Source organism: Phacochoerus africanus, chromosome 1, assembly GCF_016906955.1.
Source record: "Phacochoerus africanus isolate WHEZ1 chromosome 1, ROS_Pafr_v1, whole genome shotgun sequence".
Classification (NCBI taxonomy): domain Eukaryota; kingdom Metazoa; phylum Chordata; class Mammalia; order Artiodactyla; family Suidae; genus Phacochoerus; species Phacochoerus africanus.
The window spans coordinates 287558797-287621608 of record NC_062544.1 but is presented as its reverse complement, the minus strand read 5'-3'; the positions used below and the strand labels follow the sequence as shown (position 1 = coordinate 287621608).

At 61.1% G+C, this 62812-nt stretch overlaps 2 protein-coding genes across 5 annotated transcripts in view; one reads left to right on the top strand and one right to left on the bottom strand.

Moving 5' to 3' along the window:
• LOC125137363 (uncharacterized) overlaps nt 1–16519 on the top strand; it is an 18284-nt gene extending 1765 nt beyond the window's left edge. Inside the window, exons 2-5 of one of the 3 annotated variants that reach the window (XR_007137418.1) lie at nt 5040–5145; nt 5722–5973; nt 6508–6961; nt 13373–16519. Coding sequence is in view for 1 of the 3 variants with exons in the window: in XM_047798080.1 (XP_047654036.1) it covers nt 6388–6961; nt 13373–13608 (810 nt within the window). In the remaining 2 variants the exon portion in view is untranslated. Of the gene's footprint in view, nt 1–4978; nt 5146–5721; nt 5974–6312; nt 6962–13372 lie in introns of those variants that run through there. The other 2 variants (XR_007137417.1, XM_047798080.1) reach the window with 2 other exon arrangements.
• Nucleotides 16520–29884: 13365 nt separating this feature from the next.
• SLX9 (SLX9 ribosome biogenesis factor) lies at nt 29885–57565 on the bottom strand. 2 transcript variants are annotated; one of them, XM_047798068.1, is made up of 6 exons: nt 57298–57565; nt 45245–45353; nt 39923–39991; nt 33289–33439; nt 31158–31223; nt 29885–30761 (listed from the first exon to the last, which is right to left on the bottom strand). In XM_047798068.1, the coding sequence occupies exons 1-6, from the start codon at nt 57433–57435 to the stop codon at nt 30641–30643; spliced, it is 654 nt and encodes a 217-aa protein (XP_047654024.1). In that variant the 5' UTR covers nt 57436–57565; the 3' UTR covers nt 29885–30640. The 2 variants fall into 2 exon arrangements, with proteins under 2 accessions (XP_047654024.1, XP_047654017.1); XM_047798061.1 differs by having other exon boundaries at nt 31158–31226; nt 57298–57563.
• Between the last annotated feature and the right edge of the window lie 5247 nt (nt 57566–62812).

Here is a 62812-nt window from a genome sequence, read left to right as displayed (position 1 = left end):
GCGACTGGAAGGGGCGGCCTGGGGACAGCGTGGGAGCCTGGGTGTGCTGCCCACAAAAACAGAGCCGTGACCAAGGGTGCCTCGGGAGCCCCGGCAGCGACAGAGCGGGGCGTGTGGGAGCCGGAGCCCGGCCGCTTCCCAGCACCGCCGCCAGGATGCCAGGAGCCCAGGGGCCTGAAGAATGTCTGGGAATGTTGGAGGGCGGCCGGGGGGAGAGTGTGCAGCCAGCGGGGCGCGCGAGCCGCAAGGAAAACAGAGCCACAGATAAGGCCGCGCTCCTTCCGCCCCGATGCTGACTTTGGCACCGGCGCTGGGGGACAGGAGGGGACGGCTGGGGGGCTTGAACCCTCCACGCCCAGGCTGGGCTTCCAGGGAGGACGTGGGCCCGGAAGGGCTTCAGGTCCCCCTGCTCCCTGGCGGCCTGTCTCTGACGCGTATCTGGTGACAAAGGCTTTGCTGAGCGTCGGGCTGAGCTGTGGTGGGAGGACAGGACCCGGACGTCGCTCTGGATGCGGGCGCTGGGCGGGTTGGGGCCGCGCACAGGTGGCCGTCTTGGCTTTCCCTTGTCTTGTCCGCGCTTCACCTACGCCGGGTGCGATGTCTGAGCAGCCACGGCTCTTCTGGGTCATTGACGCGGCCCCATGGCTCTCCGTCCTGCCTGTCCCCCTGCAGCGCTCAGCCTGACTCGGGGCCGTGGGAAGCGCCCTCGGCCCAGCGCCCTGGCTGGCTTCCTTCTTCTCCGTCTCCGCTGACCCTGCGAGGAGCAGCCCGTTAGCTGCTTCACTGCTGTCTCTGTCCCCTCCCCCGAGGCCCCTTCCCCTGTCGCCTCGTCCCACACCTCCCTCCCCCCGCCCCGTACACCTCCCCCTTCATCCCCCCTCCCCTCCCCCTCCCCTCCTCCCTCCCCTCCCAAGCTGGAGGCTCGGGGCTGGAGCTCAACAGCCATCACGTTCCTTCCGGCCACTCTCCCTCTGCCTCCGCCTAGGGCCCCTCTGCCCTCTCCCAGCTGGATCCCTGTCCCTCATTCCGGGCTTTCTCCTGGCTCTCGCGTGGGCCACGGGGGCACGTCCTGCGAGATCCCAGCCGGGTCGCAGGTGCATTGATGGCAGAAGGTGGTCTGGCCGCACCACGCCACTCCCAGGAAGGCCAAACACCCCCACCACGTGGAGGCGGCCAGGTCACCGCGGCCCCTGGTGACCTGTGACCTGCAGGTGGTCAGGATGGAGCAGCTCAGGCCCATGTGAAGTCCTCTGGGCCACAGAAACCACAGACCAGGCCTCGTCCAGGAAGCGGTGGGGACAAGGCCCTGGGCTCCAGCTGGGACAGCCCAGTGGGACGGTCGAGGGGGGCATGTCCAGTCCACTGGGCACCCCAGCATTTCTGGCTCACTGCCCCGTGGCCCCAGGCGGAGTGCGCAGAGGGATGGCATTTAGCCGGGCGCATCCCATGGAGGACAGGGAGGCCCCAGGCCACCAGGGCTGGGGGACTGTGACTTGCTGGAGGAACCGAGGGTCTCTGTGGGTTGGTCGCTGTCACTCGACTGTGGGGCTGCGATGGGGGAGAAGCGGGGACTCGACCTCTGACCCAGACCCTGGCCCGGGGTGTCCGGCTCTCAGCAGCAGCCCTGAAGCCCTGCCCAGGCCAGAGGCACAGAGATGAGGGGGCACAGGCTGGGCGGAGGGACCCCACGTCTCAGTCCCCAGGCTGCCACCAGAGGCCAGGTGCGACAGCAAAGCCAGACGCGGGAGGCAGGGGTGGCAGCAGCGAGGCCGAGGGCTCCAGTTTTGCACCCCCACCCCCCACCCCAGCCTCAGTTGGGGAAGAGCAGCTTTTCCACCTTGAGGGGCACACAGCCCCCCTCTTCCGCCAGGACCCCTGCCACCGGAAGGGCCTTCTTCTGCACGGCGGTATTTTCTTCCCTTTCTGCGAACACGTGGGCTGAGCTGGGCCACCCACACCCGGGGGCAGTCAGCCCTGGGCCGAGTCCAGACCCTGCGAGGGCACAGACGCAAACTCTGCCACTGCAGCCCTGCTCCCTCGCCACCCCTGCACCCGTCCAGGCTCCCCTCTGGTGCTGCCACAAGCCGCAGCTGGGCCAGGGACCATTTTTGCTCCCGTCCAGATGCTCCAGCTGCCAACCCAGGTCTGCTCTCAGGTGTGTCCCACTCGGACAAGCAAAGAGCACTACTGGCCGGAGCAGCGGACGTACGCAAGGCGTCCAGGATGTGGGCCCAGCTCAGCCAGGAGTCCAGAGGGGTGGCCAGGCCAGGGTCCCTCTCGCACTGAGGCTCTCTCTTCCCGCAGTGGCTCTCCCTCCAGAGGGGCCCAGAGGGGACCCCAGTAAGCTCAGGAGCAGAGAGGGCCCCTTTCCCTGGAAGGCTCTGATGGCTCAGCTCAGGCCACACAACCATTCCTGCCCCCGCCTCTGACCGGGATGATGGGTCAAGCCTGCCTCAGACACCCACGTCTGGAGCCACAAGACCATGTGGTGAGGATGGGGGTCCCCAGTTAGGGCCAGGTGGATAAAAGGCAGAGGCCACAACTGCAGGTGTTCATTGCCGCGTTACTCAGAGTGAAAGCCTGGAAATAACCGAGCATCTGTCCAAGGGCCGGGGGTCAATGGACTCGAGTGTCCACACCCGGCAGCGCGTGGGGCAGCCAGGAAGCAGCGAGGCTCCTGGGGACACTCACTGTGGTGTGAAGACGGGGGCGTCAGATGCCATCCATGCCACGGCTCCACGCGTATCTGACATGCCACCGTAGACGCCGGCTCGGCGCTCACCTGGGCGGCAGGAACACCAGTGAGTTTTATTGCTCTCCTCCGGCCGGTGAGCACTCTCTCAAGCTTCTAAAAGGAAGACATTAATTTTGTAACGAAAGGAAAAGCGAAGCCATGAACAGCCTGGCAGAGGGTACCGCGGCCCTCGCCAGGCTTTCGCAGGGGCCCTGGGAACAGGACGCCCTCCTGGGAGAAGCCCTAGGTCTGTCCTCCGTCACAACTGTGGGCCGCGGGGGACGGCTTGGCCCTGCTCACCCACCAACCCGCCGCCCTCCCGCCCAGCCCCTGGGTCCTCACGTAGCCCCGTCTCCCGAGCCGCGGCCGAGGCCTCATGCCCGGCCCTCCGTCCCACCTGAGCCGGAGGCAGGTTCCCGGGACGGCCCCATCCCCCACCAGCTGTTGAGATGGGCCAGAAGGACCCGCCTCCCCACCCAGTGCCCCCCGCCCCCGCCTGCCCGGACAGCTGCCCATCATCAGAGACGCACGTGGCGGCCCCCGGGGGCCCACAGCGCGAGGGCGCCGTCACCCCACACGCTTGCCAGCCGCGGACTCTGGCTCAGATCCCAGATCACCCACCAACCTCCTTGCCGCACCCCCATCCTTTTAGGAAATGAAAACCAGCGTCTGAGTATCGCCCTCCTGGGATGCTCTTTCCTCATGAATAATTCACCTCCCAGCAGAGCCGCGGCTTCCTTTAGCTCTGAGCTCCTCTGGTCAAACATCCATCAAGCAAACGGACAGAATCACTTAACTGGACAGAGAACACGGGCTGGTTCCGCTTGGGCACCTCCTGGGCAGAGCGACCCTTGAGGGCAGGGCCCTCCCCACGGGCCGGGGCTCGAGGGGGCACATCGGGTGAAGGAGCCCACTTCCGCGGCAGGCGAGACCCGAACCCTTGTCCCTTCGGCCTCGCAGAGGCCTGCTTTTCGGACTCCTAGGAGACAGGCCACCTCTGTGCGACTGAGAGCAAAGGGGCCAGAGTGGGGGGCGGGGGGTGCCTTTGCTGCGCTGGGGGAGCAGCCCTTTCAGGGAGTGGCGATCTGCTTCTGTGGCCCCTACAGGTGGGCCCCCCCCCCGCCTCCCTCCTCCCTCCCACGTGATGGAAACAAGAGGAATTAACACGCGTTCACGACGGCGCTAGATGGGATGGCCCCTCCTGGCTGGAACCTTCCAGAGTCCACCCCAAACCTCCCCCAGCGCCCTCACGCAGCCCCTGCCCGCTGTCCGGCCACATCCTGAACCTGCTGCTTCTCCCACGGAGTATCCTCTTCCAGCCCCGGGGGCTCCTCGCAGCCCTGCTGCCGTCCTTCCGCCCACGGCTGTTTGCAGCTGCCGTGCCCTGCAGGCCCCCGTCTAGGCTGCCTGTCAATCACCAACCCCCCCCCCCCTCCCCCGCAGAACAGGAGTCCAGAGGCCCCATCAGAGGCCCAGGCCCAGGGCTCCGCCGGCTCTGCAGCCCATGTATAAGCTCTCCTGCCTGCGGCTGGCAGCCCCGAGGCTCCGGGCTGCTTGCTCAGCCCAACCCACAGTGTCGTCTGCTGAGCCAGAGAACAGAGGCGTACAGGGCACCCAGGGAGATGAGGCCGAGGCAGGGGGAGCTGAGGTTCCCCCCGACCCCCGCAGAGGGCGCCCCCCCGACCTGGACCCCAGCTGCCCACTGCAAGGTGGCTCGGGGCTGCAGGTGGCGCAGACCAGGCTCTCCTCGGCCCCAGCCCAGCCTCAGAGGACAGAGCGTCGGGTGGGCTCTGCCTCCCCTTGGCCTTTCCCTGCTTATTGCACCTGCAAACGGAAAAATAAAAACGCAAGACAAAGCAAAATTTAAGCATAACGCTTCTTCTCTGCCCTCTGGTCTCCAGTGTGCACTGTGTCTGCGTTGACCAGACCTCCCCAGGGACAGACATACCCGCTCAGCCATAAAGGTCGATTTTTCTCCTTCTGACACCAGCCACCCAATTCCTTAGACGAGAGCGTTCCTTGCTCCGTCCTGGAAGGGGTCGCGGTGGCCAACACGCGCCTCGTGCATGCGGATGTCCGTGGGAGCTTGGCCTCCAGTGACCCTGTATCACTGCCTTGAAGACAAGGTCGGGTGCCGAGCAGAGGGGCCCGAGGCTGGGCTACGGGAGGGTCTCGGGGGGACCCTGACTCACGGCCTCATTCGTGTCGCTTGCTATACGACTTGTGTTCTGTCTACTTTACGAGAACCCCGTTTCTGCACAACCAAATGTGTGACTGGGCCTCCCGTACGGCTAACGATGACCAGGTGACCTGTGGCCGCTGCCCAAAGACGTGGCTCTGTGAGATCCGTGACGGCGACGGCGGAACTCCAGAAGTGGGAAGAAGCCACAGGAGGGACCGTTTCGTGGACGGTAAGGGACGGACAGGACAGGAGCCTGAGGCTTCGGTTTCTGTGACCGGCGTCCAGGAACAGCAGGTGGGGCCATCCAGGCGGCTGTGCCTGGCCAGGGAACGAGCGCTCCTGGCGCCCCGGGGTCACTAAACGTTGGCTGAAAATAAGACCACCTTGTGGGAGGGGGTCGCCAAGACACACAGCTGCCCCCCAGTTCCACTCGAATCGAGCCTCCGACCACGGGGAATTCAGGACGGGGCTCAGGCTCAGGACGAGGCTCTGCTCTGGGAAGACGGCAAAAGCAGCCCCAGACGGCGTCTCCCGGGGAAAAGGGGCCGTCTGGGGTTGTCACATCCTCCTGCCCTTAGAAAAACTCTAGAACCGTCACCCACGGGTCTCCTCCTCCCGACCAGCGGCACCTTCCCCTGAGACGGGTGCCTGGCCACACGTCCCCCTGCCCCAGTCACACGTGCGCCAAGCCCCGCCCGGAACAGGTCCAGGGCCACCGCCTCGCGGAGGCAGTGCTCGGCTTGGCTCGAGGGCAAGTCCCCGTTTCCTTCTCAGACTGACTCTTGGTTCCTCTTTTCCTCGACAGCATGAAGCCGCTGGGAGCTCACCCTCCAGGAAGGTGGCGTCCGGACAAAGTGACCTCCGCAGCTTGGCATCCGCGGGGGCCCCAGGGAGGTGCAAAGCGGACACACAAGACGCACCTCCTCATGCTGTCGCTCCGAGGACGTTTCCCCTCACGGGCAGGGAGGCCAGACCGAGGGCGACCCGTCACAACCGCCACGGCGCCGGGACCGCCCACCTGGGCCACGTGCCCCACTTGCTTCGCGCCGACTGTCACGTGAGCTGTATTCGCAGAGATAGGAGCAGAAGCCACGGGAGCCGCAGCTGCACAGACTCGGGTCCCAGGCCAGGCCTCCCGTGTCCTTACCCTCCAGGGGAGCCGCTGCCCCCGCTGACTTCACCCCGCCTGGCCCACACCTGTGCCCGGGGCGGTGACAGGGGCCCCTGGGCTCCAGGGGAGGGTGTGGGTGCTGTCAGCGCATCTGGGCTGGGCCAGGACACAGCATCCTTCCTGGGACAGCCCACGACAAGCCGGCCCTTGAGGGCCCCAGATCAGACTCTCCCCACATCCTTGCCACCCCTCACCCCATCCTGCCCCACAGCTGGGGACACAGGGAGGGGAGGGGCAGGAGGGGCCCAGGGCCCCGGGGGAGGAGGGAGAGTTCCGAGTTGAATCCTGTCTGGGAGGTGGATGCTGAGGCCTGGGGAAGCGGGGTGCCCGCCAGCCGAGGGACAAGACCACAGCCGGGCTGTCTTCGGGCCTGACAAGGCCTCAGATGGCCATGAGCCTGAGCGTCTCTGTCCTTTCCAGGAGTCTCTGGGCGAAGGCCACCACCGTCCTGGAGGGACGTTGGCGGACAGCAGAGCTGGCAGTGCCACCCACGTTGACCCAGAAATTCCACTCTTAGAGTCCGCCCTGAGGAAATGCCACACAAGGGCAGGGGCCCCACGCCCACCACCTGACACGCCAGACACTGCTCCCCGGATTCTGCGGACCCAGTGGGGGCACCATCCTAGCCCTCACAGGGGGCCCCACACCACGGGGGACGCGGCCCAGATTCTGGTCGAGGTCTCTGACGGGGGCTGCGGACGCCTGGGGGCAGCGGGCTGCGGCGTGTGCCTCGGCCCTGCAGCCCCGGGCACACGCCGGCTTCTCGGAGTCCAGTGCAGGCCTGGCGGGGCCAGGAGGCTGGGGTGGGCCCAGCAGCCTAGGAAACAGCTCACCGTCAGGAACGTCCGTCGTGTTACGGCCGACGAGCTTCCCCGTGAGTCTTACGCCTCCGCCTTTGCTAGATTCTCCTACAGTAAACACGTGCTCTTTTCTTCTCCTTTTTTCTTTTTCTTTCTTTTTAGGGCCACACCGTATGGAAGGTCCCAGGCCGGGGGGAGCTGGAGCGGCAGCCGCCAGCCTGCAGCACAGCCAGAGCCACACCAGACCTGAGCCACATCTGCGACCTCACCACAGCTCACGGCAACGCCGGATCCTGAACCCACAGAGTGAGGCCAGGGATCAAACCTGCGTCCTCATAGACACTATGTTGGGGTTGTGACCCACTGAGCCACAGCGGGAACTCCCAACACACACACACACACACACACACACACACACACACACACACACACACTGCTGTCTACTAAAAGGGAAAAGATGATGAAATTCCGCCTCCAGCCAAGACGGAGGGACAGGGGTTGGTTCCTTCCCACCTGAAACAACCAGAACCCAGACAAAACGCAGGCCACCAGGGCTCGCCTGGTGCTGGACATCAGGCCAGGAAGAGCCGCGGAGCCAGCGAGGGGGAGCAGGGAGCGCCACGGGCGCCCGGCCGGCCGCCCAAGCTCAGGACGCCCCGCGCCCGGGGGGGCCGAGGCTGCGGCGACGCTTGTGGCCGAGTTCCGGAGAGGGGAGGGCTGGGCCCAGGGGCCCGGGGACACGGGGAGCCCCCGGCTCTCGCAAAGCACCCATGAGGACATCACGCTGAGCTGAGAAGTCTTCCCGCAGAGACGTCTGGACCCAGGCGGCGGCACAGGGAACTCCACCCGGCAGTTAAGGCAGAACTCACAGCAATGCTCCATAAATTCACAAAATTCGAAGGAAAGCCATTCTGTGAGACCCACACTGCCCTGACCTACAAATCAGAGAGGAAGTTGCAGCGGACACAAAAGCAGAAACACTCCCTCAGGAGCACAGGCGACCATTTCTCAGCAAGTTTACTGAGGCGAATTCGATGGTACATAAACTCAGGGACTGGGGCTTCGGGAGCCAGACGACGTACCTTCCCACACGCGCAAGCGAAAAGAAGAACAACGTGATTCTCGCCGCAGACGCGGAAAAAGCACTTGACAAAACCCGACACGCTTTCTGATAAAACCCTCGGCAGACTCCAAACAGCGGGGCCCTTCCTGCGCTGGACAAAGAGCGTTTACAAAGCGCTCCGCTGACATCATGCCTGCGGGCGCGCCGGCCGCCTGAGATCAGGACAGAGAGGGGGCCGGCTCCCAGCCCGCCCCGCCGGGACGGCTGAGGTCACGACTGGAAAGGAAGAGAAGGAAGTTCGTCTGCAGATGGCGAGCGCGTGGGCAGAAAACCCGATGGAATCTGCAGAAGAGCTGCCAGAGCCCAGCGAGCCCGCCGGTGGCAGACCAGGGCGAACGCAAAGTTCCATACCCAGCAATGAGCAACCAAAGACGGAGACGAGAAGTGCGACCCCAGACTTCCCGTCGTGGTGCAGGGGAAGCGAATCGGACTAGCATCCATGAGGATGTGGGTTCGAGTCCTGGCCTTGCTCAGTAGGCGAAGGAGCCGGCCTTGCCGAGAGCTGTGGCGTAGGACGCAGACGCGGCTCGGACCCCGCGGTGCTGTGGCTGTGGGGTCGGCCGGCAGCTGTAGCTCCAACTGGAGCCCTAGCCTGGGAACCTCCATATGTGGGTGTGGCCCTAAAAAGACCAATTAAAAAAATAAAAGAACGACCCCATTTATGGTCCCATGAGTATAAAACAGTGAAGGATAAATCTGACAAAAGGTGTAAAAGACGTGAATACATAAAACAAGAAAACGTTGCTGAGAAAGGCACAGAGGCCTAAAGAGACAGCAGCCAGAGGTTCTGCTGTGGCTCAGCGGAAACAAACCCATCCAGCGTCCATGAGGAGGCAGGTGGGATCCCTGGCACCACTCAGTGGGCTAAGGATCCAGCGTTGCCCTGAACAGGCATGGCTCAGACCTGGCGTTGCTGTGGCTGAGGTGCAGGCCGGCTGCGGCAGCTCTGATGTGACTCCTGGCCTGGGAACCTCCATGTGCCGTGGGTGTGGCCCTAAAAAGAGAGAGAAAGAAGCGAAGTTGAGAAACACACTCCAAAGTCCATAAGGACGTGCACAGGACCTCTGGTGGCCAGAATACTTTTGAAAGAGAAGAACAAAGTTGGAAAACTTGCTCTCTGATTCCAAGACTTTATAAAGATGGTAGCCAGGAGAGGGTGTTATATAAAGTCCAGAAATAGGTCCACACATAGGAACAGGTGGTTTTTGACAAAAATGCAAAGGCAATTCGGCGGAGAAAGGAGAGTCTTTTTCACAAGCGGCGTAGGAACAACTGGCTGGTCATGGGGGATGGACGTGCACCGAGACCCTGCACCACAGGCAGCACTTAGCTCACCTCCCTCACAGACTGAAATGTAAAAACAATGACACTTCAGAAGAACTCACCAGAGGCCATCTCTGCGACCCTGGATTAGGCAAAGATTCAACACCAAAAGCATGACCCATAAAAGAACAAATTGATAAACTAGAGTCCATTAAAATTGAGAATTTCTGCTCTTCAAAAGACACTATTTTGTACAACTACACCTGTAATAAATTCATTGAGTAATAAAAATTTTAAAAAAGACACCATTAAGTGAATGAAAAGAGTTCCTGTTGGGAGTCAGCAGTAAAGAACCCGACTAGGATCCATGGAGACGCAGGTTCAATTCCTGGCCTCGCTCAGTGGGCTAAAGGATCCAGTGTTGCTGTGAGCTGTGGTGTGAGCCACAGACGCGGCTCAGAGCCCACGTTGCTGTGGCTGCGGTGTAGTCTGATGGCTATAACTCCAATTACACCCTAGCCTGGGAACTTCCATATGCCGTGGGTGCAGCCCTAAAAAGACCAAAACAAACAACCAACCAAAAAAAAAAAAAAAAAAGAGCCAAGTTTTGGAGTTCCCATTGTAGCTCAGTGGAAAGGAATCTGACTAGCGACCATGAGGATGCAGGTTCGATCCCTGGCCTCGCTCAGTGGGTTAAGGATCCGACATTGCTGTGAGCTGTGGTGCAGGTCAAAGACACAGGTCAGATCTGATGATGCTGTGGCTGGGGTGCAGGCCAGCGGCTATAGCTCTCATTCAGCCCTAAGCCTGGGAACCTCCATATGCCTCGAGTGTGGCCCTAAAAAGCAAAAAGAGAGAGAGAGAGAGAATGAAAAGACCAACTACACAATGGGAGAAAATATTTGCAAATGATATGTCTGATAAGAATCTAGACTATATAAAGAACTCTCAAAACTCCATAATAAGAAACTAATAGCCTTCTTAAACATGGGCAAAGCATTTGAACAGACAATTCTCCAAAGATAGAGGACAGGACACAACACAAAGCGATGCTCGGTCCCATCAGCCCTCCGGGAAATTAAAACTGCAATGAGAGGCCACTTCCCACCTGTTAGAACGGCTGAGAATAAAAGGCCCAAGACCGGCAAGCACTAAGAAGGATGTGGGCCCATTCACGCTCCACTGGTGGGAATGAGAAATGGCACCAATGCTTTTACAGGCGGTGGGCAGTTTCCTTCAAAGGCAAACATAAACCTCCCTACGGTCCAGCCATTTCACTTCCCAAGAGAAATGAAGGCATGTGCGCACCCAAAGGCTTGTACATAAATGTCCACAGCAGTTGGTCACCCCGGGAAGCAACCTACACGTCCAACAGCAGGGGAGGGAACATACAAACTGCAGCGTTTCCCAACAGTGGACTTCTGGTCAGCATTAATGAGCCAGAATGAAACTGGTTCACACAGCAACACAGATGAGTCTCCCAATATTGATGCTGAGTGACAGAGGGTTCCGCTTACATAAGACTGTAGAAAACAGGCTAATCTACAGAGACAGGAAGCAGAGCAGTGGTTGCCTGGCGACAAAGGTGCAGAGGGCACTGGGGCGGGACCCCGGGGGGGGGGGGAGCTGGAGAGCTCGTTGCCTCGATTGTACCACGTTCTGCAGGCGCACATATACGTCAAAACTTGCCAAGTCGTGCTTTAAACGTGTGCGTTGAGTACGTGTCAACTCTGCCTCCGTAAGGCTGTTTTTAAAATTCCAAGTAATGACATCAGTAAAATGGCAGAATGAGGACATCCAAAAAGCCTCTTATCCGTAAAAGCAACAAGAACATTGGCAAAAATGATCGGAATCAACTTTTTTAGACCTCTGGAAATTAACCAAAGACTTGCAATGAGGAATGTTTATTCAAGAAAAACAGCTGAAGCTTGGTAAGAACAGTGAGCTCTGTGGCATTTTTATTTTTACTTTTTTATTTATTTTGTCATTTTAGGGCTGCACCTGCAGCACATAAGGTTCCTAGGCTAGGGGTCAAACAGGAACTGCAGCTGCCAGGCTACGCCACAGCCACGGCAACCCAGGATCCGAGCTGCATCTGCAACCTACACCACAACTCATAGCAATGCCGGATCCTTAACCCACTGAATGAGGCCAGGGATCGAACCCTCAGCCTCGTGGTTCCTAGTCAGATTTGTTTCCACTGAGCCATGACAGGAACTCCAACTCTGTGGCATTTTAGCTTGCCCTACTCTCATCTGCGGCCCCCCCCACACACACTCACCTCCACAGTAGCCTTGGGAACCAACAGGCTGAGGGCACCTGGAGAGGGCAGAATGAAGGGGGTGCCCCCTGATGCCCCATTCCCAGAGAGAGGTCCCTATCTCCCCCGTCTGGTGGTCCCAGGAAGGCCACACTTGCAAGACTGTCTTCTTTTGACTTGATCCAGAGATCATCCAGCAGGAATAGCAATTTCTCCAAAGTCATTTATTAAAAACAACAACAAAAACAGAGGCAATTGTTTAACACTGCAGCTGCCTGAATGGTATATAACAGCTGGGGCAAAAAAGAGACACACCAGCTTTAAAGGAGAAGCTGAGGGTGAGATTCCACAGGGAAGTTTGGCAAGTTCCCACATATTCCTGGGAACCTGGAAGGCTGTGCACATGCCCAAGGCGGTGCACCTGCTCTGTAAGGAGCTGAGGACTCCCGGCACTCTCACCTCTGGCCAATCTTTAGGGAAGAAGTGAAGGCTAAGGCAGAGCTGTCGGCTGCCAGGCTGAGTGTTGAAGGCATCCCAGCACACACAGAGCCCCTCAGCAAAGGCCATGACCTACAGCTTCAGGAGTTTAAGGAAATCTCTGTCCAATCCTTAGCTGACCACTAAGTAGCTGAGGGAGACACAGGAAAAGAATACAGACTTTATAGACATAATTTGGAAAATCACTACCAAAAAAACAACCACCAAACTGCAAAATCCAGCAACAACAAACCTATGAGAGGGGAAAGAATCTGATTTCCAGAGTTGCCCCAGTATATTATTTTAAATGTCCAGCTTTTTAAAAAAATAGAGACATGCCAAGAAGCAAGAAAGTATGTCCCATACACAGGGGGAAAGGCAATCAATAGAACCTGTCCCTGGGGCAGCCCAGACACTGAACTTAGCAGACAAAGACTTCAAATCACCTGTTTAAACATGTCCAAAGGACTGAGGGAGAAAGTATGAGCACAACGCACCTCTTGATAAGGAGGATCAACAGAGAGATGGAAGAACAACCACACGGAAACCCTGGAGCTGAAAATACAATCACTGAAATAAAAAATTCACTGCGGGGCTCACGATCCCCTCCAGATTTGAGCAGGAGAAGAAAGAACCGGCAAACTTGAAAAGAGGTCCTCCCATCCAACCTGAGGAACAGAACAACAGGGAAAAAAAGAAAAAGAGGGAAAAGAAAGGAAAACCAAAAAAAAGTGAGCAAAGCCTCAGAGACTCGTGGCACCCCGCTGACACACCAGAACACACAGAAAGAGCCCCGGAGCTAGAGAGGAGAAAGAAAAGAGCAGAGAGAATACTTGAAAAAATAATGGCTTAAAAGTTCTCAAAGGTAATGATGAAAACCACGAATTGACTCATTGTGAAGCTCAACACACTCCAAGTAGGACAAACGCAAGGAGACCCACACGTGCGCACATCATCCTCAAACTGTAAGGAGACAGAGGCCAAGCGGGATCTTAAAGGACACAACAGAAAAGTGATCTGGGTCGGTCCCCTCAGGCTCTGCTGCCACCCTCTGCCAGCGCTCCGGTGCCACCTCGGGCTGGCGGTCCTCCGAGGGAGGGAGCGAGGGGGCAGGTGGGGCGGCGGGGACAGTGGTGGGGCAGCCGGCTGTCCTGCGCACTCGGCAGTGGTGTCTGGTCTCCATGGGGTCGGCCCACGGTGCCTGTGCGCTCTAAGGTGGTCGGCAGACTCCGCTTAGCAGGACATTCCCACTGCTGCACCAAGGGCCCCTGTGTCTTCAGCGGGACTGGGCTTCCTAGAGAATTGCCTTTGTGAAGAGCTGGCATAATTTACATTCCATCTTCTGTTTTCCATTTTGTGCAGCCCCTCCTGCAAAGAGACCCAAACCAGATGAGAAGTATTATTCATCCAGCATCTGGGCACTGACCTGTGATGGCCTGGCTGGCATTGTTGAGCGCTGTAACGTGCCTGAGATGCGTGTCGGCGATTGGATGCTCTTTGAAAACATGGGCGCTTACACAGTGGTTGCTGCTTCCACTTGCAATGGATTCCAGAGGCCAGCCATCTACCGTGTGATGTCGGGGCCACGTGGCAGCTGATGCGGCAGATCTAGGATCACGACGTCCCCCGGAGGTGGAGGAGCAGGATGCTGGCCCTTCGCCCGTGTCTTGCGTTTGCGGGAGCGGGATGGAGCGCCACCCGGCAGCCGGGGCTTCAGCGCGTATCATCGTGTAAACACCGCTCTTGCAGCTGCTCACCGCGAGTTCAGCTTGAATTAAGGGTTTGGGGGGACTGCTTTCCTTAATTCCTGCCAAGTGGGACTGTCCATGCGAGAGGGTTGGCACAGATGCGGCAAAATGTGGGAGACGAGGAGATGGGGTCACACCAGTCTGCACTCCTGTGGAAACTATCTGAATATTCATTTTATGTGGATTTTAATTCACTTTGCAACGATGCTACTAGAGGGCCCCTCGCCTGCAGGGCAAGGGTTTGTAGCCTGTGTGTTGGCAGGATGGCCCAGAAGCTCAGTGCTGTGACCTGTTTTTTTTAAATAACAATAAAAGATCTTGAAATTAAAAAAAAAAAAAAGAAGTAATCTCTCGCTTTCAAGGGATCCCGAGTCAGACTGAAGGCTGATTCTCATCAGAAACCACGGAGAATGTATTCAACGTTCTGAAAGTTAAAGGCAGTCAACCAAGGATTCTATGTACAGCAGGACCGTCCTGCAGAAACAAAAGAGAAATCAGGACACATCCACAAAATAACAAAATAAAGTGACAGACATAAATGTATCAACTTTATAAATGTATATCTTTAATTTTAACAAAATGAACAAAAGAAAATAAAATCTGGGCGAATCCATCACTAGCAAGCCTGCCCTGGGAAATACACGCAAGAGCGGACTTTAGGCTGACCCTGATTCGGACTGACAAGAGGAAGCTAAGAACGCTGGGAAAGACAACGCAGAGCTAAAGAGAAGAGACGGGACAAACGCTTTCTCCTGTTTGTCACCTCAAACCGTTAAACGCAGAGTTTGCAAATAAGCCAGCAATTCCGCTTCCAGGTACCGGGGCTGGAGCGAGACAGCCACGCAAACCCCGCACAAGAACGTGGACAGCCGCGTGATTCGTCATCGACCCAAACCTCCCTGGACGGATGAAGGGAGAGGCGCACCGCGCGGTCCATCCGCGCCATGGACGGCCACCCGGCCACGGCAGTGTCCCGGCACACGGCGGCTTGGAGGCGCTTCAGGCACTTTTCGCTCAGGGAGGGAAGCCCGACTCATGAGATGCCACCCTACGTGCTTCCTCCAGAACGGGGAGCCCAGAGACAGAGGGCAGAGCGGTGGCGGCCCGGCCGGGAGGAAGCGGGGTGGGGATGGAGTGCTCATGGGCACGGGGTTGCTGCTGGGGTCATGGGAACCGTGCGGAACCAGAGACGGGGGACGGTGTCCCGCCTGCGGGAGGGCTGCTGGACTCAATGGTGCTGGACCGCACTTCTGAAGGGAAAATTGGAAGATACGCGCGTTGGATTCAATTTTTAAAGGTTCTGTACGAAGTGATCCTTGTAAAATACACTGACTGTAGTTAGGCGGGGGCACCCGTGCCCCTCCATGTCCCTCCGCGCTCCCGGTCCCAGGGGATGGGCCTGTGCCTGCCATCACGGGAGCAGTCAGCTGTGTGCCCGCTGTCCCGGGAGCACCTGCCCAGGGCACCAGGACCCACGGAGTCCCCCTCCCCGTGGCTCTCAAGGAGCAGCCTGGCCCTGTCCGAACTCAGAGGCCTTCGTGCCGAGAGCGTCTGGCATCTTGCCACAGCAGCAGCAGTCTCTGGCTTTGGCCAGCCGCCAGCCCTCCCCTGCCTCTCCTCCAAGGCCCAATCTGCTCGCATCGGCCACTGATTTCTGAGTCTAAGGATGTCGTGTTTATACCGTGTAAGATGAGTGTTTCGGCAGGAGCGTCTAGGATCCAATCCTGGGGTGCGGTAGGGGGTGGTCCTTGCCCAGGGAGCCTGACCTCAGGCCCAGGGGATGAGGCGGGATGGAGGCCGGAGGAGGGAACCTGGCCAGGCTCCCACTGCTGGGCGGAGGCAGCCTTGAATCCAGGCCCCCAGCAAGGACTCACGGGAAATCGGGCGAGGAGATGCTGCGGGGCCCCTCCATTAAAAATCATCTTTCCAGAGCACTGCCTTGTGGTGCAGCCGGTTAAGCACTGGGTGTTGTCACGGCTGTGGCACGGGTTCAATCCCTAGCCCAGAACTTCCTCGTGCCCCTGGTGCAGCCAAAAAAGAAAGTCGTCTCTCTTGACTCTCAAGGGTTAGAGCCGCACATCTCCCTGGTCCACGGATCAACCCCGAAGCTGGGCGGCTGGGACCTGAGAGGATTTGAGCTCCAGGACCCCAGCCCAGCCCTTTCGGGAGGCACTCGGGTGGACCGGGGGACGGGCACTCCAGGCGGGGAACCTGGGAAAGGCAGGGGCTCCGGGCACAGGTCTGCTCCTCCCGCTCCACGTCTGTTATTCCATGATGCGAGCACAGGTGGTACTTAAACCAAGGACAATGCCCCCGCCCCGTGCCAGCCGTCGCTAGAGGCCTTTCCAGCAGGAGAAAGCTCAGCGTCCAGAGGCTGCGGCTCTGCGAACACAGTTTGGCCCCGGGGCCTCGGACAAAAGCAAACGCGCTGGCTTGAAACAACAGAGGTTTCTTCTCTCACAGTTTTGAGGCCAGAAGTTCAAAATCAAGGCGTGGTGGGGTGACAGGGTCTTCGGAGGCTCTCGGGGAGGGTCCTTCCTGCCTCCCGCAGCTTCTGCCGGCTGCCAGCCTTCCGGTGGCCCCCTTATTTTAACGTCCTTAATTTAATCACCCATTTTGCCATAGAAGGGGATATTCACGGGTTCCAGAAATGAGGGCCTGCATGTCTTTCTGGGGGCATTTTTCCTCGTAGGCTTTTCTGTGTTCTAAGTGGATCCTTCTGCTCTGCAGGAAAGACTCGATCCTAAACATTTTGTGATGAGATGTTGTCCTGGTCTTTCGCTTTGTTATGTTTTTCCGGGTCCTTCTCCTGGACGTTTTCAGGAAGCAATGGTCCGGCCTCCAGGGACGACCCACCTGCCACCTGCCACCTCTTCCTCGCTCACTGCAACAGCTAGAGCTCCTGGTCCCATGTCGGATCTTGACGGGGTCACCGTGGTTGTTTTACTGCTGGATATGCTGTAGGCTATCAGTTCATGGCGGATTTTCATCGTATCTTGAAGGAGGGCTCTCAATGCCTAATTTGCTAAAAAAAAATTTAAATCAGGAGTTCCCATCGTGGCTCAGTGGTTAACAAATCTGACTAGGAACCATGAGGCTGCGGGTTCGATCCCTGGCCTTGCTGTGTGGGTTAAGGATCCGGCGTTGCCATGGGCTGCGGGGTAGGTCGCAGACGCGGCTCGGATCTGGTGCGGCTGTGGCTGTGGTGTAGGCCGGCAGCCGCTGCTCCAATTAGACCACTGGCCTGGGAACCTCCATACGCCATGGGAGCAGCCCTAGAAAAAAGACACACACACAAAAAAATTAAATCAGAATTACATTATCGGGATAGGAACCTCGTTATTTGGGAAGGAACGCCAGGATGAGCACTTTATTTCCACAAATGTGCAGTCGTCACCCTCTGAGTTTTTCCGGGAGAAAAACTGTAAAATCACCGTCAGCTTTATTGCAGAGCTTTCGTGCCAGTGGGGCCTAAATACTGTCGTTTTTTGTTTTGTGGGTGTTGTTTCTCTTTTTAGGCCCACACCCAAGGCATCTGGGTCAAATTGGAGCTGCAGCTGCTGGCCTACACCACAGCCACAGCAACACCAGATCTGAGCCGCATCTGTGACCTACATCAGAACACACGGCAACTCCGGATCCTTAACCCGCTGAGCGAGGCCGGGGATCGAACCCGCATCTCCATGGATACTAGTCGGATTTGTTTCCACTGAGCCACAACGGGACCTCCCTAAATACTCTCTTCTATTTGGAGAAACACAAATCCAGAAGCCGGTAAAACCTCACGGGGGCAGCACCTGCAGACAGGGCGGGTCCGGGCTTGGGCGTCAGCACAAGGGGAATACATGGTGCTGCCCGGAGGGCACAGAGGCGGGGACCCGGCCAGGCGTCCGGGGGCTCCAGCCTGTCAGCCACAAGCCGCCTCCACCAGACCATCCAGGTGGGCGATGCTGAGGCTGATCTGGGCGTTCAGTTCGGCCTTTTTTCCAGAAAGAACTAGGAAAGACGGGCACATGTTCCAGAGCCAGGGCCTGTGGCTCTGGACAGGCCCTGGCCCCTCTGCTGCACTGAAGGGAGCGAGGCTGCCGGAGAGAATAGATTTCTTGGAAAACGTCATGCCAAGATCTGCTTGCCGTTGTGGCGTTTGAAAATAGCATGGAATAACTGGAAATTATCCTCGCCTGGAATACGGGTCACACAGCTGACCCACGAGCCAAGACCTTTTGGAGAAAGAAGGAAGCAGAGAAAATCCAGGCCGTGTTCACCCGAGGCTCCTCAGACCCCAGAGGCGGTGAGGGCGACCCTCCTTTCACTTCGGGCAGTGTGCCCGGAGGGGGGAGCCGCGCCCGGCCACCCTCCCACCCCACGTGGGTCCTGGAGCCCGTGGCCCGGGTCGCGCTGCGGAAGCGGCGGCCCAGCGCTCCTCGCCCCTGCTGTGCGGCTTGGCTGGGCAGTCACGCTGGGGCCAGAGCGGGACAGAGCAGGACACAAGGCCCCGATCGCCTCTGCTCAGAAGCCACACTTTCCCTCATTGGCCAGCGCAGGCTACGGCCCCAAGGGAGCAAGAACGCGGCCCTACAACTCCCGGTAGGAGGGGCCCAGGCGTCCGGGGACCCTACCCACCCTGTGCTGGGACCTCCGGGCCCCTGCAGCCCCAGTGGGTCTGGGTCCATCCACCAGGCCCAGGCGGCGGAGGGAGGGTCCTGGGACCAGAGCAGCTCAGGCCGAGAGGCAGGACCGCCGCCTGGAGAGGTCTCCAGGAGGGCAGGGGGACCCGGAGGGAGGCGGCCGTGAGGGGGGCTGGCACCCGGGCCCGAGGCAGGGCCTCCAGGAGGGTGCGCTCCTCCCCCTCCCCGGCGAGGCCTCCCGCATGAGGGGTGCTGCCCGCCGCTGGGCCTGGTTGACCCAGGAGGAGCCCACGTGGCAGGGAAATCCCAGCCTGGACCCGGGTCCCAGGGCTCTGCCCCCCGCCCAGCCTCCCCCCCGAATGTCCTCGGCAGCGGCTCCTCTGGGCGGCCCAGGTTGCGGGACGCGCAGCTCCGCACGCACCTGCCCTTCACGGGAAGCGAAAGCAGGGGTCGAAAAAGGGAGAAAGCCACCCCGGAGCCCAGCAGGTCAACGGGAAGTTACTTCTCAAGACGCCCTGCTGGCGCAGCTTTGCAGAAACACGGCTCAGAACCCCGACCGCGGCTTCTTGGCTGCGTTTATCCATCATCAAACTCCTCCTGGCTCGTCCTTCCGGCACAGCACCAGGCGGGCTCCGGGGGCGAGGGCCGCGGGGGCCTGTAACCCATGCAGTGCCCACGGGCAGGACGGAGGGCCCGGGAACCCCCACCCCCACCCCGAAGCTGGCGCTGGGCAGCGTCCCAGAGACCGTCCGGGTTCACTGGCCTGGGAACCCCCCCCACCCCGGCTACTCTAGAGGTCAGCGGTCCCCGGCTCCCTGCCCTCAGCCCCACTCTGGCCGCACTCTGGTCACGCTCTGGTCACGCCCTGGTCACGCCCTGGTCACGCTCTGGTCACGCCCTGGTCACGCCCTGGTCACGCTCTGGTTACGCCCTGGTCACGCTCTGGTCACGCCCTGATCACGCTCTGGTCATGCTCTGGTCACGCTCTGATCACGCCCTGGTCACGCTCTGGTCACGCCCTCTTTCCCTCAGGAGGAGGCTGGTGCGGCTGGTAACCCAGAAACGCTTTCCTGGAGAAGCACCTGACTTGCACGAAACAGCTCAGAGCTGCCCCCCGCGTTCCAGAGGCGTCCCCACCTGGCGGGAGGAGACGGGGGTGGCTGTCACCTCACCCCGGGCAGTGTCCCCGAAGGCTGCAAGGCCCTGGGGAGCAAGGCGGGCGGCGGGCACTGGGGAGGCTCCCGGGCCGCGTGGCCCTGCCCTCGCAGACCAGGGGAACCTCCTCCAGGTCCTGCCGAGGAAACGGAGCAGCGCTTGGGGGCCGGGCGGGGGGCTGGAGGCCCCGCAGCTGGGAGCCCCAGGAGGCGGGGACCAGGTCAGGTCCAGCCCTGGGTCAGTAGGTCCCAGGGCAGGGGCAGCTCCTGGGGAGGGGCCAGCTGAAGCCGGCAGGACGGAGGCTGGGCTGGCCCCCACTGCTGCCACTGCTGCCCGAAGGGACACCTCTCAGGGCACTGGCTCACGCTCAGCGGAGGGGGCGGTGGCAGGAGAGCCGGGTGCCAGCCCAGCCAGTCTCCAGAGCCCGTGCGGCCATGGCATCGTGACAGCAGGTCCATCGAACTCAGAGCAGCCCTGGGGGAACTGCCCAGGGGCCTGGCCTCTGTTCAAGGGGCTGGGACACTGGGGGCCCCACAGCTGCCCTGGCCCAGCCTCTGTACCCATCGGGCAGAGGTGGACTCTGCCAGGGCAGCTGACCCTCAGCCACGCGTGGGGCTGAGAGATGGGTTCAGCCTCTGCAGCTGGGGGGCCCCCTGCCCAAAATCAAGGGAGGGCGGCCCCCCCGGGGAGGGTCCTGTCTGCAGCCTCCCAGGCAGGGACTGAGGGTGCAGGTGCATCCCAGGGGACCCCCTCTGGCCTCCCAGGCCTGCGGGGCTTTGTCTGCCTGTGCTCACGGCCCACCCACGGCCGCCTCCTCCTGGCCGTGATGCCAGAGCAGGTGATTCTGGGCACCTTTGCCCAGGGAGGCGCGGGGAGGACGCCCCAGCTTCCAGCAGTTACAGTAGCGCCTCGTCCTCCGCCACCGGCAAAGCGGAAAACGCGGACTAAAAATACAAGGTGATTTTCCCGGTGGCGCCAGCGCGGGGCCTGTGACGAGCCCCCAGCTCAGTGGCTCCGGGTTCCTGCCTGGGTCACAGAGGGGCCAACGGAGGGAACGAATCGCTAGCCCATCCGCCCCCCACCCCGGGTCCCGGCCTCACCCCACATCCCAGAGCCCAGAGTCCAGCCTCCTCTGGGGGCTCCCCGCCCCTGCCCCTGGCTGAGGGGTCTCACGCCCGACCACACGTGAGAGTCACCCAGGAAGAGCGCTTCAGGGCCGGATGTGCGTCCCCACCCAAGTCCCAGGGAATCCCGACTTCGGGCCTGGGCGCCTGTGGCCTCAGACAGACTACAGGGCCCAGCGTCTCCCCCCAGGGAGGCTGGACTCGCTGATGGAGGAGGGAGCCGGGCTGAGGCCTGGCAGCCCCTCGCTCACCCCTCCCCGGCAGGAGGTCCCCTCAGTGACATCGCCCTGGGAACTCGGCGTGTGCAGAGCCCCTCAGGGTTTGCAGAACCCCTGGATCACCCCTCCATCTCTGTGTGGCGAGCGGGGCGGAAGCAGCCTCCTGAGTCCCCATGGCCCCGCTTCAACCTGCCCGCCGAGGGCTGCAGCCTCAGCCGAGGGCCCAGAGCTGAGTGGGGCCGGGGATCAGACCAGCAGCTGCATGCGAAACGGGAAAAGATCGAAGCCCAAGGCGCAGAGGGCCTGGTGCGAGCACAGGCCTCCCTGTCGCTCTCTGACGGGACCGAGGTTTGGAGGATAAACCGTGGTTTCCCACGGCATGTCCCCTCTGACTGTCCCCTGTGAGGCCTGCAGGGCCCAGGCCGGGCCCCCGCCGTCCGCAGGACGCCATCCTTCTGCGAGGCAGGGTCCAGGGAGAAGGCCACCGACCCCCCTTGCAGGGCAGGGCCCCTCGCCTGCATCCGCGCCTGGGCCTGGAGGACTGACGAAGGCAGAGGCCCCCCTGATGAGCTGCTCTGGGGAGTGGGTGCCGGAGGCGGAGGCAGAGGCCGTGGGCAGGGGGAGCTCCGTCCCCCCCCGGGCCTGCAGGACCCCCCCCCCCCCCGCGATCCAGGCAGTCCCAGCCCTGCCCACAAGGCCCCAGGCCCCAGAAGACCATCTCCCCCCGAGGGTCCTCTCAGGCCTTGCTCTTCCTTCCTCTGGCCCCGGGAGATGGGCTGGTGGAGCCCAGGGCTGAGCCAGGCCCCGGCCCCAAGCCCCGCCTGCCCGGGCATGGCCGTGGGGTTGGGCCCCCAGTGCCCAGGCAGAGGCCCCAGTCCGCAGGCTGCTGCACAGCGGCTCTGCACATGTAGAGGCGCCCCCCACGTGCCAGCTGGCAAGCCCAGGCCCCGGTCACCCAGGTGGCCTCCAGCTGTGTCGGGTGTGGCCACCAGCCACGTCTTGTTTTCCTTGCTCCCCTGGGAGAGGAGCCGTCCCGCCGCTTCCAGAAAGTGTGTTTGTTATTTGGCTCCTGGAAACGCCATCCGATTAAACAGGCTGTGTCCGGACCTGCCAACCAGAGGCTGTGGGCGCCTGTGGCCCTCGAGGCAGAGGGAGGGGCCCACGGCTCAGTCCTCCAGGCTCTAAACGGGGGATGGAGAGCTGGGGACCCGCCCTCACAGCGTGGCTTCCCTGGCACCAGTTGCTCCTCGAGCAAAAGAACCCCTTGGGCCCAGGAGTTCAAGTGCAAGAACAAGCACATGCAGAGGCACACATACGAGGAGCGCATCCATGAGCCCCCCCCACAGAATGCATGGTACACGCATGTTTGGACACACACGTGCAAACACACACGCGCACTTGCGCACACAGGCGCACGTAGCCCAGTCTCAGCACCAGGTGCAGTTACAGGAAGCCCAGCTCAACACCCAGTGAACAACCGAACAGAAACGTAAGCCATTGCCAAGGTCTCATCAACGGAGTCGAACGGGATCCCGCTGACGACGAGCGGGAGGGCAGCAAATACTAACACCACTTCCTCGTGACCCAGCCCCCAGCTCCACAACTGCCCCCAAACGGCCCCTCTTCCTCTCCCCAGATGCCCCAGCCCCTCCCTACAGCCCACAGCCTTGGGGACACAGGCCGAGACCCGGCCACGGTGCTCAGGCAGACAGGGACGCCTAGGGAGGGGCCTGGTCACCCCCAGGTCAGTTGCTGGCTGGCCAAGGCCCCCGCCAGGCAGAGCCCAGGACCTCCAGAACCCTTCGTCTGAGGGGGGAGGCCGGCCCCAGCCCTGGGGTCCTCGGGGCATCGCTAGGGCAGAGTCCAGCGCTCAGGCCTTGTGACAACACGCCGTCTCACGCCTCTGCCCAGCTCACGAACAGCAGGTGCTGCGTGCTTCAGGCCACTGCACTCGGGCCCCTTCGCCTGTCCTGTCCCCTTGAGGCTGACGACTGGGTTTTGTAATCTGAGTGGTAGCTGTCAGCGTGGCCGCTTGACATACTCACTAGGCTGGGACAGGTGTGAGGAACGGGACAGGTGTGGGGGTGGGACAAGTGTGGGGGTGGGACAGGAGTGGGGATGGGACAGGTGCGGGGCTGAGACAGGTGTGGGGGTGGGACAAGTGTGGGTGTGGGACAGGAGTGGGGATGGGACAGGAGTGAGGATGGGACAGGTGTGAGGATGGGACAGGTGTGGCGATGGGACAGGAGTGGGGATGGGACAGGAGTGAGGATGGGACAGGTGTGAGGATGGGACAGGTGTGGGTGTGGGACAGGTGTGGGGATGGGGCAGGTGTGGGGATGGGATGGGGTGGGGGCGGGCCGAGTGTAGGAAATGTGACAGGTTGTAGGAGTGGCTTAGGTATAGAGGACGGGTCAGTGTTCGGGCAGGAGGGAGGTGTATGCAGAGCCTGCAAGGGTTCTGGACCCTCTAGGCAGGGCTGGGATCCAGGAAAACCTCCTTAGAAAGTGCAGGTGGTGGGAGGTGGCGGGGGGGGGGGGAGGCAGGGATGAAGTACCAGGGGGGGACATCGGTGAGGACGGGGGGACCTCAGACTGGGTGTGAGGCGGACGCTCTGACCAGGCTGGTCCCCTCGGTGGGCCTGGGGAGGGAAGGAAGGCAACAGGGAGGGGGCTGGCCAGGGCCAGGGGGCTTGGGCCTGAGGGAGTCGGGTCCCTGCAGCCGCGGTGGACACTGCCTGGCAGGGCCAGGTGCCCGGAGCCCGCGGGGCAGCCCCGGGAGGGCAACGTCGGCCTCTACCGTGCAGGTGAGGTTTGGCTGTGGTGGGCCAGGCCTGGGGCGGCCGCTGGGCTCTGGCTGCCCGAGGACCCCTCCCTCCCGGAGGGTACACATCCCCAGCCTACGAGCTGTCACTGGGTCACAAATTACCCCAAGGCAGCCGCGGCTCCCGCAGTTTCGGGGCCGCCCTCAGGCAGCAGCCCCTGGGGCCTGGGGCCGGAATCCTCGTTTCCAGGACAGATGTTGGCTGAGGCCTCACCGTGCACCTGCCCAGGGCCGCCCCCTCCACAGCCCGCAGGCGCATCGTGCCACGGGCCCAGCACTGGCCCGGAGCTGCCCCACGGAGGGCGCTCGCCCGACCGCGCCGACGGACACCCAGCGGCCGCGGGGGGAGGCACACTGTGGGCGATGCCCCGGCAGGGCCTTTGGAACTGGGGGCCGTGGGGCCCGCTCCTGAACCTGGGCGGAAACGGTGGCGAGGGCGCAGCATGTGGCTGCCCGGCGCTGGGATCACACCTTCCGTTCTCGAGATGAGTGTCATGCAAACAGAACCCAAATATTAGTACAAGGCCAAGTCCCGTCTCACAGCTGCCTTTCAGACATGACAGCCCCGTCTCGTTTCATCCAAGCAACGCCTCCCTGTGCTCCGAGCGGCCGCGTGTCTTCCCGCTCAGGGCCCTGGAGCTGCAGGGAAGAGAAGGGCAGCAGCACCAGAGGGGAGCCACACACGGGGCTGCAGGGTGTCGCCCCACAGCACTGCAGAGGCTGCAGGGAGACCCCTGCTTTCTCCTGGGGGTCGGGCTTCCTCGTTTGCTTCAGTGTTGGGGACCCTGTGTCTGGGGAGCTGCTTGTGGCCCTGGACTCCTGAGGCCCCCGGACATCTGACATCTGTGGTGGGCGCTCCTGGACAGGACAGGAAGGGGGCCTGGGAACCGCCCTGGCCTGGCTGTGGCAGGTCCCGCTGGGTGCCAGCCCTGGTCCAGCCAGCCCTGGGAGTGGTGCACGTGGCCCTTCCTGGCCCGCAGGCCCTGCGGTGGCTCCTCAGGCATCAGCACAACATTCCAAAACACTGGGAGATCACTCGGCCACAGGACCCCCACTCCCTTGGGGCCGCCAGGGCCCATGACTCTGCACTGTCCTGGGAGCCCGGCTTCCTGAGCCTTGGTCTGAATCTCACTCGCTCGTAGCACCCACCTGCTGGCTGTCCCCGCAGCCCGGCATCTGGGAGAGCAGACAGGGAGCCCCTGGCCGGCGCGGGGGTCTCGGGGGAGCGAGGGGGGCTAACGTGATTCTGATGCGGCCACCCCGCTATACAGAAGCCACACAGCTAGAAGTGGCACTTGTAGAACGGTCCCTGTCCCAGGGTTGCAGCCGCAGGAGGATGAGCTGGGTGGGCAGAGCAGGGACCTGCCACCTTCTGACAGCCGCCCCGAGGGAGACGCCCAGGTCACCCCGGCACCCCCACAAGCAGCTCCCGCGGACTTTGAAGGCCTCGTGCTTACTGACGCTCTTGTTTTCCTGTTTTTGCCGAAACAGCCACTTTTCCCCCTCTTTCCGCATGATCCTGCTGCTTCCTTGGGCTTTGGGCTTCCCTTTCTTCTCTGCAGCCTGGAATCGAACGCCGGGTTCATGTATTTTTATTCTCCCTTGTGTATAACGAAGACTCTCACGATGACAAGTTCTCCTCCGAGGGCATTTCTGGCAGCCTTCTCGAAGCTTCCCTGGGAGCACCTCCGGGCCAGTCTCTCCCCGGCCATCTCGCGGGTGGCTTCCTCTTGGACCCGAGTCCCCGCAGTGCGACTTAGACGTCCACCTCGACCCCGTTGCGTGTGTCAGAGAACTCGTCCCATGTGCAGTGGCGTTCACGGCGTGTCCTCGACGGGCACCAGACACTGTCCCCAGGAGCTGCCTCCGTGGCAGGAACGGAAAGGAAGAGCTGCCTTTCAACGGGGCAGCCACAGGGAGACGCCTGTCCTTGCTCCCCGGAAGCACGTCGGAAGGGCTGCTTCTGCAGAAGATCTTATTTCTCGGTACTTCTGGCCTGACTCGCTGAAGGCGCCGTCCTGACCTCAGCACAGACACAGCACCTAGCTTCTGCTCCCGGGCGGACACAGGAAGGGCGCGTGTCCATCACAGCACACGGGGTCCTGCCGCCGCGACGATCACGCCCTGGTCACAACCGCAGTTCTCTCTCGGTCTCCGAGCGAGGCCCCGCGGGGTGCTGTCCTCCCGGGGGGGCCAGGCCACCACTGGCAGGGCGGCTGGTCACCGCGCAGCCCGGGGCGGGTGGGTGCTGACTCTGGAAGTTGCCCCTGGCAGGGAGCAGAGGACACAGGCCCCCACGAGCTGGGGGGGACGAGGCTCTGTGCATGGCCAGAGCGGGGGCTCCACCACAGTGGTAGGAAGCTGAAAAGGACGGAAAGGGCAGGGTGGCTTACCTCCACCCCAGTCGCTGGAGCTGCTTCTGGACCTTCCCCAGAGGCAGGTTTTGAGGCCCCATCGTTCTGCGAGGGGAATGATTGATGAGCAATGTCGGGGACGGGGTGGGGGGGCGCCTTGCTGGCTTTGCATCGGAGCTGCAAGTCTCACCGAGTGGGCTTTTCGTGTAACAAGGGGACAGCAGCAGGCTCCAGAGGCCAGGTAGGAGAGGGCTCATCTGGTTAGGGACCTTGGGGACCCCAGAGCACAGGCAGTGGACCCCACAGAGCCTTCCAGGATGTTGCAATCAGGACATTGGCTGGACAACGGGACACCCAAGGGGCGGGCCAGAGCGGGGTCCCCCTGGGGCATGTGGCCTGTGCAGGACCCCATCCCAGGATGCGTTTGGACGGGGGCTGGACGGACAACCCATCAGGCCTGAGGACCAGGACAAAGCCCTGCCTGGGACTCCAGAGGGTCCTGCAGCAGAAGCTACCACCTCCCTCTGGGGAGCGTGGGAGCAGGTTAGGGTCCAGTTTGGGGTTGGGGTGGGGCCCAGGCGGGAGGAACCCCCCCCCCCCACCGGCTCCCAAGCTGGCGGAAGCTCGTGGACACCATAGAACCTTGCTGGGGGCTCCTGGGTTGGAGGACAGAGCTGCACCTCTCGGCTGCCAGGAGGGGCCAGGAAAGGCTGCAGGTCCTCACGGGGAGCAGAGCCGAGGACAGCACGGCCAGAGGACCCCCAAAGCCAAGCCGTGACCCCAGGAATGCAGAGCCAGGCAGCACGTGGAAAACCAACCGCAGCGTCCGCTCCCCCCTCCCCCAAAGCAAGAAAAGTAATAACAAAACACGGGACTCTGAACCGGAGCCAAGAAGGAATTCAATAACCCTCGGCATCTCCTCTGGGTAGAAGAGCCCAGAATCAGGAACGCGGGTTTCCCTCTATTCCAATTATGGCTTGAAAGCAAGCGCCTGCCTTGTACCTGCAGGATATGTGTGCACAGCCCTGCTCTCCCCCTGCGGTCTTGCTCTTTTCTGGAAAATGGGGCCCCTGCCCGCAGGGCCGTCCATGACACGGGCCCCCTGCCCAGCCCCGGCTCCCGGGCCCCCTCCCTCCCCAGCCCCAGGAGGCTGGAGGGCTGCTGCTTGATGGGCCGTCACCTCCACACGGAGGACCCCTCATGGCTTGGGGACAGTCCCATCCCTCCCTGGCCACCCTGGCTCTGGAATGAGCAGCCTCCCTCGGGGACGCCGATGACAAATTCACCAGAGAGGCTGCAGGGTTTGGCACTGAGGCCAAAGACAGGGTCCCGTGATCAGGGACTGGTGCCTCCCCAAGGGTCAGAGGGCAGGAGCCTTGGTCGCCACAGCAGAGTCTGTCCCTGCCTGGCCAGCCTCCCTACAACCTAGGAAGGCAGGTAGCCCGGTCCTGGCCAAAGAGCTGTGAGTGGACATTGCTGGATGGGCCTCTGAGGAAGCCTTAAAGCAGGAGCGTTACAGGTTTCCCGTCCCTCTGGCAGTTTGCCCCTCCCCCCTTCCCTGCCTGGAATGCGATGCGATGGCTGGGGCGCTGGCAGCTGTTTTAGCACGAGGATGAGTAAAGGGCAGTGGAGGCAGGGACTGCCTGCTTCCAGATGCTCAGTGGGAAGGGCAACCCTTCCCCATTTTCAACATCGTGAGTTGGGTCTTCTGTTCCGAGCAGCTTGTGGCAGGGACTAGCTGATGACCAGGGCAGCCCTCTCCTCGTCCTGGGCTACGGCTAGACTGCAGTCCCCCCACCCTTGCTCTGCAGCAATCCTGGGGCCAGTGCAAACCACCCTCACCACTGCCACCCACCCTGATACCCCCAGAGCCGCATCCATGCAGACGCGAGGCCAGGAGGGGCCCGCCCTGCCTCCGTCTGCCCCTGGGGTGTGAGTCCGGCTGGCGTGGAGCTGCGCCCCTCCGAGCTCACACGTGCCCCCATCTCCCCGCCTCCTCCCTTGGGCAGGGCGGGCCGCAGGCTTACAGGACAGCTGTTTGTCCCCACCAGACAGGGCTCCCGTGGGCACTGTCTTCTCCATGGGGTGGGGTGGCTCGGCCAGCCCCAGATGCGGCCAGAAACCATTGGCTGAATGAGACGGTGACAGGAGGAGCAGGGGGGGCTCAGCGGTGGGGGGGGGGCGCGGGTGCTGGGTCCGCCAGACCAGGCCAGGTCCGGGCCCAGGGCACCTGCGGGAGGCAGCGGAAGGCTGGCCCTTTGTTCCCACCGGAGCCCTGCAGCCTGGGGGCCGACCTGCGCTTGGATTCTCTAATTAAACATCATTGTGTAATTAGAATCCGCTCCCCAGACGGGGAAGACGCTGAGGCGGGAATAATTACCGCTGTGCTGGAAACCAGACGCCAAGGCGGGGAGCAGGGGGTGGGGAGGGGGCCTTCCTCCCAGGGCCCCCCGAGCCCGCACGGTGCTGACCCGAACTGCGGGCAGGGTCAAGGGCAGAAACGGAGGGTGGGCAGCTGAAAGGACATGGCAGGAAGAGCACCTGCTGGCCCAGCACCGGCCCGGGAGGCGCTGTCTTGGGGCCTCGGTTTCCCCTCTGGAGAGAAGGTTCCAGCAGGGTGCCAGGACCTCTTCAGGAGGTGGGGACCAGGGGACAGGAGGGACAAGGCTCTGGAGCCTGAAAGGAGGCCCCCCAGGGCCTCGGTGGCACCAGAAGAAACATTTGGGTCCAGAAGCTCAAGTAATTACAGATGTTCTCCCAGGAATCCAAAAACTACGATGTCTCAACCTTAGGGAAGACTGAGGAAGCACAAGCCGCCATCAGGAACGCGTCTGCGGCCACCACTTCAGCCCACGCCACGTGAACGTCTGCGGACGAGCTGGCAGCGGACGTGGAGGTCGCCTCCGCCCGCCCCCGGCTGGCCCGCACCCTGGGAACCGAGAGCCTCCCGGCACCATGACCTCAGCCAGGCTGCGTCACCCCGCCCTCGCCGCCCAAGGAACATTCCAGAAGCAGCACGTCTGGAGTTGCTGCAAACCTGGCTGCTCACCCTGGGAGCGCCATCTGCCGAGCCCCCATCCCTGCCCCACCCTGCTGATGCCCACCACCGGCGAGCTGGCAGACCCAACACCAGCACCAACAGGTCACAGGCTGGGCGTGCGGAGGCCTCAGGGCCTGGGACGGGCGGTGGGCAGACAGCGACGTGGGAACCGGACGCAGGACCCTCTGGACAGAGCCAGGGGCAGACAGGCAGGGTGACAAGCCCGAGGACGCGGACCCCCCGGGCAGCCCTGTCCTCGGTCGGGGCCTCCCAACCTCACACGCCCGGAACCCCGCCACAGGGCAGCAGGGTGGGAGGGACCCCCCCATACACACACCCCCTTCCGGCTCCCCCCACGTCCTCACTCCCAGCGCTCTGCTGTCCCCGCCTGCAAGGCTCCTCTGCTCACATCCTGCCCCCAGCCCCAGGCTAACAGTAGGCACCCACTGCTTGCGCCAATGCCCCTGCCCACGGCCCCCCCGGAGAGGGGCTGGACCAGGACCCAGGGGGCGCCCCCTGCCCTGTGCCTCCACAGCACAGAGCCACTCCTTCAGCTGGATGACACCACAGCCCAGGGCGCTGTCCTCTCCGCGACCCCCTCTCCCCCTGCTGAGGCCACGCAGACCCACCGGAGCCCCAGCCCAGACCAGAGCCCCTCAAAGGCCCTGCACGGCAGGCACGCGGCCGGGACCCGCATGTCCTGCAGAGGCTGCTCCTGCTCTGCTTGCCCTTTGGAGCAGAAAAGCAAAGTGGGTTTAAAATGCACACAAACACCACCCACCTGTTTAACTCTGTCCTCAAATTTATTACAAAGAGTCCAAGATTAGTCCACAAAGATCAGAAGACAGATACGCAGACACCGAAGCCCCCCATGAGACCGCAGCCGGGGCTCCCAGGAGGGGGGTCCTCTCCCACCTCTGCCCTCCTGCTTTTGCCCCAGCTGCCTTTCTGGGGGTCTGGGCTCTGCTGGGGGGAGGGTCTCTGGGGCTCCCTGCACATCGGCAGCTTCTCAGGCCACTTTCCAGGGCGAGGTCTGAGGCTGCACGGCGGACGGCAGCGCCTGGCCCGCCCCTCACCTCCCCTGCCCCCCCTCCAGCCTCCGTGCCCCGGGTCCTGGCCCAGGCAGGGCGCGGGACGGCCCTGGCGTCAGGGCACAGGCTGGAGTCCCTGTCGGAAGCGCCGCGAGGAGGTGGCCGTGCCCGGCCCGGCCACGCGCAGCCTGGGGTCACTGGGGGGCTGGAAACCAGGTTTTCCTCTTGACGCAGAACGAGCGGTCGCTGTGGTCGAACGGAGACCACACTGGAGAGCCCGAGAACGGCCAGCGGAGTGGCCACCTCCCAGGGGACTGGCGCTGAGCTCCAGAGACATTCTGGATTTTTCTGGCACTTTTTTTTTTTAACGGAAAAAGAGTTGTCACAACACGGCTGTGTCACCACTTCTCTCGCTTAGGGGCTGGTGGCTCCGGGCGACTATGGTGGGGTCGGGCCCCTCTGGGCACCTCCTCTGCGTCCTCGGAGCTCACGCAGGGCCCCGGGGGCTGTCACAGCTGGCCGCCGTCCAGCTGCATCTGCTGGGCCAGCTGCTGCCCAATGGCCAGCAGGGGGCCGGCTCTGTAGGCCGGACTGGCCAGCAGCTCCCGAAACCGGGCCCTTTCCTCCTCCCTGCAAGAAAGGACAGCAGAGCTCAGCCAAGGCCATGCCCCTGCCTGCAGCACCTGGGGTGGGGCCAGGCCACCCTGGGGCTGCCTCCCATCACACAGACCCCGCCCCCACCCCACCCTGCACACAGGGGTGCCTACAGAAGGAGCACCCCCGCCAGCACCGCCAACGCAGATGCGCAGCAGGAGCAGCAAGCAGGGGTGTGAGCTCTGCGCGGTGCGGCCAGGCCCGCCACACGGGGTTATGACGCCGGAGGCCCTGACCCCGAGTTCCCCAGCGGTGCTGTCACTCTGGGCCCGTCCCCAAGCCCAGCAGCCGGCCCCCCGTCTGCAGCAAGCACAGTGACGCCACCTTCCAGGGGCGCCGGGGCCAGCCCCTTCGGTGGCAGGTGGTACTCACAGGAGCTGGAGCCTCTGGGCCGCAGTCATCCGGCTCAACTCGGCTGGCCGGGGCCTACTGGCCGCCCTGCTGTGGACAGAGGAGCGCGTCAGCACAGCACGCAGGTCACCTGGAACCTCCCGCCAGCAGGCCAGCCGAGGCCATGGTCCCACACTGGGCTCCCTCCCTCCCGTGCGACAGGGAACACAAGCGGCCTCGCAGACACAGCGCCAAAGGTGGGACAGGGGCCCAGGCGGGGTGGGAGGCCCAGGAAACCCGTGAGTTCTGGGCTGACACCTAAATGTAGCCTCCGGTCCAGGAGCCTCATCTCTTATTCAAGCCTCCTCTGAATCATGAATGAAAGTTTCCTGTCTACTCCCTCCCCCTCCGGCTCCGCCCACCGCAGGCCCCCCGGCCTTCACCCCCCACCCCAGCCCCAGCCCCGGGACCTGCGGCTGCTCCTCCACCACCGACCCCTCTCCCTCGTCCACCCAGAGGTCTACAGGGGCCCCGGCTTCCCCTTCTCTGGCCGGCACCCCCAGGAGGCAGCCATGTGATGGGAGCCGGCGGGGGGAGGGGGGGGCCTTGCCTGGCACCCCAAGGCAGGCGCAGGCACCCAGAGTCCCCCCCGGGGCCTAGCTTGGCTCAGGGCAGAGGCGAGGTACCTCAGGGCATGTCTGGGGCCTGGCAGGCAGCTGCCAGGGGCAGGCCTGGGCCTCCCCATTGGGGCTACCACTGTGCACAAGGCAGGCGGCGTGGATTCCCCAGGCCGAGGGGGTGGAGAACAGACCCCAGCACTCAACCCAGCAGCGGTCCTGCCCGCCTGCTCTGAGGTCCCCTGGTGGGCGCCCTGGCTCACTCACGGCGCCCAGGCCCGGCTCTGCCCCTGGGACTGAACGGGATGGACAGTGGACGAAGGCTTTCCTGCCAGGACCAACGCTCTGCTCAGTGCACACATCCTGCGGCCAAGCGTCCAGAAGCCCTCGGGCTGGACGAGGCCCCCAGCGCTGCCAGCACGGGGGCCCTGGCTCTGGACGCCTGCTGCCTGAGGCTGCTCTGCCCCTCGGCCTCGGCTTCCACCTCACGTGTGAGGTGTGATCACCGCGTGAGCGGCAATCGCCGGGACATCCACCCTCGGGCAGGACGCGGTCCTCGCGCCTGAGACGCGCTAAGTGGAAGGCGATGGCCGCGGGGCTCGCGTAAGGTGTCATCGCGGGGGGTGGCCTGGGCCCGGGGACAGCAGGGGGACCCTGGCAGGAGCCGAGGGAAGCCGAGGAAGCCGCGAGCCTTGGCCACCTCTGACTAGGTGCCTGCTGTCTGGGCTCCTAAACCGTGACGGGCATGTGGCACGGACGCAGGATGACACCGGGGGCGTCACAGGAGCTTCGCTGGGACGGTGGGTCTCACCACTGTCGTTTTCTTATAGTCAGAACTGTTCTAAAGAACGTTTATTTAAACAAACAGCTCCCTGGTGGCAAGAGGCGCCTGCGGGGACGGCGACCCGGATGACAGGAGGCGGGGGCCGAGCGCGCAGCCCCGGGCAGCCTCCCCCATTCCTCCTGGGCCGCCGGCCGCGTGGTTACGCAGCCCTCCCCCGGGAGCCGCGAGTGCATCTTCAGATGAGAAAACGAAAGGCAGGGAGAGGATGTTTGACCCGGTCAGGTTTTTGTTCAAGAACCAGGAATGGAATTTGCGTCCCAGGCTCTGGTTCGGTCGCCACATCTCAGCTCTGGTGGCCACTCCTCGTCTGGATCAGCGTTCTGGGCACTTCCACCCCAAGCCAGGCTGGGACCTCCACCCACCTCTGCAGCCCAGGGCCCTGAGCACGTCCCGTCACCCTGGCTGTGAAAGGGGGGCCGGGGGCCCCAGATCCTTCCTCCTGAAGGGGGAACCCAGGGGGAAGAAGACCTGTTTCCAGGACAACACAGTAAATGATGACAGCCCGGCAGCTGGGCCAGAAGGGGAAGCCTCCCGCCCTTCCCGTCTGTTCTCTGGCTGAGGCCGTGGTCACACCCGACTCGGGCACCTTCCGGCCAGCCTGGGTGGCCTTGTCCTTCCACGGAAGCGGCAGCCCAGGGAGAGCAAAGGGACCCCAGGGGGGCAGCAGTCACGGCGGGGGGGACGCGGCCGGGCATCCAGACGCAACACTCACCGTCGGGCGGGTGGCCGCCGGGCGCCGGCCTCCAGCCCCAGCAGCTCGGGAAGGGCGTCCCTCAGGGGCTGCAGGTCCCCCACCACCGCCGTGGCCCTCCGCCTCCGCTCCGCCTGGCGCTTCTGCTCCGCCAGCTTTATGGCTTCGATTTCTGAGGAAGGGGGCCGCAGGGTCAGGGCAAAGACGAGCGAGGGAAGCGCCCTGGCCGCTGCCTTTAGCCGCAGAGTGGAGCTCGGCCTGGAAACAGGGGTGCGGGCTCCCAGCCGGCTCGCCCGCAGTCGCGGAGGCGCCGTCCAGCCGCAGGCCCCGAGGACCTGCCGCGAGGAGCCGCGCAGCCAGTGGCCGGCACCTTCCCTCTGCCCGAGCGCTCGTGGCCCCTGGATGCACCCGGGAGCGAGCACGTGGCCCTCGACGAAGACTCGACGCGGGGCCACACTGAACATGGCGAGAGGGGCTGGTCCCAACAGGAGGGGACCCGAGCTGCGGGGCCTCAAGAAGGCTCCTGCACGGGGGCGGGGGCACGGGCGCTGGAACAGACCCCGGGACGGGGTGGCAGGGCCAGGGGTCAGAGTGCCAAGCAGAGGGCAGGGCTGCGGCTCTGCTCTGGAGCAGGGGTCCAGGCAGGTCCAGGCGGGGCGCCACCTCAGGATATGACTTTCCTTCTAAGATACATGTATTCCAGGGAGTTCCCGTCGTGGCTCAGTGGTTAACAAACCCGACTAGTACCCAGGAGGTTGCAGGTTCGATCCCTGGCCTTGCTCAGTGGGTTAAGGATCCGGCGTTGCCGTGAGCTGTGGTGTAGGTCGCAGACAGGCTCCGATCCCGCGTTGCTGCAGCTGTGGTGTAGGCCGGCAGCTACAGCTCCGATTCGACCCCTAGCCTGGGAACCTCCCTGTGCTGCAGGTGCGGCCGTATGAAGACAAAAACATTAAGCTGAAACAAAATACTTCCCAAACTTCCAATAGAATGTGCACTCAATCGCGTTCTCTCCGCGGCGTGGCTCGTGGAAACCAGCTCACGGTTTGGGTGTAGACCCTGCTGTGGGGAAGCTGCCTGAATCTGTGATATCTGATTTCCTCACTGTTCTGCACTGGAGCCCTTAAAAGTAAAAACAAATGGTAAAGGCTCTGCTATTAAAAACCTTGAGATGAGGCTGTGATGGACGGGGGAGGGCCGGCTCGGAGCCTGAGACACTAGCTGCCTCCCCATCGTGCCAGGTTTATGGGGCCATAAATAACCGAGCTGCAGACTCTGAATTACATCGAAAAAGGGAGCTGAAAGCACCCTCCTGACGAAAGCCAGAGGACTCGGGGCACAGCGGGCAGCAGCCAGGCGATGCCGGGGAGGGCATCCATCCACCCGCGGCGGGGACCTCGCCCTCCCGAGGGCAGCGTCTGCCCTGGGCCTCTGGGCGTTGTGGCCGCACGTCAGCCCTCCGGGCAGGTGTGGGAGGCCAGGGAGGCAGGGCACCCCGGGCAGAAGGCGGTGATGACCAGGCTCAGAGCCGGCCAGGAGGACAGGGGCCTGGTTGGGGACCCCATGAGCACAGACAGACTCGGGATGGCCCCAGCAACACACTCGGGGCCCCAGAAGGTGTGGTGCAAAGCGAGGGGACCCTCACAGGCATTTTCAAAGAGAGTAATTTCTGGAAACGAAACTATCTGGGAGGCTGGCAGGCTTCCCGAGGCCGGCAGAGCAGCTCCTCCCCGAGCTCGCGGACCTGGGGCAGCGCCGAGAAGCTCTGGGAGGCCTGCCCGGAGGAGCCAAGCCAGGGACACAGCCGGGGCCGCAGCCAGCCCGGGAGAGCCCGGGGGCCTGGGCGGCCAGGGCTGCTGGCCTCGCCCCAGCGAGCTGAGCTCCAGGCGCCTCCTGCCCTGGGCCAGGCCGAGCCGCAGCCGTCAGAGTCGACCGGGTGACGCCTCAGGGCTCGCCACCCCCAGGATCAGCAGTGTCCCCCGCTCCCCCGGACCCAGGGGCCTCGTCCAGAGCCCAGGGCGGGGGCTCAGGCAGGGAGCGGCGGGGCGGCTCCCTCCGCGGCTGCAGGCCCGGCACCAAAGCCGCCTGGGGACCCAGGGCAGCGCCGGCTGGTCAGGGCAGGGCGCTGCTGGCCAGGCAGCGCGGCCCCCGCGCGTGGAGCCGAGGCCAAGACAGCATGATGCGGGGACGCGTGTCCGGGGTCCCTGCAGGGGCTGCTTCGCAGGGACAGGCCAGGCCCCCACTGGACAGGCCAGAGAGCGACGGCCCCCCACCATCCGCTCAGGACGAGGGCGACGAAGCCCAGGACGGAAGGTGCTGCCTAACCGAGGCGTCTGCCAGCAGAGGCGCGCCTGCGCTGAGAAGAGGCGGGTCCGCGAGCTGGAGCTCACAGACCTGCTGGCCGGGGCGGGTGTGGGGGCTCCTAGAGGCTGACAGCCCTTTCCTCCTACGTATTTACTCTACAACCAGCTTCAGGACAATCCAGGAAGCACCCCCTGGAGCTCCCGCTGTGGTGCAGTGTGTTAAGGAGCCGCCTTGTCTCTACCGCGGCTTGGGTTCCATCCCCGCCCAGCACAGCAGGTCAAGGAACCGGCGCCGAGGAACTTCCGTTCGCCACAGGTGTGGCCATAAGAACATCCACCGAAAAGAAAGCCCTCCCCTGTGCGAACCAGGCCTCCAAAACCAACCTCACCGCCTGTGCGGGGTGCTGATGGGGGCAGTTCCTATGAGCTGACGCCTCTGCGCCTACGCAGTGCCTGGGAGGGCCGGCCCAGCTCCTGGAAGGCCCGTCAAGCCAGGCGTGCCCTCACGACTGCCCTGCCCACGTCTGCTCACCTACACAAAACAGAGGGGCGTCCCTTCTACACAGGGCCTGAGACAGAGTCCTGTGAGGACCACGAGCCGCACACAGCATCGCGGCCTGGGGCTACCAACCCTGAAGAGGGCAGCTCACGGGACACTGACCGGGGCCCAGTCCTTGGCCCCGGAGACCAGGGAAAATCCCCACCCCTTCTATCAACACTGCCAAGGCTCCAGCCCCGGGCCGCAGGATGAGCCCAGGACATAAAACACAGTTTGGAAAGCAAAATGTCAGCGTGTCTCTATTTTAACAAGTGGTACGATTATTTTGCAGAAAATTCCAAGAAACCTACCGAATAACTACTGGAATTAATAGACAATTTTAGCAAGACCAGAGAGTACAAAATAATAATAAAACGATAGTAATCAGTAAATAATAATAAAGAGCAGAAAACTGGAAAAATGAAGCTTTTGAGAACTCCATTCCTAATAGCTTCAAAAACTAAAAATCAGCAATAAGCTTATGCAGAAAAAAAAACCAAAAACCCAAGACCTCTGCTCTGAAAATTGCACAACACGGACGATGGAAATTAGGGAAACGCTAAATAAAAAGAAAGATGTACCATGTTCATGGATGAAGATCCCATGTGTTAAAATCACGACCTCCTGAACTCCTCTGTGGAGTCAAAGCAGTTCCTACATGCTACCAGCTTTTGCTGTGGTGGCAATGACCTGTAAGAACTGACAAGGAGCTCCTGCTGTGGCGCAGCAGTAACGAATCCGACTGGGATCCACGAGGACGCGGGTTCGATCCCTGGCCTCGCTCAGTGGGTTAAGGATCTGGTGTTGCCGTGAGCTGTGGTGTAGGTCGCAGATGTGGCTCGGATCACGTGTTGCTATGACAGTGGCGTAGGTCAGCAGCTGCAGCTCTGATTCGACTTCTAGCCTAGGAACCTCCATATGCTGCAAGTGAGGCCCTAAAAAGACAAAAATAAAAATTAAATACACTGTGATAGAAAAAAAAAATCGACAAGCCTGCGGTAACATTCGTACGGACATGCTCAGGACCTGAGCCACTGAAATTAGTCTTGGGACAGAGAAAATGGGATGCAGGACTTCCTGCACCTGACCCCAAGACCCGCGTTGCAGCCGGAGTGCTCTGGACAGCCTGGTACTGAGAAGGGACAACAAACAGAACCTCCCCGAGGCGCCATCTGGTTTTTCACAGAGACACCAAGACGACTGGATGAGTGAAGAAAGGTCTTTACGACACGTGGTGCTGAACAACTGAAGAACGAGACCCTTAACCACTGCCCGGCCCCACACCCCAGACAGACAGCACCTCAAGGCGGAGCGGAAACCTAAGCACAAAAGCCCGACGGCAACTCCCAGCAGAGTAAGCGGCTCCCTCAGGACGTGGGTCTGGGCAATTTTCTTAGAGACACACACACGCCACTTAAGGAAAAAAGGCAAAGCCATTTCCTCAAATTAAACGCCTGCTCATCAAAAACAACTGTCAAGAAAATAAACCGGCAAGTCACGGTCTGGGAGAAAATAGCCTGCAAGACACAGAGGCCAAGGCCCAAGGTCCGGCACGGGGGAGCCCTGGGGCTCGATGCCGAAGAGCTCGGCAAGGGCCCCGTGGATCAGACCCCCGACGGCCCCCGCGGCAGTGGCAACGCAGCCCACGCCGCCGGGGCCCCCCTTGCGCTCAGCAGGAGAGCCGGGACTGCGGGACGCACGCGGCGCAGCCACCACTGCCCCCCGCTGTCGGGGCAAGCGTCCAGCGCAGCGGAGAGACATCCGGGAGCGGCTTATCCAAGGGGACACGCACCTGCCCCGTGAGCCGGCGCTCCCGCCACGTGTCCACCCGAGAGAGAGGCAACGGTATCCACAGGGAGACCCGGAGAGAATGCCCACGGCAGGCGCGGCGCCAGCAGCTAGAAGGAGAAGACACACCAGGTGTCCAGCCACAGCCAAGCAGGCACCGAAGGCCACATCCGCGTGAAGGAAGGCTCCTCGGCGGGTGAGCGCAAGAGCCCAGACACAGACGGGCAGAGCTCCAGGGATGCCTCTTACAGGACGTCTGGGGAGGGACGCCCCGACTCGGCCTGGAGAGCGATCGATCGGACGGTGGCTCTCGCCAGGGGACCGGGGCGTCTGGGCTACGGCGACATTCTCCACCCTGAAGGGACTCTGGTGCACAGGCCTGTGCATCTGGCATGACCGACTGACCAGCACACTCAAGCTCTCCATTCCCTGCATGTAAACTTCACTTCAAAATCAAAAAGAGCCATAAACAAAGGCTGGACTCCAGCAGAAGCGTTTGGGAGGGAGCCTGCTGAGTCTGTGACTGCCTTTGGATTGAGCCATGGGTTGGTGTCTGGACAGATGGAAAGGACACGTGAACGGGGACGTGATAAAGACGTGAGCTGCCCTGTGAAACCCGGGCGGTGGGCACGAGGGCACCTGCTCATGACATACAGGTCCCGTCAATATTGAGAGGCTAATTTAGCCCTTCAGGCCCCAACAAAATATACGCAAATAAATGACTAAGGCACTAACACAAACCTAAAGGAACCAAGGCCGGGACACAGAAACAGAAGCTAATCGAGAAAACAAGATGGTAGAGCTGACAGCTACACACGAGAATTCTTGGAACGGAAGAGACAGAACTAGTCAGAGATTAGAGAAAGGAAACGAAACAATCAACAGGATGTTTCGTCTTCTTTCGGGGGGGCCCGCACCTGCAGCAGATGGAGGTTCCCCGGCAAGGGGTCAAATAGGAGTTGCAGCTGCCGGCCCACACCACAGCCACAGCCAGATCCAAGCCACATCTGTGACCTATGCCACAGCTTGTGGCAAGACCTTAACCCACTGAGCAAGGCCAGGGATCAAACCTGCATCCTCACGGACACTAATTGGGCCCACTACCTCTGAGCCACAGTGGGAACTCCTAAACGGGATATTTAATAATGAAAAACCAACCAACAACGCTTAGCTAATAAAGAGGTCTGATTAGATCAGAGGATTTCATAGGAAAGTGAGCGACCAAGATTAACTCAAGTTGGGGTGAAAAAAAAGAGACCATCGTGGGAGAAGATTTAAACGTCGTCGAAGAATCATAAGCCTGGACGTGCTCAGGCCCCAGGTCATGGTCTGTTCACTTTTCCAAACCCACTTGACCAGGAACGTTCTGCACAGCTCCACGCCGGGGACCACAAAAAAGAAAATGCATTTCCACAAGAAACAGCCGAAAAGTGACAAAATATAGAAATAATAATCGGGAAAAAAATGGATAAATTTCTCTAAAAAATTAAAAGCATACAATCTCTTTAAAACCCTCAAGGAAAAACACAGATCATATTTTAACTGGGTGAGAACATAAAGAAAAAAAACATTTCAAGTTCATTTTAAGTCAGCAAAGTCACGCTTGAAAAAATAACTCTAAGGAAAAAATTTCAAAGCAATCACCACAGTATTTGGAAAAACATCAGCAAATATTCAACATCATGAAAAGTAAGTGTATTTTCCAAAACAAAACAAGGGGGAACCCACTCGGACAGGGGCTGAGAAAGAAAGGAGGGAAGGCTGGCCCCTGCAGGGCGGAGGCCTGGGGTCCCAGACCCACGGGTGGCCAGAGAGCCCCCTCTCCAGGGCCGCACTGTCACACACCTGGAGGAGGGCTGGGGAAAGTGACCCTGGGGGTTCCGCATCACGACACCCAGCAGACTCGGGGTGGTGACGTGTTACACACCAGCGGCGAGGGGGCAGCATCCCAGGGTGCCCTCCCCCACGCGGCCAGGTCCCCAGGCCCAGGCCACCCAGCGGCCACCCAGCGGCCAGCCCGAGCACTTACTCTGCAGCCACCTCTCGCGCCTCAGCTTCAGCTTCTCCTTCTTGGGCAGAACAGCCTTGGCCTCAGCACCTGGGGACAGAGAACATGGGGTGAGCAAGCGTCCCTTCCCGAGGACAAAGCCCAGAGCCCACGAATGGGGCCGGGCAGGATTGGGGCTGGCCCCTGAACCCTGGTGGGGACCTTCCTGCAGCTGAGGTGGCCCCATGCCCAACCACCTCCCAGAGAGCCGAGCGGGACCCTTCTCTCCCAGTGCCCCCTCTGGGAGCCGCGGGCCCCTCTCCAGCCAGCGTGGCAGGTGTCCTGTCCCCTCATCGCACCCACCCCCGGTCCTCGCACCTCTGCCATCAGAACTTAGGCTGCCCCCCCTGCCCCGCTCCCCGAGCTCCAGCCCCGGGGGCCTGCCTTCCGTGCTGGTGACCCCTCCCCAGGAGCCTGTCCTCACCCCTTCGCTACGCGCCAAACCAGCACCTCCCAGCGTGCAGGGCCTGGAGAGGACCTGACAGAGGCCGCAAGATAAACGGCGTCGTGGGTGGGTCCTGACTCTGTCTGACGGGGTCCTTGGGAGACAGACGGGGAGATCAGGACACAGACATGCAGGAGGGTGACCGTGGGGGGACATGGGGCGGGGGCGGCTGTTCACACAGCCCGGAGAGAGGCCTGGGCCCACGCTGCCAGAGTGGGGTGCTAGAGCCACCGGGTGTAAGATCCACCATAAACCCGGCCCAGCTGGGGCCTCCCCCACAGGCACAGCCCCGGGGAGGACCGCTGTGTCCCAGCCAGGTGCCCGCGCCCTGGGGCTGAGCCACGGGCTCCAAGCCGACACCACGGGCCGCCCCACGCCTACAGCACTGCCCACCCCCCACCCCGGGGGGACGGAGGGGGAGCGGGGGTGCCAGCTGCAGGCCAGGCAGGCGGGGTCGCCCCTTCTCTAAGGACGGGCCGGAGCAGCCCAGGGGTGCCCGCGCCTTCCCGACCGGGCCTCCGCTTCCTCGGGGCGCCACGGCGGGCGTGACCTCGGACGTGGGCAGGAAGCCGAGGCGGCGGGCGCCCCTCCGGCACCCTCCCTCCCGGGCAGAGCGGCCTGGCGCGCGCAGCCCCCACCCCCCGTCCCCCCGCTCCGCGCAGGCGCGCAGGCTTCGGCAGGGCGCGGACGAAGGGGCGCTCGCGGGGCGGCCTCGGCAGGACTGTGCCCGCGCGATGGGCGGAGGGCGCCGGGCAGGAGACGCCGGCCTCGGCAACCGCGTCCGCCTCAGGCTGCCCGCTGGCTTGGCCGTGCCCGGTTTCCCCGGAGATAAGGCGGCTTCAGCCCAGGACATGCTCCGTGCAGGTCCCGCGGGTTTCCCGGGTGACCGCGGCCGACCCAGGGCGGCCCGGGGGGGGGGGGGGGGGGGGCGGGAACAGAGACCGGGCCCTGCTCGGCGGGCGTCTCAGGTCGGGACCTCGCGTAGAGCCCCTGGGAGCCTAATCCCTTCCCCAAGGCCCCGACCCCACCGGCTGCGGCCTCGCCTCCTCGCTCGCCCTGAGCCGCCCCCCCCCCCCCCCCCCCCGGGCCAGGACTGTGTCCCCCGGGCCGAGTCAGCGGGCGGCTGGGGGGGCGGGGCGGGGGAACAGGAAAGGAGGGCACGGGCCGAGCCACCCACGGGGTGACAGCCGCGGTGCCACTCTGGGGCGGGGGTGGGCTGAGGGCGCACCTGTCTGGGGCGTGAGCTGAGCAAGGAGGCAGGAGACGGGGGAAGGCGGGGTGCCTGGGGCCGCGCTCCCAAAGGTTCAGGAAGCTTCCCCTCCTCCTGCAAGCTTCTATCACCGTGAGAGAGTCTACGACCACGGACAGAGAGCAAACCGTGAGCGCACCGCATCCATGCAAGGAGGGGTTCGGGACCCTCCTGCTCTGCCGGGGACCTCTGCCCAGCGGCCCCCCTGGGAAGGACCCGGCACGTGATCCTGGGGCCCAGGGGGTTTGGGCAGCGTCAGTCCCACTGAGACCTGGGGTCGTTCTGGCCAGGGCGGCAGCCAGACGCTGCCCTAAGGGCACAGCCGGAGCAGGCACTGGGCCAGGCACCCTGAGAGTATCCAGACATTCCAGAAGCCCAACCCCTCAAGGACCTGGCAGAGCCCTCCCTCCACCATGCCAAAGCTACAGCCTTAAATGAGACAGTGGGGGGTGCAGGGCCCGTGTCCCCAGGGGCTGAGTGAGGGCAGGACAGCTGCCCAGGGCAGTGCTCCGTCCTGTCTCTGGACATCCCCGGGGCTGTGGAAAGAGGCACCCGATCCAGCCCAAAGAAGACGGCCTGGCCCCGTGGTGGCCCTAACGGAAATGTCAAACACAGAGGAGGCCCCTGTAATGACCCCTCGGGGGTCCCCGGTCACCCAGCTGGCCTGGAACGTAAGGCCCCTCCTCCAGACTCCAGGGCAGCGGCCCGGCTCCTGCGAAAGGGGCCCCGTGTGGACGCGTTGCTGACCTCAAGTTCCAACACGGAAACGTCGGGATCTGGAGCAGAGAAAGGCTCACCACGGGGTGAACCAGAGCTTGAAACCCCGAGCCCCGCAAGGGGTTTCGGCAAAGCATTTTCAAAAGCCAGGCGAGGGGAGTTCCTGCTTTGGCACAACGGGATCGGCGTCTCGGGAGCACTGGGACACAGGTTCGATCCCCGGTACAGCGCTACAACCGCAGCCGGACCTGAGAGACGCCGCTGGCCACAGGGCGGCCAGAATTAAAAAAGAAAAAAAGGCCAGGTTGAGGGGTGGGTCGCAGGGTAGGTGGTCAGCTTGCACACAGACCTCTGCTGAGGGTGAGGTGACAGGGCAGTGTCACAGGGGTGGACCTCACCATGCCTCGGGCACCAGTAGGTCTGGGGGCTGTGCGCTGTTCCAGACACACCTCCTCACGCAGCCAGGCTGCAGCCAAACCCTCCTGCACGGCCCACAGCAAGAGCCCATCAAGGGGCTGCAAGGAGGAAGCCCCTGAGGGCCCAGCCGCCCGCAGTGGGGCCCCTTCCTGCCCTCCAGGTCGGCAGGGCCACATGCCACCCGCGTCGGGCCCAGAGCAGAGGTCCACGTCTTCCAGTCCTCTGGTCAAGCACGCAGAGCTCAGGCCCTGCTAGTGAGGAGGCCCTGGAGGCGTGGGCACCCTCCCCGGGGCCTGCCCCCACGGCCAGGAGGCCAAGGCGCTCCCAGCCTGTGAGCACAGACGGCAAGGCTGGGCGACGCGGCTCTGCTGCCCCCTGCCGAGCGCCTGCCTGCGACACCTGTTTGAGAGGCAACCGCAGCGGTCTGCCAGCAGGGGGAAGCTCAGGCCGCAGGGACACGGGGCGGGGCACGTGTCACAGCCCAGACCTCTGCTTGGGTCGGGGAGGGGAGGCCGTAGAGGAGCAGAGTCCCCGAGATGAAGGCAGCAGGTGTCCCCAGAGCAAAGTCTCCACTGCGGCCCTGAGACCAGGCCGGTCTGCTCACCAGCAGCCCTTCCCCAACCTCTTCGCCCAGAGGCCCCTGAGGACCCGTTTCCACCCTCCTCCAGTCCTGTCCTGCGTCCGTATCCAGGCCCGCTCCACCCCCCAACTCTGTGCTTGAGTCCAAGGCCGGGACTGCCCAGCCCAGGCATAGACGGAGCACTGTACCGGGTCCTGGCTGACACCCCAGGCGCTGATCTGAACAGAGTGGGCCCGTTTCCTGCAACATCGGTGCAAAGGAATACAGAACTGGCGACAGAACTGCCAGGCTGGCACCTCATGCGGAGCAGGACGCAGGAGCCAGGGTGCAAGCCCCAGACTGGCCGGTCGCCTCATGCCCCCACCTGGAGCAGACGCAGTGGAGCAGACAGGCGGCTCCCTGCCTGAGCAGGTGCAGGTCCCCAAATCCACAGGCCCTCAGGGCGAGGCCGAGTTCTGCTGGGGGGTGGGGGAGCGCAGAGGTCCTGCCTGGATTCAGAAGAACTGGAGCCAGACCCGCTCCTAGACCAGCAGGGCTCCCAGCCCAGGCCTCTCCTCCCGCTAAGACTCTAATTTCTCTATAGTACGACATCTTGACATCCTAAGAAAAGCTTTTCTGGTGGAGGGACTGCCTTTCGGGGGCTGGTCCACCCCTGTCCTCCGCCTCCCGACCACCCAAGTGCCTCCCTGCGTGGCCCGTGCACCGTGGGCTCGAGGACCCGTGGGCAGCACACACGTTGTCCTCAGCTGCACCTTCCACCGCGTGGCCACAGCCGCTGGACCATCTCGCAAAGGCCGCAAACCCTTCCTTCCTCCCCGCTCTCCCCTGGTCTTCAGGCCAGGGCCAGATCTGACGGGTTCTGGGGGGCCATGCTCTCTGGGTGGCCTGGAATTTTCTAAAGCCCCTCCGGCTCAGTCTGAAAGCAGAGGGTAACTGAGTTCAGCCCGCTGCACGCAGAGGGACCCCGCGAGGACAGGGTCCCAGATCCACGGGCGTTCGCTAGGGCGCTGCCATCAGGGACCGCCACAGAAGCGCGCGGTGACGGCCACCCCAGCTCAGGACCGAGGAGGTGTGGGCTGCCGTGCTCCCACTTCCTGCCCTACGAGTTTTCAAGGCACAAAGAAGGGTGGGGAGCCTGGGGCAGCTAAGGAAAGCCCGCAGCAGTGATGCAAACGCCAGGACCTCAAGGAAGGCGCGCGATGCAGTCACACCTGGGAAGAGTTACCGCTTCGCGACCAGCTGCCGCTGGAAAGCGGGGAATCACACCCGGAACCCGGACACTGCTCACGACAGCCCTGCCCTGCCCCCCCCCCACCCCACCCCCGGCGCTCCCAGCAGGGGGCTTCGCACGCTCTGCCTTCCAGCTGCTTGGCGGGCACACACGGCACGGGGGCCACCCCAGAGAGCGAGGTTCTATGCCCAGTGCTGCTCCCCACTCCCCGCCCCAGGCAGCCCAGACGGGATGCTCCGGCTCCAAGCAGCGCTGGCTCATCAAGACGGGGAGACGCACCGGCAGAGCCCCAAACGGGGAGCGCGGTCGGAAAAGAGCCCGCTCCCTCGTGACAAAACACGAGAGGGGCAGCAGCGGGGCGGCCCTGCTCACCCTGATCCGACAAAGAAGCTGCGCGGCGACCAGGTCAACCCGAGCTTTCAGGCCTGAAAGAAGGATGAGCACGCGCCTGCTCAGGTGACAATGGCCTTCTGGCGTGGGTGCGTCTTTTCTCCAAGCACCCTGAGAAATACGCACCAGAGAAGCCCCGAGGCGGGGAGCTCGCTGCAGAAGCACCCAGCACTGCGTGCGCGCACCTCCGCTCTGCCCAGGCCCCGAGCCCGGGGAAGCAGGCTCAGCACCAGCCCCGCAGGCCCCGACCCGAGGCCCACCGCGCCGGCTCTCACCTCTCCTGATGGAGGCGACACTCCTCGCGTCCAGGTCCAGCCTCTGCACCAGGGCGCTGGGGTCGATGGTGGTCCCGGCAAAGACACCGGCGCCCACGACTGCCCACTCCTGAAGGGAAGGAAGAGACCAAGGCTCGCTCCGCGGCTCCAGAGGCCCCTCGGCAAGGGCCGGACCCCCGTCCCCAGAGCAAGCCCCGGAGGAGCTTGCCTGGAGCCCGAGGCCATCCTTCCTGCCCCTCAGGCCCCAGCCGAGACCAGGCGCAGGGTCAGCAAGGATCAGGAAGCACAGCCTCCGCAGCAGGAGCGCTGAGAGGGAAGCAGGGCCCCTCCGGCTGGCCTCCCCCCAGCCACCTCCCCCAGGGCCGTGGCCCCCACTGACCCCTTCAAGGTCCAGACCCTCAGGTCACCCTGCCCGGCACATGCGCTAGGCCAGGGCCGGTGGCCCATTCAGGTCCAGGCTCCAGGACGGGGCCTCAGAAGGGGGTCGGGAACTCAGGGGCTCGGGCACGACCTCTGGACAGACAGCTGGCCCAGGGCAGCCCCCAGGAAGCAGCATCGTGGCAGGCTGGAGGCTGCACCAGCTCCTCTAAGCTGCTGGGCCTGCTGAAAGTGGGTTAAGACATAAGCTCCCAGGCTGGGCCAACAGCCTCCCAGCCAAGCAGACATCGCCGGGGTGAAGGGCCAAGGTCATGTGGCCACCGGGGCAGAAGCCTAATCAGACCAGCAAGAGGCCTGCACTGGCCCATGCTGCCAGGCTAAGAGCTAAGAAGGAGACCAAACATGAGTGGGGGGGCAGGGGGCCGCACACGGGCAGAGTGGGCTTCAGCCGGTGGCCAGAGCCCGGCCAGCAAAGGAGGACGATGACCAGCAACACTGGCAGCCCCCTGGGCGCTACCACCCGCCACCCAAGACACCAAGTTCTCCGCTACCGCCAAGGATGGCACGTGCAAAGAAACTGGAAAGCAAGACCCAGGCAACAGGAGCCGCTTCTGAGGGGCAAGCATGCTGGACGTGGCAACGACGTCACAGTAGCCACTGCAGATACAGCCACAGGACTGACAGAGACCTTGTCCAGAGACCTAGGGGGACGCCCAAGAGCCCATCAGGGTATCGGTAAAGAGACAGGGAGTGGGAGTTCCCGTCCTGGCTCAGTGCTTAACAAATACGACCAGCATCCATGAGGACACAGGTTCGCTCCCTGGCCTCACTCAGTGGGTTAAGGATCCCACATTACTGTGAGCTGTGGTGTAGGGTGTAGACGTGGCTCGGATCCCGCATTGCTGTGGCTGTGGTGTAGACCGGCAGCTACTGCTCTGATTTGATCTTCCTGGCCTGGGAATCTCCATGTGCCGCAGGTGTGGCCCTAAAAAGACCAAAAAAAAAAAAAAGAGAGAGAGAGAGATTTGAGCTGGCAGAGGAAAGAATCAGTGAATGCGAAGATCAATACAAATTACACCATTTGAAGAAGAAAGTGGAGAAAGACAAAGCTTTGCAGAAGAAAATGAACTGAAACAGCCTCACAAGGAGAGTCTTAGAGCCCCACTGGGAGCACGGACCTATGTAACTGCAGTGCAAGCGCCGAAAGAAGGGAGACAGAAGGGGCAGAAAAGATATTCAGAGATTTACAACGAGACACATCAGAGGCAAAAGCGTTTAAAGGCAGAGAAAACTCGGACAGCGGCGAAGTGACTCCTCACACACAGAGAACCCCAGAAAGCCCGACAGCGGACGTCTCGTGAGAAACAACGAGGCCAGACGGGGCGGGAGGCCGTGAAAGGGTTGAGAGAGAGGGTCGACCCAGACGCTTAGCAGAGCCCAGCTACCCTCCAAGCGGAGGCTGAAGACAGTCCAGGAGGAACCAAAGCCGAGCGCGTCGGCAGCTCTGCCTTCCAAGAAACACGCGTGAAGCTTTTTAGGCGGAAGGCAAAGACACCAGACAGCAGTTCAAATCCAGAAAACAAAACGAGACCTGGGAAAGGCGACCACGTAACGAGACACGAAAGAGGCACGACACGAAAGAGGCACGCGGACAACGCACGGACGGCTGCGACACTCAGACACGCCGTGCACCACTCCCGCGCGGCCGGGAGTGAGAGCGAGGGGCGGAGAGGCCGGGACGACCCTCTCGCTGGACTGAGACGGAACCACCGAGGAGCAGCACGGGCTCTGCATCCGCAGCCAAAGGACGTCCACCGACCCAGCCTCGCGGCTCAAACTCCCCCGAGGTGTGCAGCGAAAACTGGACTGCTCACAACAACAAAAGCCCAGGCAGGAGAAAACAAGACAAACCAGACCCGTCAAACCAGAAAAGCCTGTGCTTCCAAGGACAGTGGCGAGAAAGGAAACAGACGCACTCTGGAGGTGGAAGAAACGCCTGCAAACCCTGTGTGTCCGGAAAGGTTTTCTCTCCGGAACGCACGGACCTGAAATTTAGCAAAGCGATGCCAGTTTTCAAATGAGCAAAGGACCTGAACAGACACTTTTTTTTTTTTTTATCCTTTTATGGCTGCACCCACGGCATCTGGGGCCTCCCAGGCTGGGGGTCTAGTCGGAGCTGCAGCTGCCGGACAACACGGGATCTGAGCTGCGCCTGCGACCTACACCGCAGCTCACGTGCGCTGCTGGATCCTCAACCCCCTGAGCGAGGCCGGGGAACCGGGGCGACCTCATGGGAACTCCTTGAATCGACAGTTCTCCAAAAACACAAACACAACATATATACAAAGAGTCGACAAGCCCGTGAAAAAGTACAGCTCAACGCTGTCCACTCGCCCTGAGGGAAATGCACGTGGACACAACGCACGGCCGCCTCGGGCCCGCTGGGATTCGCTCAGCGCTGCTGAGGATGGGGACCCCGGGCCCCCCGAGCCTTGCCGACAGCACCGAAGGAGGCGGCGGCCGCTGCGGGACATCATCTCCAAACAGCCCCGCAGGGCGCCACGCGCCCCGGCAGAGCCCCCTCCCGGCCCCCAGAGAAACCCGGGCCGCAGCGGTGGGACCAGGATGACCAGCCGCGAGCCACCACCCAAGCGCTCGTCGACTTGGGAGACCGGGAGGCCCACACGGCGCAATCTTTGCAAGTCATAAAATGAAGGAGGACAGCGAAGAAACGAGCGCTACAAAAGTAATGCCATAACGGAGCTCCTGTGGTGGCGAGGAGGTTGGAACCGTGAGGTTGAGAGTTCGATCCCTGCCCTCGCTCAGGGGGTTAAGGATGCAGCATTGCCGTGGGCTGTGCTGTGGGCCACAGACGCGGCTGGGATCCTGGGCTGCTGGGGCTGCGGTGGAGGCCGGCGGCCACAGCTCCGATGGGACCCCTAGCCCGGGAACCTCCCTATGGCCGCGGGTGTGGCCCTAGAAGACAGAAAGACAAAAAACAATAAAATAATGCTATAAGGACAGGCCCTGAAAACATGTTTAGTGGAAGAATCCTGACACGGAAGGTCGCACATGGCGTAATTCCATTTGTGTGAAATGTCCAGAGGAGGCAAATACACAGACAGAAAGCAGCTCCGTGACTGCCAGGGTGACGGACACTGAGTCCGGGGCTTCCTGTGGGGTGACGAACGTGTCCCGATGTCTGCAGTGGGGACGGCACAGATCTGTGAATACAGGGAAAGAAGAAATACCCGCCGAATCACACACTTGGAGTGGGGGCATTAGTGACGTGAATGTCATCTCAGAAAGTTGTCAGGAGGGTGGAAGCGCAGGACGTGGCGCTCACCGCCCCCCCAGATACGTTAAAAACATAACCAACCAACCAACCAACCAACCTAGGAGTTCCCGTCGTGGCGCAGTGGTTAACGAATCCGACTGGGAACCATGAGGTTGCGGGTTCGACCCCTGGCCTTGCTCAGTGGGTCAAGGTTCCGGCGTTGCCGTGAGCTGTGGTGTAGGTTGCAGACGTGGTTCGGATCCCATGTTGCTGTGGCTGTGGTGTAGGCCGGTGGCTACAGCTCCAACTGGACCCCTAGCCCGGGAACCTCCATATGCCGCAGGAGTGGCCCAAGAAATGGCAAAAAGAAAAAAAAATAAATAAAAAATAAAAAATAAAAAAAATAACCAACCAACCTAGGAGTTCCCATGTTGGTACAGTGGGTTGAGGATTGGGTGTCGTCTCTTGGGCAGCACAGTGGGCTAAGGACCCAGCGCTGCTGCAGCTGTCGCTTGGATTCGATCCCTGGCCCGGGAACTTCCATATGCCACAGGTGCTGCCGGCGGGGTGGGGGGCATCTATACACAGAATGATTCTCAAAGAACAAGCACTGAAGGCTGGCAGAAGACCTCAGACTTTCAAAACGGGCAAGAAGACCTCCACATAACTGGGCAGGACCAAAAAAAAGGGAGAGAGGAGAGAAAAAAAGGACTCAGGACAGGACGAGCACTCCAGGGAGGGAGCTATGAAAGCGGAAAGGAACCTGCGCCCTGGGGGGCCCCCTAACTGGGGGATCCCGGGGACAGAGGGAGCCTCAAAGCCTCAGAGAAAAGCACAGCAGTCGACCAGAGGGCAAAGCAGAGACAGAGTTGCACAAAGATCAGTGCCAGCGCCCAGGGCACCACGTACTGGGCACTCGGGCGGGGGCCGGGCAGAGGGGCTGGGGCCTTAGGGGTGAGTTCCGGGGAGAGGCCTCGGGCTGGCTGCACGGGAACGGCCTGAGGGGGCTGGGGAGTGGTGCTGGGGGGTGCAGGAGGCCTGGGCTGCCAGGGAGGCGCTGCTGCTGGGGAGCACGAGGGACGGGCCCGGACTGCCACAGAACCTCTTTCTCTGCACACAGGCTCGGGTGGCGGGGCCCCTCTTGCATGGGCTGTCGGGGTGGGTGCGAGCCACCCTAGCCATCCCGGACTCCAGAGGTGGGCGAGGCTCACCCCTGCCTGCTGCCCCCACCCCTGGGAATGGGCACATCCAGACATGGTCATGGGGGAGGGGCCCCCCAGCCTGCTGCTGCCGCCCTTACCCCCAAGGGCCCAGCCTTTGCCCCCACCCCCTGGGAAGGCACATGCCCCCCCACACACACTGCACCTGCCAAGGGCCCCATGACTGGGCACCCCCTCCACCTTCCTATGGGTCACAGCCACGGCCAAGGGCCCCGCAACCGGGTACCACTGCAGGCACCACCCACTGCCCCCACCTCCCTGGACGCACAGGGGGGCCGAGCACCCACACACCCCCTATCCAGGGGACAACGGCCTGCACACACTGAGCAAAAGCAGCCTCAGAGCAAAACCCAGGAAACCCACACCAGCTACCCAGGGATGCCCTTGCGTGTAAACAGCCCTCCAAGATGCCAGGAGACAGCTGCTGCCCCTAAACTCACAGAGCAGGAGACACAGGAGCGAAATGAAGCAGCGCCAGAACCGTTCCCAGTGACGGGGACAGGCCTCCCCGAAGGAGGAACAATGCAGCCGCCCTCGGCAGACAGCGGGTTCGAGGGGAGGTCGTGAAAACCCGGAGAAGGTGAGAACGCCCATGGACAGAAACGCAGCCTACTGTGGAAAGGGGCTGGAAACGACGAGGAGCCGGGTAAGACGAGAAGGCTCACCCTCGAAGGTAAGGGCTGAGCTGCGGACAACGGGCGGCAGGGGGAGCCACGCAGAGGCACGAGCACGTGGCTCGGAAGGTGGACGGAAGGAAGCCCACCCGAGCAGGACAGCACACGGGAAGCCACAGGGGAAAGAAGAAAGGAGCAAAAATCGCAGCCATCCACGGACTCACGTGAAGCGCGTCAGGCTAGGCGAACCAGGGGTCCGAAGAGGAGGAGGAAGAGAAAAGGGGGCTGAAGACGCATTTGAGGAAACGACGGCTGAAAACGTCCCAAATCTAAAGGGTTTCGGAAACAGACACCCACATACAGGAAGCACGGGTCCCAAAGAGACCCCCACCAAGACATCTTATAATACAAACGGCAGGAATTACAGATAAGGGCAAGATTCCAAAGGCAGCAAGCGGAGTGCCCGCTGTGGCTCAGTGGGAACAGGCCCAATTAGTATCCATTAGGATGCGGGTTTGAGCCCTGGCCTTGCTCGGTAGGCTAAAGACCCGGTGCTGCCATGAGCTGTGGTGTAGGCCGCAGACGTGGCTCAGATTCCGCGTTGCTGAGGCTGTGACCTAGGCCGGCAGCTACAGCTCCAATTCCACACCTAGCCTGGGAACTTCTACATGACACAGGTGTGGCCATAAGAAAAAGGCAAAAAAAAATTTTTTTTTAAATAAAGGCAGCAAGAGAAAAACAAAGAGTTAATTATAAGGGAACCCCCATAAGGCTATCAGCTAATTCCTCTACACAAACACTGCGGCCGAAAGGAATGGCATGATTTTTCTAAAAAGGAAAAATACACAACTTAGAATACTCTACCCACAGACTATCAGTTAAAACAGACGAATAGCCAGGACATGGAAACAACCAAAATGTCCACCAACAGATGGATTAAACAGATGTGGTGCATATTTACAATGGAGTACAACGTGGCCTTAAAAAAGAACAAAACAACGCCATTCACAGTCACACAGGTGCAGCTAGAGAGTATCTCGCTAAGTCAGTCAGAAAAAGAAGGAAATACCATGATATCATGTATATGTGGAATCTAACAAATGGCACAAATGAACCATCTACAAAACAGAAAGAGACCCACAGACACACACAAATAAGCCAGAGTGCAGATCCAAGAGGAAAAAAAGCCCTACTTGTGAAAGTGACGGCAACCCAAGGAAGAGCAAAAGGATAGCCACGAAAATGTCAGAAAGAACACCGAGAACCATAAAATGGGGGTAAGGAGAGTAAAAAAAACATAGGTTCTTTTTTTAGGACGTGCCTGAGCCTACACGACTATCGGTCTACAGCAAGCAGATACAGCAAGGGGTTAAAACACTTGAAAAACGGGGCAATCGCAAATCACAAACAAACGAAAGATTCACAAAAACCAAAGAGGAAAGGATACAAGCATAAGATGAAAGGAAATCATCCAACCACAAAAAGAAACAGAAAGGAACAAAAAGGAAACAGAACTGACCGGGTCACCTTTGGGGGAAGGATAAACGAGGGGCGCGGGACGAGGGGCGCGGGACGGATACACCTACGTGCACACGCACCACGCTGTGGAAACGACGGGTAGAAGGACCTACTGCAGAGCACAGGGAAGTCCGCGCAGTGCCGTGTGACGACCTGGAAGGGAAAGAATCTGAAAAGGAACAGACAGACCTAAACGCACGACTGATTCACCTTGCGGTACGTCTGAAATGAACGCAACGCTGTAAACCTGTAAACCAACTACACTCCGAAACAACACTAGCGATAACAAAAATAACTACCTCAGACATCAACCGACCGAACGCGCCGATCAAAAGACACTGCGGCAGACTGGGTAACAAAACAAGCGCCCACAATATGCCGCCTGCACGAGACTCACCTTAGGGCGAAGAACACATGTACATTGAAAATGAGGAGGTGGAAAAAGCCATTTCACGTGAATGGAAATGGCAGGAAAGCAGGCGTCACAATACTCAAATCAGACAAAACATCCCTAAAGCCAAGGCCATAGAGGAGGATAAAGGACACCACTTAAGGCTAAAAGGATGAGTTCACGAGAAGCTATCACACTCGTCAACATCTACGCTCCGACCGTAGCAGCACCCACATGCATCCGACAGGCACACCAGGAGAAACTGAGGGGATACACTCACAGTAGGAGACCTTACCACCCACTCTCATCAATGGACAGATCCTCGAGACAGACCAGTAAGGCAACAGAGGGCGTTCCCACCGCGGCTCAGTGCTAAGAGCCCAACCGGTATCCACAAGGATGTGGGTGTGATCCCTGGACCTGCTCAGTGGATTAGGATCCAGCATTGCCATGAGCTGCAGTTTAAAGGGGGGGACGAGGCCTGGATCTGCTGCTGCTGTGGCTGTAGCACAGCTCCAATTCGACCCCTGGCCTGGGAACTTCCATATGCTGCAGGTGTGGCCCTAAAAAGCGGGGGGGGGGGGGGGGGGGAGGCCAACAGAGATCCTCAATGACACAAGAGAACAGTCAGACCAATTGATATTTTCAGGACATTATCCAAAAAAATCCAGAATATACATTCTTTTCAAGTACCCGTGGAACATTCTCTAGGATTGATCACCTAGTAAGGGCACAAAACTAACCTCAACAAGTTGAAGAACACAGAATTATGTCAAGCATCTTCACAATGGCATGAAACTAGAAATCAACCACAGGAAAAGAAATGAGAAAAACCAACTACCTGGAGACTAAACATGCTACTAAAACCCCAATGGGTCAGCAAAGAAATCAAAAAGGAAATTAAAAGTATCCTGAGACAAACAACAATGAAAACCCCACAAAAGCTGTCCTTAGAGGGAAGTTCATAGCAAGACAGACATTCGTCAAAAAAGAAAAAAATCTCAAATAATCCAAGTGCTTATTTGCACTAGAAAAAGAAAATAAATCTAAAGTCAGCAGAAGGAAAGAAATAACAAAGATCAGAAAGAAAATAAATAAGACGTATTAAAAGAACAACAGAAAAAAATCAATAAAAGCAAAAGCTGGTTTGAACGGGTAAACAAAATTGACAAACCTCTGGCCTGGCTCACCATGAGAAGAGAGAGAACTCAAATAAAATAAGAAGTGAAAAAGGAGAAATCTCAATGGACATTTTGCAGAAATAGAAAAAAAGTTTCAGAACCTGATGAACAATTATGCCAACAAATCTGACAACCTAGAAGAAATGGACAACTTTCTAGAAACACACAGCCCACGAAAACCGATGCAACAAGTAGATTGCACAAAGGCGGTGGGGGGGGGGGGACGGACTAGGAGTAAACACGAACAAGGAAGTGAAAGACCAATATGCCAAGAACTAGAAAACATTAGGAAAGGGAATTAAAAACATTCCAAGAAACGGAAACCGATGCTCTTGCTCTGGAAGGATTAACCTACTCGAGTGGCCATACCGCCCAAAGCAATCGACAGATTTAATATGATCCCGGTCTAGTTACCCACGACATTTTCAGAGAACTAGAACAAATAACCCCAGAATTTATATGAAACCATAAACGATGCAGAATTGCCAAAGCCATCCTGAGGAAAAAAACCAGCAGGAGGCATCACTCTCCCAGACCTCAGACAATACTACAAAGCCTCAGTAGTCAAAACAGTGTGGTACTGGTACAAAAACAGACAGACCGACCAACGGAACAGAATAGAGAGCCCAGAAATAAACCCAGACACCTACGGTCAATTAATCTTCAACAAAGGAGGCAAGAACGTAAAATGCATGTGGACAGCTGCATGTAAATCAATGAAACTAGAACACACCCTCACACCTTGCACAAAAATAAACTCAAAATGGCTTAAAGTCTTAAACTTAAGACAAGACACCATCAAACGCCTAGAAGACAACATAGGTGAAACATTCCTACTTCAACCATACAAACATTTCCTTAGGTCTCCCAAAGCAACAGAAATAAAACAAAAATAAACCAAAGGGACCTAATCAAACTGACAAGCATTCACACAGCAAAGGAAACCAAAAACAAAACGAAAAGACAACTTGCGGAATGGGGGAAATAACTGCAGACAACGCGACCAACAAGGGCTTCATCTCCAAACATACACACAACACAAACTCAACAGCACACAAACAACACAACTGACAAATGGCAGAAGCCCTGAATGGACATGTTTCCAAAGAAGACGTACAGATGGCCAACAGGCACACGGAAAGATGTCCAACAGCACTGTTAGAGAAACGCACATCCAAACCGCAACGAGGTACCGCCTCGCGCTGGTCAGCATGGCCCTCGTTACCAAGTTTACCAAGTTGTTACCAAGTAACAACTGCTGGAGAGGGTGTGGAGAAAAGGGAACCCTCCTGCACTGGTGGTGGGGATGTAAACTGGCGCAGCCACTGTGGAAAACAGTATGGAGGTTCCTCTGAAAACTAAAAACAGAATTACCCTTTGATCCAGCAATCCCACTCCTGGGCACATATCCTGACAAAACTTTCGTTGAAAAAGACACATGCACCCCTATGTTCACTGCAGCACTGTTCACAATATCCAAGACGTGGAAACAACCTACATGTCCACAGAAAGATAAATGGATCAAGATGTGGTACATATACACAATGGAATACTACTCAGCCATTAAAAAGCACAAAATAAGGCCATTCACAGCCACACAGATGCAACTAGAGATTATCATACTAAGCGAAGCAAGTAAGAAAAAAATACCATATGGCATCACTTATATGTGGAATCTAAAATATGGCACAAATGGGAGTTCCCATCATGGCTCAGCAGTAATGAACCTGACTAGTACCCGTGAGGACACAGGTTCGTCGATCAGTGGGTTAAAAATCTGGTGTTTCTATGAGCTGTGGTGTAGGTCACAGATTCAGCTCAGATCCTGCATTGCTGTGGCTGTGGTGTAGGCCGGTCCAGCTCTACTGGACCCCTAGCCTGGGAACTTCCATATGCCATGGGTGGGGCCCTAAAAAGAAAAAAATAAAATTAAAATTAAATTAAGTAAGGCACAAATGAACCACTTACAAAACAGAAAGAGACTCACAGACATGGAGAACAGACTTGTGGTTGCCAAGGAGGAAGGGGAGTTTGAGGTTAGCAGATACAGCTTCTACACTTAGAACAAGGTCCTACCGTATAGCACAGGGAACTATTTCTAACCTCCCGGGATAGACCGCGATAGAATATAATGTAAAAAAGAATGTATACGTGTGTATGACTGAGTCACTCTGCTGTGACTTGGCACAACCGAAATTGGCACAACATTGTAAATCAAATATGCACTAATTTAAAAATTAATTATAGGAGTTCCCCACGTGGCTCAGCAGTTAATGAACCCAACTAGTATCCATGAGGACTCAGGTTCCATCCCTGGCCTTGCTCAGTGGGTTAAGGATCCAGCGTTGCCATGAGCTGTGGTGTAGGTCACAGACGCTGCTCAGATCCAGCGTTGCTGTGGCTGTGGTGTAGATTGGCAGCTACAGCTCTGATCTGACCCCTAGCCTGGGAACCTCCCTATGCCGTGAGTGCAGCCCTAAAAAAGACAAAAAAAAAAAAAACTTAAAAATTACATATCATGGGAAATACACCCAAAAAGTTTATAATGCGTATATGAAAATCTAGCTCTTTAATCAATTACACAAGATAAAATGCAAGAAATTAACACAATTATATTGGGGGTAAAAACGTTGTTATGAAAGCCTGGGCACTGGGGCCAGATCCTGGGTTCAAACAGCAGCAGCCGAGTGTCCTTGGTAATTTATTTAAACTCTGTTTTTCCCCGCAAAACCAGTCGGTGTGGTTATGACAACGTAAACGGCCTGGCACACAGCATAGCTGTTCTCGTTAGCACTACTGGCCCAAAGCCATGGGCCCCACAAGCCAACAAGACTGGTCCACAATCCCCAGAGGAGCCCCTTGGTTACAGACACCGGTAGATGCTTCCAGGCAGCCCCGGGTCAGCCCGTGATAAACAAAACACAGTGGAACATGTTCCACCATAAAAAGGAGTGAAGGGGTGATAGTCATACAACCTGCAGGAACGTTGAAACACCACGCTAAATGCGAGAAGCCCAACGCGAAAGACTCCATCCATGCGAAATGCACAGAACAGATGGGCGGCTGCTTAGGGCTGGGAGGGCTGGGCACGGGGCACAGGGGCTCTTCAGTTTGCTCCTCGTTTTCCGATGACCCTGGGACTTCCCTTTCCTTTCCCGGGAGCTGTTTGTGCCGCATTCGAGCACCCTTTCTGCCCGTGGCCGTGGCCGGCTTCTGGTCCTTCCCCGCACGGCGCCAGGCGCGGAGCAAGCCGACCCCTCCCGGGCCGTCGCGCCCGTGCGCCGAGCCTCGGGGCCCACGGAGGCCACGACCCTCCGCGGACCGGGAAGGCCCGCAGGCCGCGCAGCCAACACGGCCCGGGCCGCGGTCCCGGGCTCTGGGGGGCGCCCACAAAGCCAGCCCGGGACCCCCGAGGCCGCACAGTGCGCCGCACCTCTGCCCCCGCCCCCACCGCCGGTGGTGTCCCCAGCTGACCTTCGCCCCGACGCCGCCGGCCGGGGCCTGCGGAGGGGCCGCCTCCCGGGCTGGGGGCGCGGGGCCGGGCGCGGCCTCCCCCGCGGGCCTCACCGCAGCCTGGTGCACCCGAGCCCGCAAGCCGCGCACTTTCCCCATCTCGCCCGCGGAGACCCACAGCCAGCCGGAAGCCGCGGGCACACGCGCCACAAGCCCCCGGAAGTCGGTCCCGCGTGCTGGGGGCCCGGCGGAAACAGGAGCCCGGCCGCTGGGATCCGCTCTTCTCCCCGCGCCCGACGCGCAGGCGACCGGAAGGGCGGGACGGAGCCGCAGAAGGGCGCGGCTGCAGCTGGAGGAGCAGGGCCGAGGGCTGCGGCCTGAAGGGCGGGGCCGGGCTCCTGGTCCCGCCTCCGACCCCGCCCGGCTTCCCGGGGCGGGGGCGGCTAATTGGCGGAATCTGTGCAGCCTTGATAACTGGGGAATGATGGACACAGCGCTGGGGGGGTTCACGCTTGTTGAAACACACAACAAACTTGGGTTTGCTTCTGCCTGTCAGAGATGCCCGGGAGTAGCGGGAAGACTGGGGGCTGGGGGCACCTCAGAGACATCAGGCCAGGACTTACGGGGGCGACTTTACAGAAGTGCCCCTGGAAGAAACCCAGAAACCAGCTCTCAAGCTCAGTACCCCAACTCTGTCAATGGCCCTGCTATCGCCACCTGCGCAGTGGCCAGGGTGGGTGTCTAACCACAACCTGCAGATCAGGTTCCTGTGGCTAGAACCTCTTGTCCAGCTGTGAGCAAGACGAGAGAACTTCTGGGAGGCTTTCTGGAAGGTGAAGACCCAGCCCATCACCTAGTCGTGTGCCCCCCATCTGGTGGCAGCTACAACTTCTTTAGGGGGATGTCACGCGATGGTCTCTGGTTCTACTGCTGTGGGGAGAACTAAGGACAGACAGCACAGAGGTAGTGACTGCTGGGCACACATAGGCAGAGAGCTAACTCAGCTCGCTGGAGGAATGATCTCCTGGCAGCTGGTGCAGAGACGCTGGTGTCTTCAACACACAGGTATATGCTCTGCTCCATCCGGCCCCGTTTCCTGAGATCGGGGGCAAGGAGACCCTGGCTTGGCTCCTGGCCCCTGGGGCCTGCTCCCTTGCTCACCAGCCCCCCACCTGGCAGTGATCTCTGCCCCTAGCCACCCCCAGAGCCTGCAGGACAGCCTCAACCTCAGGGTTGCTTCTTGCCTCTTCCCGGCAGCCCGTGCTTTCTCAAAGGAAAAGATTGTCCAGCTACCGCAAAATGCATCTGTTATGACTTTCTTTAAATCCTTGGGCCCCCTCTCTTTGTGTCTGTCCCTTCATCTCCCTCGGTGACCAGGCCACACCCTGCTACCCTGACATTTGCATCTGCAGCCTGACCCCTCTCTGGGTCTCCACCTGAAGTTGTGGAGATCCTAAAGTGGAAGCCTTGGTTCCCATCCCAATCTGCCCCCGCCCACCCCAGCAGTACAGTCCCCTTCGGAAGAAATGGCAGCCCTCACTCACAAAGCGGCCCAAGCTTCAAACGGAAGTGTTTTCTTGGCCAACTCCTCTCCCTATCACATCCCCCCAACAGCCCCCTTATCCATCCCCCCAAATTCCACCCCCACCTGGGCTCCAGCCCTGCCCTCCACCCTTGGCCGGAATGGAGCCCCTTCTGCTTACAGCAGCCCCTACCTCCCCAGGGGGGCTGCGTTGGTTCCGGTCTTCCAGGAAAGGCTACCCTTGGCTGTGGTCTCCGGGGAGGCCCCGCACCCTCAGCAGCTCTGCCTTTCCCAGAGCTCAGCCTCATCTCCTCTGTTCCCGGGGCTGTCGGCCTCCCGGCTGGACCAATTCTTCCGTCGCGCGAGGGCGCTCACGGCCCGCCGGGGTTTCTCGTGGAGCTGGGGCGCCGCGGGCACCAACTCCCAGGGCGGGGGAAATCCCAGCGCGGGCGCTTCCCACGACCCCGAGCACCTTCGGCCCCGCCGAACGCGGCCCACGCAGGATCCATACGAAGACTTCCAAGCGGGTCTGGGGTTCCCACCCAGTCGCGGAAGGGTGGCTTCCGGGACAGCCTCGGGACAAACACTGCCGTCGCTCATGCCCGTCTGCCCGGTCCTTCGCGGCCTCCGCAAGGACTTCCTGTGAAGCGCCGGCTCTGCCCTCGGGTTTCCACGCCCGCCCAGCGGCGCCTTAGAGCGGACGACGACCTGCGCGCAGCGGCCCTGCGGGTGCCCCGCTCTGACCCGCTCCTGGGACCCTGCTGGGACGTGGAGCCCCAGGCCCACTGCGTCCCACCCTGCCGGGCCCTGGGCCGGTTGCCCTAACCCCACGCGTCTTTCTGTGCCTAGTGTCAGGACCTCCCTCCTGGGGTGGTCGTGGGCGCTGCACCAGCCTCCCCCGTGCTGCGCCCAGCCCGGTGCATCCGGCTCCAGACACGCCTTCCTTAGCCCCCTTAGCCCGGACACGCGTCCTATGGGCCCCTCTCCCCTGCCGCACTGCTCTTCCTTGGACCCTGCCTGGCCTGAGTTCAGGTCTCTGAAGGCCCCCAGCCCCGTCTCTCATCAGGAGGCCCGTCCTCCCGCTCCAGGCAGGTGGCCAAGCCTGGAGGTGACTGAGGCAAGGGAGGAATTTCTGAGCCCCAGTTGCCCCCTCTCTACACTAGGTTGGATGGGGCTTCTTTGAGGACCGACAGGTAAAGCCCCAGGAAGCGGCTGCAGGCAGCCAGTGCTCTGATCCCAGTGGCCCAGAGTCGGTAGGGAGCCCACGCGGTGGAGGTCAGGGCTCAGGGTCGGGCTGTCTGGGTGGCACCGTGGGCACCCGGCAGAGCGCCTAGCGGCAGGCGGAGGCTGGGCGCGCGGGCCTTGGGACGTTTGCACCGGGCAAGGGCAAACAAGTCCCCAGGCTGACCCCAGACCTTCCCGCCCCGCCCCGCTGCCTGCGGCGATGGGGAGAGAGGCGGCTCTTCCGCCACCCCGCGCTTCTTCCGGGCGCCTAAGGAAAGGGCTCCGGGAAGGCGGCGCCACGCTCCTGGGAGTGGGCTCCGTCCACCCGCTACGGATCGGGAGACTGAGGCCCCAGCGAAGTCCCGCCGCCGCCCCCAGGCCTGGTGCCGGGAGGAGGGCGCTGGCCACGCCGGGGCAGATACCCCGTGAGCAGAGTGGGTGAGCAGCTGCCGGCCGGAAAAGGGGAGCGCGTGCACGCGTGGGCACCGGGAGCAGCTGCCTCTGAGTCACACTGCCCAACGGAGGCGGCTCGGTCCTGGCGTCCCCGGGCCCCGTGGGGGCACGTAGCGCGCTGGGCTCCTGGGCAGCTCCTTTCCCATAAACTCCGGCCCTTGCCTTTGGTTCAGGGACGCTGCGGTTAAAACTGATCGGTTTGGGTCTCTGCGGGGCCGTTTGTCCTCCGAGCATCCCCCAAACAGGACGATTTCCTGGGACTCAGGCACGCGTGCCTCCCTCCCGGCTCTGGGACCGCGCGTCCGGCGCCCTCCCCTTGCGCTTCTGCGGTTGGCGGGTCCCGCCCGGTCCACCGCCAGCAATTGACAGGAAGACGTGCTGCAAACTGTTTGGGGTTGCGGACTTCCTGCGTTGGGAAACTCCTGGGGTGAAATAATGCGCCAAATTATGATCGCCAGGGGTGATCGCCAGGGAGTCGTGAGGGACCAAGCGGCCTGGGGAGGGGACCTCCCAGGTGGCAACGTCCACTGTACTGCGTGGGTAGGAGACGTGGGGCCCTGGCTCGCACTCCGTCCGGAGCCCGCAGCCCCGCGCGCTCCTTCCCGCTCTGCTCCTTCTCCTCGGCTTTCAGCCCTCCCCGAGCTAGAGGGAGAGCGCCCCCTGCTGGGGCTTGGGTCCCTCGCCTTTTGTTTTCCGGTCTCATGAACTGGATTTATAGTCAACATCGTTTTGTGATTACAAAATTAATACGAGGCTATCCGACAATTTGGAAAATACAGAAATCTGTTTTTCAAGTGGAAAATCCCTTTGATCCGGTAGTCCAGAAACGCCACGAAGTGCAAGGGGTCCAGGCCCCTCTAGCCTCTCTTTGGTCCCTCCCTGGATGATGAGTGCTGCAAAAGAGTGACAAAAGTCAGGTCTCCCTGGTGCCCGCCAGCACCCAGCCCAGGGTTGGCAGATTCCGGGCTCAGTGGTCAGCCCAGCCCTCCCACCCCATGACTGGCAGCGAGCAGCTCACTCTCTGTGTGGACGGTGTCACACCCAGATTAGGGCAGCTGTTCCCCCCACCCCCGACAGCCTCAGTAAGCTTAGCCAGCCTCGGGGTGCCACGCCCCCCCCCCCATGCCCCTGCCCAGCCTAGTTCAGCAGCAGCTGGACCGGGGCCTGTCCACTGGGCGCTGACCCCCTCCCACCTCCCTGTTTCCAGGCTCTGCTGAGAGCTTCCTTTATCTCTGACCCCGCCTGCATCTTACAGATAGAAAAAGGCACCCCCAGGAACTGGCCTAAGGCCTTGCGGGCCCCTGCCCAGGGGTGGCTGGGACGGCAGTGTCAGCAACCAAGGCTGCCCTGCAGACCCCATGCTGGAGCCACGCTGCTGGTTCTGTGGGAAAAGGAAGACAGAAGACTGTCCCCAGCCCGCCCGGGGCCTGCGCAGGCCTCCCATTGAAGGGGGCGAGATCCTTCTGGAGAGGACCTTCTGGGCTGGGAGGCTGCCTCTTGGGGGGGGGGATGCAGCAGCAGAAAGGAGGGTGGGTGGGAGAGGGAGGGGGAGGGGCAGGTGTGCAGAGGCGGAGCTTCTTGGAAGGAGACGCCCTGGCCCCAGCAGGGTGCCTGCAAGGGTGCCACCGGGCCAGGTGGCCAGGCACCGCATCACCCACCTTTGGGCTTCTGTGGGCACCAGGGAGCCAGCGCGGAGGAGAAGGGGTGTTGAGATGACTGGCGAGGCCAAGACACGTTTCCAAGACAGAGAAATGGCCCTTGGGATCCGTGTCGGTGCTGGGTGGTCTCGGGCTCTGTTCCCGCCTCTGACGTCCTGTCTCCTTCCCCCACCCCCACGCAGCCTTCTAGGGTAGGCCTGGTGCGGCACCGGGCTTGGGGTCCCATCTGGGACCCCATCAGAGCATGTCTTCCTCTGATGACCTGCCACCTGGACTGTGTTAACAGACACCTGGGCCCTACCCTGGGATCCGATCCAGTGGGTTGGGTGTGGACCAGTGGATCCTGCCCCCCGCCACCCCACCCTCACTCCCTGGGAATCCCCCCACCTGCACCCATCACACTGCTCTGCCAGGTGCCGTTCTGTGTCCGCGTGGCGCCTAACCCCACACCCAGTGACAGAAGTGCCGTGGTCATTGTCCTCGTGGGTGGGTGAGGGGACTGAGGCCCAATGAGGCTCCAACTCCAAGGCCACACACCTAGGCCTTTATCCCTCCCTCCACACAACTGATGTGACACATTGCTTGTGGCATCACCCTGGGGCCAGAGGAAAGGACAGCGCCTACCAGTTAGGTTACAGGCTGGGGGTTCCATGGGGTGGCAGCATTTAGGTCAGGTCCT

Excerpts from the sequence above, each read along its gene's own strand:
- SLX9 (XM_047798061.1), bottom strand. The coding sequence starts at position 57,435 with ATGGGGAAAGTGCGCGGCTTGCGGGCTCGGGTGCACCAGGCTGCGGTG. Across the intron at positions 45,354-57,297 it reads CCGGCGGCGTCGGGGCGAAG|GAGTGGGCAGTCGTGGGCGC; the intron begins GTCAGCTGGGGA and ends CCTTCCCTTCAG. Across the intron at positions 39,992-45,244 it reads TGTCGCCTCCATCAGGAGAG|GTGCTGAGGCCAAGGCTGTT; the intron begins GTGAGAGCCGGC and ends CTCTGTCCCCAG.